We start from the raw sequence: 72,089 nt of genomic DNA, 5'->3' as shown, positions 1-72,089 counted from the left end.
TTGCAACAACGATATGGTGGAAGCCTCTGCAAGTGAAAAACTCCTTTGAAGCTCAAGGAATCAGTGGCCCTCCATACAAGTTATTCTATGGGAATTTACCAAATATATCCAGAATGACCGATGAGCAGAAGTCCAAACCCATGACACTCTATTTACATCATTGTTTAGGCTAGGTTAATGGTCAGGGTTTGGATTTACATCATGTTTAACGTTAAGATTGTGATTAGGCTAGGATTTAGGGTTATGGTTAGATTATGTGTAGGGTTATGGTTTATATCATAGGGCTATGATTAGGGTTAGGGTTTACATCATTGTTAGGGTTAGGTTAATTATTAGGGTTTGGATTTACTTCATGATTAAGATTAGGGATAGGGTTAAGATTGTGGTTAGGCTTTGGATTTATCATTATGCCGAGGATTATGTCTAGGGTTAAGGTTAGAGTTAGAATTATAGTTAAGGTTCACATCATTGTTAGGGTTAGGTTAATGGTTAGGGTTTAGATTTACATCATTGTAAGGGTTAAGGTTCTAGTTAGGCTTAATTTTTAGGTATATGGTTAGGATTATCTCTATGATTAGATTTTATATCATAAGGTTAGGGTTATGATTGTGGTTAGGGTTAGGGTTAAGGATTAGGTTTAGGATTATAGTTAGGTTTTACATCATTTTTATGGTTAGGTTAATGGTTAGGGTTTGGATTTACATCATGTTTAGTGTTACAATTAATGTTAAAATTGTCGTTAGGCTTAGGATTTAGGGTTATGGTTAAGACTATATGTAGGGTTAGGACCTTTATATCATAGGGCTAGGGTCGTTATGGTTATGGGTTAAGGTTAGGATTATAGGTAGGGTTTACATCATTGTTAGGGTGAGTTTAATGGTTAGGGCTTGGATTTACATCATGATTACGGTTAGGGTTAAGATTATGGTTAGGATTAGGATTTACATTTATGGTTAGTTTTATGTTTAGGGTTGCAGTTTATACATCACCGTGTTAGGGTGAGGGTTAACACAATGGTTAGGGTTATGGTTAAGTTTAAGATTGTGGTTAGGCTTAACATTAATAATTATGGTTAGGGTTATGTCTAGGGTTAGGATTTATATCATAGGGTTAGGGTTAGGATTATAGATAGATTTTACATCATTGTTAGGGTTAGGTTAATGGTTAGAGTCAGGGTTAGGGTTAGGGTTAAGACTGTGTTTAGGCTTAGGATTTATGGCTATGGTTAGGATTATGTGTAGGGTTAGGATGTATATCATAGGGTTATACTCAGGTTAAGGGTCAAGGTTAGGGTTAGAGTTATAGTTATGGTTTGTATCACTTTTAGGGTTAGGTTAATGGTTAGGGTTATGGTTGCAGTAAGGGTTTATATCATTCTTAGAGTTAGGTTAATGGTTAGGCTTAGGATTTAGTATTATTGTTATGATTATTTCTAGGTTTAGGGTTTATATCATGGGATTAGGATTAGGATTTATGATTATGGTTAGTTTTACATTTAGGGTTAGGGTTTATATCACAACGTTGGGGTTAGGATTAGCATCAAGGTTACGATTATGGTTAAGTTTATGATTGTGGTTCAAAGGATTAATATTTAGAATTATGGTAAGGGTTATGTCTATGGTTAGGGTTCATATCATAGGGTTAAGGGTTAGGGTTAGGATTATAGATAGATATTATATCATTCTTAGGTTTACATTAATGGTTAGGGTAAGGGTCGGGGTCAAGATTATATTTAGGCTTATGGCTTATGGTTATGCTTAGGATTATGTGTAGGGTTAGGGGTTAGGGTTATGGTTATAGTTTTGTTTTGCATCACTTTTAGGGTTAGGTTAATGGCTAGGGTTTGCATTTACATCATGGTTAGGGTTAAGGCTAGGGTTAGGGTTAAGATTGTGGTTATGCTAAGGATTTAGGGTTTATATCATAGGGTTAGGGTTAGGATTAGGATTATGTTTATGGTTTATATCATTATTAGGGTTAAGTTAATGGGTACAGTTTGGATTTACAACATGGTTAGGGTTAGGGTTTGGCTAATGGTTATGGTTTGCATCACTTTTAGGGTTAGGTTAATGGTTAGGGTTAGGATTGTAGTAAGGGTTTACATCATTGTTAGGGTTAGGTTGATGGTTAGGTTTTGGGTTTAGGGTTTAAGGTTATTAGGTTAATGGTTAGGGTTAGGATTGTAGTAAGGGTTTACATCATTGTTAGGGTTAGGTTAATGGTTAGGTTTTGGATTTAGGGTTTAAGGTTAGAGTTAGGGTTAGGGTTACGATTATTGTTAAGGTCAGGATTTAATGTTATTGTTATGATTATTTCTAGGGTTATGGTTTATATCATGGGCTTAGGATTAGGGTTGGGATTAGTATTTAAGATTATGGTTAATTTTATGTTTAGGGGTACGATTTATATCACAATGTTAGGGTTAGGGTTTATATTAGAGGGTTAGAGTTAGGGTTAAGGGCTAGGGTTGGGATTATAGTTAGGGTTTACATCAATGTTAAGGTTAGGCTAATGGTTAGGGTTTAGATTTATATCATGGTTAGGATTAAGGTTAGGGAAAGGGTTAAGATTATGGTTAGACTTATGATTTCGGGTTACATTTAGGATTTTTTCTAGGGTTATGGTTTATATTTATTGTTATGGTTATGGTTTGGTTAAGTCATGTCACAAACTCGAGCGTTGTGTTGCACAACACAAGGAGAGACCAAGGGCGCACACCTTGCAACAATAATTGAATGAAATGTACCCTTAATTGTAAAAATTAATCAATCATGTGATGCCACATCAGCTGCACAATTATGAGGGTGCTTATGCACAACTATTGGTCTCACCTTTTTTGGACTGTTTTGGACACCTTGGCAAAAAGCATGTCGATACGACATTATATTTGATGATGTGGCCTTGAAACCTTCGTTATGTTGGAATGTGAAGTCCAAATTGGGTTTTCATCTAGCAGTGGATGAGTCATCTTAGATTCTCATCTAGATATGGTTGAGTTAGGAGACTTACTATATCTAGTAATTTTGACATGTGTTTTACATGTAGTTGTGCGAGCCATACTTACTATATTTAGTAAGTTGTTTTTAGTTAGGACTCTACAACTTGGTTGTTTTATGTTGTTCGAAGTCATGTTTTTGTGTATTGTTTTAAAGATTGTTGTAACTCTATAAAATTCTTGAGAATCAATACGAAAGATTTTTGTCTTGTGGTTTCTTACTGCTATATTTTTACCAGATTTTTCCATGTAAAATCTATGTTATGTGTTATTGTACTTCTTTGCAATTTTTTGCAATTGTTGATTTTCTTACAAGTTATAAGAAGGGGACTTGTCAAGTAAGTTGCTATAAAAAATTGGGAGTGATTTGAAATTTACACGTAGGATTTTGAGAAGTGTGAAGTTAGGGTGTTCAACTACAAGATCCTCTCCCCTAATGTTGTCAAATCTCGTGTCAAGGTGTAAAGACATAAACAACCATAAATATTTTTTCATAAATAATAAATAGGAATTATGTACATCAATGTTTGATTACAATGTTCATCTCATAAAGAGGAATAATACAATAATAATAGTGTAAGATCATTTACATTCACAAATGTGTATACTATATAAATAAAATGCCTTTAGTCACCATAGACTCAGAGCCATCTACAAACTCTGAGACGAGAATGTGGTCCATGAACTTTTTCGCCCAACCATGAAGCGAAATCTTCCCTGATGTTCTTCATGTAACAAAGAGCTCCCAAAATTGTGCGAGGTACATAGCACTTCAAAATTGATAGGTGGGATGAAATCCTAGTGCAAAATGGCATCTAACATTTCACATATGAAAATGGAAGTCCTAACATAATAATATGGCAGAGTAAGAAAAAACAATCGTCATCATCTATCAAACGATCAATAACAGTTTTGGCCAAAGCATTTTAAGCTAACTATTGGCATGTGAATCCAAAATGAGATCTACCCTTCTCTATTTTACCCATATTGGACACTCACCCATTAAACATAGATAATTCCACTGCATGAAAGATGAAGATAAACATGTTTCCTAGGAAGGTACGTGGTTGGAAATTTAAAACTTATCTCATAGGAAATTCAAGCAATGTGGATTCTCAAATGATTTCTTAAATTTGTATGTATTTCAATATTTTTTAATTCTAATATAGTCATGACTTCATTAATCGTTTAGGAGAGAAGTAAAGGTATATTTTCAACATGACTAGACTATTATAGAGAGTGACAGATGGGTAAGTGCACAAAGATGGTGGTCAGAAAAGTGGACACACAAAAAAAAAACATGAAAAACACCAAAATGCGCACAGGGTATTTCAAATTTAAACAACCCCGTACGCATTTAGGCTCATTTTGTCAAGCCTAACCAAAGCTAAACTGCGTGCATGATTTAAAATATACTAACTGCATACGGGGTTTAAAGAATACTAACCGCGTACGCGGTTCTATTTTTCAATAAAATGCAATTCACTTACATTCCATTAGGTTTTTTTCAGTAGGATATATACATAAAATATAACATTTAAGTATTCTTTATACTTTAAGTTATATTTTATGTATATATTTTCATGATGTTTGAGAGTGGTTCCAGATCTCTAAGAGTTATAATGCAGATTCTAGTTTTTTGAGTATTCTTATAATTTTCAAACTTAGTCAAATTTCAGTAATCAGCATGCTCATGTCAGCATTATGTCTCACATCTCTTCCCTACATTCCCCCTCTCTCTTCCTTAACCCCTACCTTTTTGTCTCTTAGGCATCTCCCTCTCTACTTTCTTCCCTCTCTCGAGTATCTCTCTGTCTCTTTCTCATCTCCCTCACCCTCTTTCTCTCTTTCACATATCCCTTTCTTTCTCCCCCTCTCTCAAATATCTCTATCTCTCACTCTCTCTCATTCTCTCCCTCTCCCTCCCCCTCCCTTTCTCTTCCTTTGTCAAGTATTTCTTTCCCTCTAACTCTCTTTATCTCTCCCCCTCTCGCTCCATTTCTCTTTCTCTCAAGTCTCTCTCCTTCTCTCTATCACATCTCTGGCTATCAACCTCTCTCTCTCTCTCTCTCTCTCTCTCTCTCTCTCTCTCTCTCTCTCTCTCTCCCATTATTTATCATTTTTTTTGCATTCACTATAAAAATATAAAAAATTATTTAAAATAGACACCAAATTTTTTAAACCATAGATATAATTACATTTGATTGGTGCAAACTAATTGATTAGTTGGAATTGAGAGAATGTAATAGTATTCCCTATGACAAGTACTAATAAATTCTCAAAATTAAATTTTATTTCATGTATTAATACAATATAATAATAAAAATAAAAATTATAGTTATTGAAACAAATTGTTTGATAGTTTTAAATATTGTTTTAGATTTAAACAAAAACAAAATTAATTATTTATTACAAAAGCATTTATTAATTTAAAGTAAATAAGTGACAAGTTTATCTATCCCCTTATTTTATTCTAATACATCAATGCATCATTAAAACAAAACAAAAAAAAAAATGTAAGAAAGAAAGCCATGTCACACTCTTACAATATTTTTAACTCTTATAAGCGTACTCGGGAGTCGTGTCAAAGTAGATGATCTTTTTTCATTTGACCAGCGATAAACGTGGGCATATTGTCGGAAGAATTAGTGTAATTTTCTTGTCTGAGGCAGATATTGTGTTTCTAAGTCACATCTAAGATTTGACAATAAACATGTCGTTTTATTTCTGTAAATGTAAATATAACAAGAACAGAAGGAACCTACATTTGGGCAGCATACACATAGTCGCAGCAATCTGAGCTTTCAGAACCAAATAATTAGTGGGTTTTGGCCACGTCTGGAATATGGAGTGGGTATTTTGGGGTTTGGCGGCCTTTTGTGCTGGTTTAGTTTGCTTTCTGCTCAAGATTGCAACAACGATATGGTGGAAGCCTCTGCAAATGAAAAAGTTCTTTGAAGCTCAAGGAATCAGTGGCCCTCCATACAGGCTATTCTATGGGAATTCTACAGATATAACAAGAATGGCCGATGAGCAGAAGTCCAAACCCATGGCACTCTCACATGACATACTCCCTCGAGTTCTTCCCCATTTACATCAGTGGAGTAAAAGTTATGGTACGCTTGTATTCTCCATTTTTTAAAGTATCTGAGTGTTTCATTAATCATATTATTAGAATTTCTGCCTATACAATTAATTGTTTTGCTGGGGTGTTGTTAGAACTTAGAAAAGTCGCCGATTAAGGATAAGATGCAGGATTCTGAAGACCCTATTGATTAATTAAACTTTTTATATGTGATGTATAGGTCAGGATTTTATTTACTGGTTTGGGCCGAATGCCACGTTGATTGTTCCCCACCCCGAGCTTATTAAGGAGATATTGTCCACTAAATTTGGCAACTATCCAAAGCCTCCCGGTAATCCCCTTGAAAGACAACTGTTGGGAAAGGGACTTGTGGGTTTGAAAGGTGAGAAATGGGCTCAGCACAGGAGAATCATCAATCCTGCTTTCCATATGGATCTCTTGAAGGTAAGGCACTGAATGTCTCTATTTATATCCTAAAATAGGACCAAACTGATCCAGTTTAGAGAGAAATCTATCAAGTTCTTAGAGATAAATAAACCTAGATCTACTTTGCATATCAATTGTCTGAAAATTTCATTAGGGTTGATTGTTGGGCAGACACCCAATCAAGAAGGATAAAGCCCTCTTTTCAAGTATGTAGGAGCTGTGCATTGGACCTTTAACATTTGCAGAGAGCCAGACTGATTCCCCTGATTAGGTTTAATCTCCAGGTTATGTAGATCACCAAGCATCCCATGACCAAATATTGCCCTGCAAAATATAGCTCCATTGCAAAATTTTGTTGAGTGTTTGAACCCTGATTCTCGTCCCAGCTGATTTTAAGAAGCTTCTAGTCTTCAATCTTGTTACTTAAGGCCGAATATCTTAAATAAAATAAAATTGTAATCCAGTTTGTTCGTCTCTGATGAAAAATTAAGCCAGTGATGCTTCCAGGATGCCCCCACTGCCCTGTTTTGGTATACCTTTAATGAAGGGTTAATGTCAGTGCAAGACCCTGGTCATATCTTAGCAGAGGGAAGATTCTGTCTGGTGTTTTTCAGCAGTCAAAAAGAGATACATGGGAGACCGAGTAACTACTTAAATTTTTTAACAATAGTGACCATGTAGATATATGATTTCTACAATCAACATGGTTTCAGGAATCAACTGTGAGAGGTTTTTTATTAAAAACCCACACAGTTCATTCCTGAAGAGAAAAAAAAAATTCAAAGTAGAAAAATTAATGTTATGATTAAATATACTTACTACTGGATAGGAGACCTTGCTCTCTTGAATTGAGTTGCCTTGGCTGGTGCTTTTGAATTATTAATAATCTGTTCAGACACATGACTGAAAAAAAAAAAAAACCTTCTCTGTTAGAATCTATTCATATTATTTTGCAAATACTTCTCTATTTTGATATTTATTTTCAGATTTTTATTAGAAGATATCTATAATCAGATAATCCGAAACTTATATACTTCAGTTATACTATTTCTGTAATTGCAGGGGATGATTCCAACTATTGTTAAAAGCGGTGCCAATATGTTGGATGGATGGAGTAAATTGATATTGTCAGGTGCATCGGAAATTGATGTGCAAAAGGAGTTCCACGACCTCACGGCAGATGTTATTTCCCGCACAGCATTTGGAAGCAGTTTTACAGAGGGAAAGCATATCTTTGAAATGCAGACCAAACAGACGATCCTTGCAGTTGACGCACGTCGTAGTGTTTATATTCCAGGTTTCAGGTGACGAACTTTAGTTTTCTGAGAGTACAATTGTCAACTTTAAATTGTGTGTGTCTTTTTTAAATGAGAGGTTTCCCAAAAGTTGTCTCACAGTTGAGAGTTCCACTGATTTTTCAAGTATATCATACCATCTCAAATGCCTGTCTCTAAAGACTTATTTGCATTTAATAGTGTTCTTGGGTAATTTAAGAGGGTTTATTCAGATCTATAACTTCCTTTGATTTCTTAAATTGATACATAATGTCTGAGAGTAACTCTTTTCATCAGGTTTCTTCCTACTGCCAAGAATAGGCAACGTTGGATTGTGGAGAAAGAAATAAGAAGATCCTTAAGACAAATTATAGATGCCAGGGAAAGGACTGATATAACAGAAAAATCAGGTGGATATGGTGCCGATCTGCTTGGTTTGATGATGTCTGAGAGCAAGGAGCAGGGGAGAGTCAATGTAAAAAGTAATGGAAGCCTGAGTACAGAGGAAATCATTGATGAATGCAAGACTTTCTACCTTGCTGGTCATGAACCCACATCAGTACTGTTGACATGGAGTATAATATTGTTGGGCATACATCAAGATTGGCAAGAGCGAGGTCGCAGAGAAGTGATGGAAGTATGTGGAAAAAACAATTACCCAGATGCAGACAGCTTAAGTCGCCTCAAAACTGTAAGGGAAACCACAAAGCATTTTGAAATTAGTAAAATAATAAATTAGGGTAAGGGCCATTTGCTGGCTTTAATAAAATCAGGACTGAGATTCGGATTCAATTGCAGTATTTTGAATGTCTCATAAAATATTTTATGAATGTTTTGTAGGTGGGAATGATCATAAATGAGGTCTTAAGACTTTATCCACCTGTAGCGCGTACGTTGCGAATGGCACGTGAGCCAATGAAACTTGGAAGGCTCTCAATTCCAGCAGGCACTCAACTTGAGATTCCCATCCTGGCAATTCACCATGATCCTGCTTTGTGGGGAGACGATGCCAATGATTTCAACCCAGGGCGATTCAATGAAGGAATTGCAAAGGCTGCAAAGCATCCAATGGCATTCATGCCCTTTGGTGCAGGTCCAACTATATGTGTGGGTCAGAATTTTGCGGCGTTGGAAGCAAAATCAGTTTTGGCTATGATTCTGCAAAAATTTTCTTTTGTGACTTCACCTTCTTATACTCATGCTCCTATGCGTTTACCTGCGCTGAAACCTCAATATGGAGCTCAGGTTATCTTCCGCATGGAATAATATCTGAGAACAGTACTGCCTAGAAATTCCTCTGTATTGAAATTTTAACTAGCACTATATATTTTCTGTTGTATAAATCTGCAATCAAATATTGTAAATGTTGAATATGTTGAAGATTAAGATTTATATTTTGTAATAAAGCTATTATAAATCATTTTGTAAATGTTGAATATGTTGAAGATTAAGATTTATATTTTGTAATAAAGCTATTATAAATCATTTTGATATTAGAGTTATGGAAAAAATAGAAGCACAGTAAATGTATAAAATTATCTCAAATTGTTGTGATAGCAGTTGTTGATTTACTACTCAAACTTGTTGCTTTAATGTCCAATTTTTTTGACAACATTGCACCAATTGTTGTGACTTTAATACTCACAATTGTTAGAAGTACGGTTGCCATTGCACCAAAAGATCGATCTGTTAATCCCTGATATAACCACTAGACTTATAGAATCCACAGGGGGCGGTTAAGTCATGTCACAAACTCGAGCGTTGTGTTGCACAGCACAAGGAGACCAAGGGCGCACACCTTGCAACAATAATTGAATGAAATGTACCCTTAATTCTAAAAAGCAACCAATCATATGATGCCACATCAACTGCACAATTATGGGGGCGCTTATGCACAACTATTGGTCTCACCTTTTTTGGGGCTGTTTTGGACACCTTGGCAAAAAGCATGCCGATACGACATTATATTTGATGATGTGGCCTTGAAACCTTCGTTATGTTGGAATGTGAAGTCCAAATTGGGTTTTCATCTAGCAGTGGTTGAGTCATCTTAGATTCTCATCTAGATATGGTTGAGTTAGGAGACTTACTATATCTAGTAATTTTGACATGTGTTTTACATGTAGTTGTGCGAGCCATACTTACTATATTTAGTAAGTTGTTTTTAGTTAGGACTCTACAACTTGGTTGTTTTATGTTGTTCGAAGTCATGTTTTTGTGTATTGTTTTAAAGATTGTTGTAACTCTATAAAATTCTTGAGAATCAATACGAAAGATTTTTGTCTTGTGGTTTCTTACTGCTATATTTTTACCAGATTTTTCCATGTAAAATCTATGTTATGTGTTATTGTACTTCTTTGCAATTTTTTGCAATTGTTGATTTTCTTACAAGTTATAAGAAGGGGACTTGTCAAGTAAGTTGCTATAAAAAATTGGGAGTGATTTGAAATTTACACGTAGGATTTTGAGAAGTGTGAAGTTAGGGTGTTCAACTACAAGATCCTCTCCCCTAATGTTGTCAAATCTCGTGTCAAGGTGTAAAGACATAAACAACCATAAATATTTTTTCATAAATAATAAATAGGAATTATGTACATCAATGTTTGATTACAATGTTCATCTCATAAAGAGGAATAATACAATAATAAGAGCATAAGATCATTTACATTAACAAATGTGTATACTATATAAATAAAATGCCTTTAGTCGCCATAGACTCGGAGCCATCTACAAACGATGAGACAAGAATGTGGTCCATGAACTTTTTCGCCCAACCATGAAGCAAAATCTTCCTTGATGTTCTTCATGTAACAAAGAGCTCCCAAAATTGTGCGAGGTACATAGCACTTCAAAATTGATAGGTGGGATGAAATCCTAGTGCAAAATGGCGTCTAACGTTTCACATATGAAAATGGAAGTCCTATCATAATAATATGGCAGAGTAACAAAAGACAATCGTCATCTTCTATCAAACGATCAATAACAGCTTTGGCCAAAGCATTTTAAGCTAACTATTGGCATGTGAATCCAAATTGAGATCTACCCTTCTCTATTTTATCCATATTGGACACTCACCCATTAAACATAGATAATTCCACTACATGAAAGATGAAGATAAACATGTTTCCTAGGAAGGTACGTGGTTGGAAATTTAAAACTCATCTCATAGGAAATTCAAGCAATGTGGATTCTCAAATGATTTCTTAAATTTGTATGTATTTCAATATTTTTTAATTCTAATATAGTCATGACTTCATTAATCGTTCAGGAGAGAAGTTAAGGTATATTTTCAACATGACTAGACTATTATAGAGAGTGACACATAAGTAACAATTATCTCTTGTCAAGTTAACCATTAAGGAAAGACTAATTTGTATAGAATCAAGTATCAAAAGCGCCTCTTATCTTATACTCTTTAAAAGTCCAAAATAATGCATATAAGTACATTGGTAAAGAAGAAATCTAATACAAGACAATCTTTTAAAATACTAATTCATTCCCAATTTCACTTGATACAATTATTTGAAAGACCCTTAAAATGTAACCTAACAATACCCATTTTATTTTATTTACCTTTACTGCAAAGAATTTTTACAAATTTACCTAAATGAACCAATATTCATTTGTAATCAATATTACTCTACATGGTCACCAATACCAATTTATCAATTTTTTATTTAAGTAGATCTAACTCTTACATAGTAATCTTATTTATTATTGTAGTTGAGAGAAAATAATTAATTTTAAAACGTGGTTGTATTCAACTGAGGCATTATCATTTAATTGAATTTTTAATCGGTGTTTGGGTGTACACCTGGGTATGGGTATACTAGCGCCATGGTTACTAAGTGCAACAACCAAAAAATGAAAAAGATGGAAAAACACATATAAGGCATAGGTTTCAATCTTGAATCTTGTTGGTTATTCCAACTGATTGCCCAAGATTTCTTACGAACTAGCTAGATTCAATGCTTAGAATATTGGATCCATGACCAACAAACAAGACTTAATTAAAAGATTGATGTCTTTTGCGCTTTAGGCTCTACAAGATAAAGGTGGGTTCCCCTCACAGTATCTTATGATCTACAACAAATTGTATCTAAATATTGTATTATAGCAGATGGTTCTCAATGAAAATATACCAAGGAAATGTTTGATTTCACTTGAGTTGGCTCATTTCTTGGATAATCATGCATTTAATTATGTTAAGAACAAGTTTTCTAATCTAAAATACTCCTAAGAATATGAAAAGTAAAATAGTTTCATTATTTATCATTGTTTCTTAATCGAATTTAAAAAAAATCACCAGATTAGTGCCTATCATAGGGTATGGAGGCAAGTTGTAGACACAAAAGATATCTGAGGAACAATATAATTCAAATCAATGGACACAATGCATTAATGCCTTACATTAATGAATCCCTAATATGAATATTATAGAATTCTATTTTCTATCTACAACATACATGCAAGTTTACTGTGATATATTTAAAATAAAGCTAGTTCTTTCCTTAAAAGAAAGCAATGAATAAATCACACATCACAGAGAGACTACAAAGATGAATCCCAAAACATCCTTGAGATTTGTATTCATATAAACTTCTACGTAAATTTATAGAGACGATTTTACAAAATTTTATTTCTTTATCAAAACTTGACTTGATATTGACATTTTGATTTTACGATTGTGCTCTGCAAAATTCTTCTATGACACTATTATAGACACTATTCTATGCTACCTGCCCAAAATATAATGCAAAACCATTTTCAATGGTCTTCAAATCTCTTTTATAAAACAAGGGAGCAATAAGCATCATACCATATACACATATCAGTAATTCATTTGACAACCTTCTAAGACAAGAAAATGTGTCATAAGGCATCTTGGATGGCACATAAGACAAGAAATATTATCCACCACTTAGAGATAATGTTGGAGTTGATGTGGAGAGAGCCTTGATGACTACATTGCATTCTCCAAAGTAATGTTGTCCAATATGAAACTGAAGTAACTACAAGAAAATGACAAATAACAACAAAATATTGCAATGAACAAGGCACTAAAATATGATGACCCATTCAAATGCACATCAAGTACATTTTAGTTTCATTTTATAGCCATAGGGTACCCATGATGAAGTGATCTGGCAAGGTCCCATCTAAGATAACTCAAAATGTAACTTAATATTGCATTTATCTCATTTTCTACTCAAATATACTAAAGTATAAACTAATTCATCTTGGCCACGTGATTTGCATACTCTTGGTTGGCATGTGTGACACTGATAGAATTCATTTGCATCATTCCATACTCAAGCATTGACAACTTATCTAACTGGAAACTCAAGTTGTCCACAACTTTCTCTTGATCACTATTTATGATATTAATAATTAGATTATGGACTTGTACAAACTCTTCTTTCCATTCTACATGAGTTTTCTCTACTCCATCTTTCTTCCAAAAGGATGGCATAGGAGGCCCTTCAATTTTTTCATAACATTTCAACTCCTTAACAATAATCACATTATATTTTTGGGGAAACCGGTGTCGCAACCTTGCATTTACATGAGGTTACTATTTATATTATGTTTTCGTTTGAGCACGAAATGGTGCAAAATTCTCCTTGAAGCTTCTCGTTGACTAGATAAGCATGTCGGTGAATTTTCATCACAAGATCATTGCTAGTTTTGAAGATATTAAAGTTTCCATTTTTGGAGGGTGCAAAAAAAGGTTTAAAAATAATTTTTAGGACTTTAGAGGCTCCAAAATGCCCTAAAAAGTGGGCATAAACAATGTAGGCGATAGAGCACTTCGCGAGCTTTCTGGTGCTTCAAACAGTTCGCCAATCGGACACAGTTCACAAGTTATGGCCTCTAGAAGTTTGGACTCTTGAAATAGGAAATATAAATTGCATTGAACACATAAATGAGTTTTAAAAGGGAGGAACACGTGTTGATGTGTGTTTTGACATGTCATAGGGCATATAGAATGGAGATAAGGTTGACTCTACTTTTTTGGGTGGTTTTAGCCCATGGTTTTGTAATACCGTTTGACAGTTTCTTGTATTGTATCTCCTACATATGAGGCGTGTGAGATAGAGGTTGTTTGTAAGAGTCTTACACCCATTGAATTACCTCTAAATATTTGATTAGTGGTACTCCTGTGAAGAGCTTTCTCTGCAAGTGTATTGTAATCTGTTATTGGTTGCTAAATAATATATTGAGCTACTTTTGGAGAGGGTTTTTCTCCCGAATGGGTTTTCCCCACATAAATCACTATGTTTTTTATTAAGGAAAAACAAGTTTTTAAGGGACCTAAAACCCTTTACAAGACAGGTTTTAGAAGGACCTGCAACCCGAACCGAAAGATAAACTTGAAAGTCCACTCAAAGAAACAGAACACAAAAGAGACTCGACACAGCCAATCAAAAGAAGGGGAACAACAAATACCCCCACCAAAAACCAACAGGCTGCAAAAAACCAACAGCCCTAACCCAACAAGGAAGGATCAAGAATTTGTCCTACCCTTGTGGGATCGAAGGGTCATATCAAAAGAGGACTGGGACAATTTAGATTTTTAACTTTTAACAGTAATCCATCCCGCCTCAACCTTAGCACCAACCTTTTGCCAAGAGGAGGGATCTAGAATAGAGGACCTCCCATCATCAGGAGGAATAGAGCCAGCATCCAAAGAGGCAGGGACAATAGAAGATCCAGCAACAATCTGGGACGCAGGAGGGTCATCCATTGAAGAGGAAGATCTAGCATTTTTCAAATCAGTCAGGATGCCACCGCAAGCATCCACACATTCCTGAGGAACAGAGGCAACAACCAAAGGCTCAAAACCATCGGCTAGAGGAACCTGTGCCACCACCTGGGAGAAGCTTTTCTTTTTAACAAAAATAGTGTTCAGAGGATGCACCCTTCCACCAAGTAGCAGATCTTTTTTTCTTTTTATCTGTTTCACACCGTGTAGCAACATGTCCAGTCTAGAAGCACTTTCGACGTCTAAAGGGGATACCTTCAAAGTCGAGCAGTTGGACCCAAGATCCCAAGGAAGATTCAATCTCTAACTCACTTGGAAGCCCTTTAGAGACATCAATGTTAACCAAAATCTGAGCATAAGTAGAGTGATAAATTTGGAAAGAATCCTTATCAATCATTAGGAATTCGCCTAAAGCCTCCCGCACTTCCTCTAGCAGAGAGTCTGTCCATAGATGAAGGGGAAGGTTAGGGAGCCTAACCCAAATAGGAATCTCATTAAATGAATCAGTAGATGGGTTAAAACTCAAGAACTAGGGTTTAACCATCAAAATAAATTTGTCTTCCCAACTGAAAGGATTAATACCTAAGATTTTCTATCTATCCTCTACATATTCAAATTTGGCAATGAAAAAACCCCTGGCTGAAGGAAAAATGTTAACTGAACCTTTTATAATCAGTTCTCAGCTTTGAGAAATCCAAGTGTGTAGCTGAGGAAGGCTTGGCCAAAAACCCCGAAACCTGCAAATCAAACCATGAGCTTCAAACACAGAGGAAGTGTGGATGATCTCCATATCAGTTTCAGCAGACACCTTGAAAACGAAAGGTTTGCAAACAGTAATAGCCTCAGGCCCCAAGCCACGGGCATCCCGATTAGTAGCAGAGGGCGCTGGAAGCACCGTATCTCCATCCTTAGAGGAAACCCCCGCAGAGCCCCCATTCACAGCACCAGGCAAAGCAGTCTCACCAGCTGCACCAAGGGAACAGGGAGCTAGACGGCATCACCAGCCAGCCTTAGGGACGACAGCTTCACAGCAACAGGATGCCTTAGGGCAGCGGCAGTGGCAGACACAGGCGGCCTTAGGGCAACATTGGCAGATCTAGGCACATGCGGCCTTAGGGCAATGACGACAGACAACATCGCAGTTGTGTTGTGGTATGCATGATATTTTATTTATTTCTGTTAAGTTTTTGTAACTGTTGTAACGATATTTAAATTTTTTTGCATTACCCTCCTCTCAAGGTTAGTGTAGGAAGTTGTTTCGCTACTTAACTTCCTTACAATATTTTTTATGGTGTTTCATTATATTTTTATATCACCAATCTTTGCTATATTTTTTAGAGAGTTCTCATCAAAGCAATCCTTGTGTTGGACTAGAATGATTAGAAACTCCATCTTGGAAGATAATTTTTTCTCCATGCATTTCAACTTTATCTCAATTATCCTTTGTTCTCTAAATATATCCTTTGTTGTAGCATGTTTCTCCCATATCTTGAATCCACATGTGTCATTAATTTCTTAAATTTTCTATTAATCAACCATAAAGCCATATTGAACTTTGATAGCTTCAACTCATTAGCAAGCTCTCTTTCTTTCTTTCTCAACTCTAACACTTGCTTTTGCCATTTTTTTTCCCAGTTGTCTCTTTTTGCAACTCCTTTTATAACTCAATTTATGATAGGGAAAGTGGTAGGGGTAGAGCACCTATGGAAGCATTTAGTCTTTCACTCAATTCTAGAATTTTCTATTTGTACCTTTCATTTTTAGCATACGTTCTTTTCATAGTTGCTTGGGTGAAAATTGCTACATGTGTAGTTAGTTCAATAGCTTCAATAAGACTTGCATCTTCTAGCCTGTGTATAACAATATGTCCTAAAATTTTATTTACATCTTCAATAGTGATTGATCTCTTATTTTATGGATATCGTGGCTAAATGGCAAGGATATTTGAATCAAGATCAAAACATAATCCAAAATACAACTTATTTGTTCCCTCTTGACTTAGTTTTATGTTTATGTTTTCATTTCTTCTCATATTATCAAAATCAATAGAAGATGGTATATCCCAACCCAATAAAATCATATATCTTGCCTCTTAAATCAATTCTCTAGCCTTTTCTATTGTCATTGTTGGCAACAACAATGAAGGAAAACTGACAGAGGGGGCTGAATCGGTTTTCACTAGATTAACAAACTTAACCTCAAATACAGATCTGATAAAGTAAATAAATTACAAGTTTATCTATCCTCTTATTTTATTCTAATAGATCAATGCATTATTAAAACAAAACAAAAAAAATGTGTGTAAGAAAGAAAGTCATGTCACACTCTTACATTGCACCACTTGTTGTCATTGTAAAATGTCTCTAGATGTCTCTAATTCTACTCATGGAGATTTAATATATTTTAATTTAGAACTAATATAAGAAAATGATATCGACTTTTATACATTTATTTTTCTCCCTCTCTCTATTTATCACTTCCTATCTCTTTACCTTTCAATCTCCCCATCTCCCCCTCTCTCTCCATTTCTCCATATCTTTTTTAATCTACCCCTCTCTCTCTCCTCTTCTATCAACACTATTAAAAGCAACTTAGCCCATTGCGTCCCTACAATACATTGAATCAAATACAAGCTCTATGTTTTTATGTATATTTAAATAGTCTATACCTTATTACAATATATTAAACGAATTACTATTGCGCAAAATATATATGGACAAAAATGTCTACATCAATTTAAAACAAATGGTATAGACTAATAAAATATTCATAAAACTAACTCATAAATTAGTATCGCCATGCCCATTGTGTTTAATGGCCCAATTTATCAATAGAGACTTTTTTTAGTGCAAGGCACACATTGTGTTCGAAAACTAAATCCAAGATTGGCAAAATTCTAGTGCATTCGGTTATCTTTGATTAGTCAATAAATAGGTCATTTTCTTAAAGCAAATTTAAATATAACAAGAACACAAGGGAACCTACACTTGGGCAATATACACACTTACAGCAAATCTGAAGCTTTCACAACCAAATAATTACTAGTTATATTTTAGAGAGTGTAGCGTCCTAAAATTGCGACACTTACAATTTCGACTGCATTTGGGTCTTCACGATGGCGATGCAAGACGGAACCTGAATGGAGACCCTGAAACTTTTTCATGACACCAAAAACTGCATTTCTCAGCACCCTGGCCTGATCCTTCTTGCACCCTGCTGCCCTTGGAGGTGGGACCATGGCGCCCAGTGCCCTGGTCCTTCAAGACTAGGGCGCCCAGCGCCCTGGTCCCCCAGGACCATGGCGCCCAGCGCCCTGGTCCCTGGCCCTATTTTGGGCCCGGTCTCTTATGGGGCTTCGGGTCTTTAAGTTTGCAAATCGGAAAATAATGTTTCCTGGTCGGCCTAAGGTCGGGAAAATCAGTCTTTTAACCCTAATTGGCAAGTATATAAACTACATTTCCTCTCTCAAAAAGGGGGGAGGACATATGTGTGCAAAGGCACGAAAGCAATATTCAAACATTCAAGCATTCAAGCATTCCTTCAAGCAATTGATCATTCTAAGTCTCCATTCAAGGCTAAGTGTTGCATTCAAGACAAGGATTCAACCATTGAAGAGGAGATCACATACAACATACAACATGCTACATACATTACACCTTCGCATGTTGCAGGTACGCGGCTGTAATTGAAGATCTGGAATCCTTGTGCAGAGACGAACAGATCCCCCTTCGTTTCGTGGATTTTTCGGAGGACCGTGTGCACGCCGGGTGCCATCGTCCCGTCAACTTTCGCTCAAATTTGCAGAACAGCACCGTCTCGACATTTTACTGCTAATTCCAGGTCCGCAGCTTCATCCTATATTCCTATCTCTGTTTATAAGCGAATCTTTCCTACTTTACATGCATTCCTAGTTCAATCATTCTATCTACATTTTTTTACAAAAGAGGGTATCCTTGATGTCTTAACCCTTGAAACTCATATAGAATCCAATCTTGCATTGTGTGGGATTGGATCTTGTGGGTTTCAACCCCTCTTTTGAATGTAAAGTCTTTCCCAAGTGAAAACCATCAACCCTAGTGATTCTCCCTTTCTCTCTCCTTGGAGTTGGGGAGGGGAGAACGACTAGGGTTCGATTTTTCCGCTTTACAGAGAGAAACCTACAAGTTCTTACTAATAAATAAACATAGATCTACTTTGCATATTCATGAGGTTTGATTGTTGGATCAACACCCTATCAAGAAGTATAAAGCCCTATTTCCAAGCATGTAGGAGATGACCATTGGACCTTTACTACTTGCAGAATCAGGGTGATTACCCACCTTAGGTATAATCTCCAGGTTATGTAGATTCTTAATTAGGGTGATTACACTAATTAAAACCAAAATAGTTATTAATTAGAGAGAAATCTACCAAGATCATACTGATAAATAAACATAGATCTACTTTGCATATCAGTTGTCTGAAAATTCCATTAGGGCTGATTGTTGGGTCAACACCTAATGAAGAAGGATAAAGCCCTCTTTTCAAGTATGAATTAGCTGTGCATTCGACATTGGATAGAGAGACAGAGTGATTCCCCTGATTATTTGCATCCCCAAGTTATGTACATCCCCAAGCATCCCATGACCAATTAATAAAATGTCTCCATTGTGAAATTTTGCACTTGGGCATCATAACAAGAATTGTTAAGTGTTTGAGGCTGATTCTTATCACAGTTGAAGTTAAAAATCATTTTGAAACAACATGCAATTAGTTTTAAGATAAATTATTGGTCTATTATGATAAACTATGTGAACTCTAGGAGCACCACCTTTGATAGAACAAAATTAGTGACTTTTAAATGCATATTCATATCTAACAAATTTTTAGTGGATTTCATATCTCTATGAAAATTGTATGCTTCACCAAGAAGTAAAGTTAGGTTAGCTAATCCTTCCATGCTAAGCTTTTTTATGTTTCTCAATATTTGTAATACTTCCATGATTTTGTTTGAGTTATACTTTATGTTGGCATTGTGTTGTCATTGATGTCAACCAGTATAGAAGGACAACCGGTATAGGAGTATAGCTGATGTGCAGTCATTGATGTCAACCAAGCTTGTAGGTCACCAGTAAGGGAGATAATGTCATTCAGTACAATGACCATTAGAGTCACAGTTGAGTTACTGGTACATAAGTTAGTGTTTGACTTGTGTGGAAGATATGGACAAGAGACCAGTATGATATAACAACTGGTAAATGATGACATCTGCGAGGGGGCAAGATGTTGACTTGTTGATTGTGATGAAGAGGCGAAATGTTACCTAAATCACATCAACACCGGAGGTGAAGGATATATAGGTCACCGGTATGTTGTGTGGATGCAAAACAACAGGACTCCCACCAGATAGAGATACAGTCTCCATGTGAAGAGATAACTAATAGTGAGTGTGCCAAACTAGATCACATGTGGCTGTTTGAATATATGTTGTACAAACAGGGAAGCCACATGAGTGCATGACATGATGCAGATGACAAGGACTCACTCCCACTGGTAAGTGGAGCTTATCTTCTATTATGCAAAGTGTGCATCTTAGTTTTGTGAGATAAGACAAAAGTAGAAGGTAGGTGATTGAAGGCTCACACCAGATCTACCGGTGAATCAAAGGGATGCCTCAAGTGCATGAAATCAGGGATATGCACTAGACTGACATAGAAGGCATGATAAGCCACCGGGATAGAAAAGGAAGAGTAGAGAAGTGATGAGTTTGTCACCTTGACAAACCGATTGAGATGATGATCAGACTGATGAAGGTGAAAGGCATAACAACAGCTGCAAAGAGAGAGTGCAACCGGTATGCAGATGCCTTAGATGGAATCAATTGAAGGTTGATGACATGGTGTTATTGGGATGGCTATCGGTGAGCATTAGAACTAGTAAGGAAGCAAAGAGGCTAAGTGATGTGCTCCTACCTAATGAGAATGAGCATGCTATCGATAGGCATGTATGACAACCGGTTAAGGTGTTCCACCGATAGATCAACAAAGTGCAGACACGAAGGGTAACCAGTAAAGTGTGAGATACTGACAGGGTTAGAGAACCGACACAGACGAAGGACCGGTTGTGTGTTGATTATTGGTGACTGAGTCTACCCGATACAGAGATCTTTGCTAAAGTGGATATCAACAAGGATGCCATGTGGAGTTGAAGTGGCAAGCATGTAGAGGTCAGTGAAGTGTCCATTGACATGGTTGTTGGAGCAGTTAGTTGACATTAAATGAATCAACCACAAATCATGGGTCGATGACAGATTGGTGCGGCTCGAGTAAGAATGAACGATAGAGAAAGATCAGGGAGTTGTTGGTACCTGGATCAAAGAAAGGAAATAAGATTGCAGGTGGACCTCGAGAAGGAAACAATGGGGTCATAAATGTGTCAACAGATTTCAAGGCTGGCTTTGCTGATCTTGGCAAACATACTTTGGAAAGATGAAAAACACGTAATGGCTTATCCCTCCAAAGCAGTTGTGTAATCCAAGGCGGATCAGATCAGATTGGATGCAGATTTGGTTGGTAGAAGGAAACCTTAGCCTTCCTCTATTTGAATTGGTTTTTAGCGAGAAAGCTTCAGTTTAAATATGTCGACCTAAGACAGATTGTGTTGCTACTAAATGAGAGAGTTTTGTTGCATGTGAGAAGGAATCAGGCAAGTGCTCAACGAGTATCAAAAGAGAGACTGAGTGTGAGAGAGACTAGGGTTGAAGAGTTCAACTAGAAACAGTGAGGTAACTAGTGGCAACCAAACTGGTAGTGAAGAGTTGCAAAAGAGTGCAAAGTAGACAAGCAAAGATCCAACATAAGATAGTACCGGTGGAGAGCACCAGAGCAATTGAGAAAAGAGGCAACCAATAGAGAAAACCAACATAGAGAGAACCGGTAGAGAAGGAGAAGAGGCTGAACTGATAAGGTTACAATAAGAGATAAGGTTGCAGTAGTGAGAGGGTGAGGTAGAGAAGCAACAATGAACTGGACAAGAGATCCAACAGAGAGATTTGCAGAAGTGTTACAAAATCCATTTGTAACAAGGTTATTAATTAGTAAATGATTATCTTTTGTACTCGCTGAGTTGTAGCTCGGTGCAGGGATTGTAGCTCCTTGGGTTGGTGCCCTAAATCAGGGGTTGGTGCTCCTTGGGTTGGTACCCTAAAATCAGGGGTTGGTGCTCCTTGGGTTGGTGCCCTAAACATTGTAATCAGAGATTGATTGCGAGGTTGGATTGGAGAAGTAGTCTCCAGCAACATTTCTCACTGAGGTTTTTCCCATCTTGGGTTTCCTCGTATATGCTGGTGTTATGTGATGTCCCTTTACAAGTGTGAATGCATTTGTGATTAGTCTCCCCACTAACCGGTAAGCCTGCATTGAGTTAGATATGATAATCAGTATACAAACATAGGATAGTTAAAGGGAAAAGATTGAGAACCACTGATTCACCCCCCTCTCAGTGGTGCATTTTGTTTAACACTTTATTGCTAGAGATGCTTGTAAATAAATAAAATAACATGAATCTGGTATAAGTGGACTAATTTTGACAATTTTTATCTAGCATTAATGATGCATCTATAAGTATCTATTGAATGAATATCATCACTCAAATTTATTGTTTTTATATGACTAGTTATTAGACAAGACTATGTGTTAATTCAAACATTTATTTTGTTGTAATATATTTAATTATTCAAGTTGTTTGGAGTCAAAATATGATTTTTAAATATTAATATAAGTTGAACATCTTTGAGAACTTAGAAAACACACATAATGATGAAAATGCTCATCAAGATCCTTACAAATACTTATATAAAGATATACTAATTATTATAACTTTAAAATATCTATAATTATCTTCTTAATGAACATTTAGAATGTATATTCCTTCTTATTAAGTTAATTCTAGAACATTGTAATAAAACTCTATATCTTATAACAATACACTAGACAATTCATTTTAAGAAGAAAACACTAAAACATTATAATAACAAGGGATGCAAAGCGTCAAGTTCCTACATTAGTGTGGTCAGTTTAGAGTATATTAAAGTAGAGATGAAGATAGAATGGGAAAGGGAGAGGGAGAGAAATAGATAGAGAGATGGAGAGAAGTAGAGTGAAAGATTAAAATAGAGAGATGGTGATAAGGTAATTGATAGATAGAAAGGAAGAGGTAGAGGTGGAGGTAAAGGTAGAGAGATGGGGAGAAAGAGATAAGTATGTAAGGATAGGGAGAGATAGAGATAAGGGTAGATACATGTAGAGGGAGACAAAGATAAGTTATTTTGTAAATCTAGGTTAAACTGATAAATAAAAATAATTATCTAGTAACTAAATTATGGATATTAAAATCATTATCTAGTTTTATTATAAGGAAAAAGTTATTTTGTATATATCTAGATCAAACTGATAAATAAAAATAATCATTTTTATTATATATCATGACATCACAACATAGTACATGAAAAAATGTATTGGACTACTTCATAATGATAAATATAAAGGATTGAAGAAGTTTAAATTTTAATATGAATTTGGAGTTTTAAGATTTAGATTTCAAATGAAGATAAATAAATCAAAATCAAAATCAAAATGTGAATTAAAATCAATACAAAAATATATCATTTTTTAATATATTATCACATTAAGATGTCCTCACAGAATATACATATAGATTTATTAACTATAATAATATTGTTACTACTTACCTAACAAATGTTGATAAATTTAATAAAAAAATTATACTTGGAAAGTGTTAGTGTATTAATTCTCTCTCTCTCTCTCTCTCTCTCTCTCTCTCTCTCTCTCTCTCACACACACACACACACACACACACACACACACACACATACACACACACACACACACACACACACACACACACACACACACACACACACACACACACACACACACACACACACACACACACACACACACACACATATATGAGTTTTCTAACCTTAACAAAATATTTAATAATATCAAGAATAATGGCTCTGCAAAAATTCACAAAACCCACGACAAGTGGGAAACAGTTTCCTGCGATCAAGAATTCACAGCCAACAGCAAAGTCCATCCTTCGCCCAAAAAATATCCATGGGTCAAAGAGGTTTTCCCCAAGGCAGGCTAATTCTTTCTCTCAGAATGCCCACAACAAGAAGGTGGGTTCAACGAACATATTTGAAGCCCTTTCATCTTTGCAATCCTGCACTACGGGAGTAAATTCGATTTCGATTACCCTGAATCAATTATGCATGAACGCGAATAGGGTTTCAAGTGGCCCCCCAATCAGCCATAATAAATCTAAATTGGATATCTTTGCATCTGCCGCAATAGCTACTGATTGGTCTGGGAAATAAAGGAACCCTAGACCGACACTAGAAATCTACAAGGGCCACTTGGCAAGAAAGGTCAATTGGGGGCCACCTCTAAGAACATCGTGATTTGATGCAAATTCCATTGCTACAGCCGCAAATAGGGTAAAACTTGAAAAAAAAAAGGTCTCATGTGGTTTCTTTGCCGAAACCGCCATTGGCCCATCCTCAGGTTTTTAACTTTGCAAGTAAACCTCAAATTCATAATACAAAGAAGCAAGCCAATCCTCATATCAAATCTGGTCAAAAAACAATTATCATAAGTAACCAGTATTCAAATGATATTTGGGAGGATTACAAAAGATGAGGTCTCTTTGGCTTATGGAGCAGTTTCAGTGCTTCCACCCAAGATATCATCCAGTGGTTGATCTCCACAACCAAAGGGCAGGTAAGTATCACAACCCTAGAAGATAATTAAATGTTTATTCATTGCAAAACATCAGCATTAAGGGATAAGTCACTAAATTTTCAATCTAGTTTCTTTAAAGGTTGCTATGTCTCCTTCTTTAAATGGCAATCGAATTTTTCCCTTAAAATGTTTGAAGATCATTATGTCCCAAGGTGGGTAGAGCTACCTAACCTCCCAGTAGAGCTTATTCACGATCATTGCCTTGTCAGAATAGGCGACTTACTTGGGGGTTTTGAAAGATTAGAAGAAAATTTCAGAGATTCTGCAACCATTAGGATGTTGGTTAAAATACACATCGAAACTATCAACATTGAGCCTATTAAAATTATAACTAATCACTCTTTGTACTGGGTCAAACTGGAACTATTTAAGGGCTGAGTGGTTTCAAAAGAAGTTATCCTTCCAGTTTTCACCCTTCCTAACCCTAAACCGAAAAAAAGAGGTTCAACTTTACCCCCTAAGGATAAGATTGTGTTAACTCTCAATCCTGAGGGAGGAGGATTCACCTTAAATACTTTTAAGAAGGCTACCACAGAGAAATCGGACCTGCGTAATACTACAAGGGATAGGAAGGAAAAGGAAACCTTAATTCAAGAATTAGAGGAAGGGGAAATAGCCTGCGATGATGGAGGCATATTTGAGACACCCTCACTTATGGATATAGATACCCCTATCCCTCTCTTCGAAGAGCTTACCCTCATCGATTGGTGCATGCAGGGTTCTCCTAGGGAGAATTGAGAATTGGCATCTAATGGAGGGATTATCAACAAATGTACTCCAGGGGAAAACCTAAATATTAAATTTGGAATAAGAATAGACTCAAGAAAGGAAATAGTTAGCCCCCTAGGGAATCCTTCAGAAGTAAAACCTCCCCTTTCAGAGAAAACATTGGTGAAGGATATGTGTCCCCCTGTTAAGGATAATGGACTTGAGCAAGAACAGCCGCCAACTCATGATAAGGATATTGGGGAAATTGGGGGGGCTGAGGAAAATAGACTACCCCTGAATATTGATTAAGTTGTGGCAGAAGTGGAATAGAGAGAACAAGTAGAAAGGGAAATCAACATTATTTCCAACTTTATTGGGGAAGAAGTAGTTAATTATCTAATGGAACAGTTTGTTGATGAGATTTTTGACTCCGAAGAACTGGAAAGGTAGAGGGAGCTATATGTGGAAAATTTACTGGATTGTGCCAGAGTGAATATGGAAATAAAAGAATTTTTCATCGACCTAAATAATTTGGAAATTGAGAACCCAAACATTCTAGGCATTCATAATACAGAGGAAAGCAAAGACTCTCCTGACTGTGCCAAGTCCATCAATAGGAGGGGTGGGAGATCCCTTGCTGAATTAAGAGCCAAGGATGGGGAAGTTGTGGGCCAATCCAAAATTCCATCACTATTTAATGTAGGGGAGGGGAAGTTCCTCCCCACAGAGCCATGAAACTCTTATCATGGAATGTTAGGGGCATGAATGCCCCTAACAAGCAGGGTATTATAAAATGTTGTATATCTTAATCAAAACCAAACATAATTCTGATCGAAGAAACTAAAATCAACCCAACCGAGATGGCCCTCTTTGAGAAGAAATTAGGTTTTAGAAAAGTGAAGTATTCCCCAACACTTGGGGCTTTAGGAGGCTTATCAATCATCTGCGATCCTTGATATTCCTCTTTTACACCATCAGAGATAGATCAGAATTGGATAGGCGGAAAGGTAAGCCGCTATACAAAGTTAAGATTTAACCTGATCAATGTATATGGCCCTATCCAGAACAGAGATAAAGCCCAAGTTTGGATGGAACTTGAGACTTTCTTAAGAAATAATCTGAATGAGATGTGTATTATTAGGGGAGATTTCAATGCCATCACTAAGGCATCAGACAAAAGAGGAGGTAGTAATAAGTTACCTACTGCGGCACTCGACTTCATTGATTGGATCAATAGGAGTTCTCTGTTGGAAATCTAGACAACAGAGAACTCCTTTACATGGAACAACAAAAGAAAGGGCTTCAACAATATTGCAAAAAAGCTAGAAAGATTTTTTATTCATGGGGGGCTTATCAATTTCAATCACACTATGGAAGCAGAGATCCTACCTTTATCCTATTCAGACCATTATCCACTCCAACTTATCATTCTAGCATAACAAGGGCCAAGAAAATGCCCGTTCAAATTTGAGAACATGTGGTATAAGAATGATAACATCATCAACCTAATTGAACAATGGTGGTGTGAATTAGTATTCTCAGGCTCAAAGATGTATATTGTTGCAAACAAATTGAAGTTAATCAAAAGGAGGCTCTTGGAGTGGAATAGAGAGCATTTTGGTAACATCTTTGATAAGAAACTTTTAGTAGAAAAGACCTCAAGGATGTTAACAAGGAAGTTCTGGATCGAGGGATGGATGAACCTCTCTTCTTAAAGGAAAAAATATTACTAAAAGAGTATGAAGTGATTCTGGCAAAAGAAGAAATCTTCTGGAGACAAAAATCCAGAGAAACATGGTTGAAAGATGGAGATCGCGACACAAAGTTCTTTCATAACAATACTAAGCAGAAAAGATGGGTAAACCGAATCTCTAACATTAAGAGCCACCAAGGAGTAAATCTGGAAGACCCGTCTGAGGTGGTAGAGGAAGCGGTAAGGTTTTTTGAAAGAATCCTTAACAATATAGCTGGTTCCAACCTTAGAGGCCAACATAATACAACTAGAAATATTCCAAAACTCATTGATGCATAACACAATAGATGTCTTCTCAAAAAATTTACAGAGGAGGAGGTTAAATCTGCCCTCATGAAAATGAACCCAGATAAGGCTCAAGGCCCAGATGGCTTGCCAACTAGTTTCTTCGAAAGATGCTGGGGTTAAATGGGTCATGAGATCATGGAGGCCTTAGAGGGTATTAGAAACTCAGGTAACATCTTGAAGGAGATCAACAATACTTTCTTAGTTCTAATTCCGAAAAAAGAAAAACCGGATAGCTTTAATGAATATAGGCCCATAGCCTTGTGTAACACCCTTTATAAACTACTTACCAAAACTCTAGCAACTAGACTTCAGAAACTTCTCCCTATCATCATTAGAGAAGAACAAGTAGGCTTTGTGCTTGATAGATCAATCTATGATGTAGTAATCATAGCTGAAGAAGCTATACATTTGATCTAGCATAATGGAGGACCAATCATGTTGGTCAAATTAGATATTAGTAAAGCATATGACAAAGTGGATTGGAGATTTTTATGCAAATGTTTGGAATCATTTGGTTTTGCCAAAACTTGGATCAATCTTATTTTTGAATGCATATCCAACCCCAAATTCCCTATCCTGGTCAATGGCACACCTAAAGGTTTTTTTAGTAGCTCTTGGGGAATTAGGCAGGGAGACCCCATGTCTCCTTCCCTTTTCATCATTATGGAAGAGGCTCTTGGTAGGTCTATCTCAAAGACTAGGATAGAGGGTGGAATCTCAGGTATACCCATTACCAGATTTTTAACTCCCATTACCCACCAACAATTCATAGATGATACAATGCTTTTTGGTTGAGGTGACATTAGGGAAGCAAGGGCCTTCAAAGGTATCCTCAAATCCTACATGGAAGCCTCGGGTGAAGAGGTCAATTTGGATAAGTTAGAAGTGTTCATGTTCAACATAGAAACCACATCTGAGAAAGAGATATGCAGGGTCTTGGAAATCAAGCCTGGTTTCCTCCCTTGCAAATATTTAGGCATCCCTTTGGATAAGGGAAGCATGACATATAAGTCTTGGGATCGCATGGTGGAAAAAATCAAGAAGAGAATTAACACTTAGAAAGGGAAATGGTTGTCCTCTGCAGGCAGGGCAACCTTGGTCAAATCAGTTCTGGCAGCAATGCCCATTTACTAGCTATCTTGTTACAATTTATCGGTTAAAAAATGGGACGAGCTAAATAGACACCTTAGAACTTTCTTTTTGCAAGGTGCCAATGAAGATAAGAAAATATCACTCCTATCTTGGGATAAGATTTGCAGACCAAAAGAAGATGGAGGAGCTGGCATTAAAAATATCTGCGACCAAAGCAGGGCCTCAGGGGCAAAATTAGTATGGATAATGTTCAGACATCCCCATTTAAAATGGGCAAGAATCTTGTACCATAAATAGCTTAAAGATGACAATCCTATCCAAATGTTTAGAAAAAACAATCCGCCCAGAGGCTCCCGTATTTGGAACTTTATGCTAGAATGCAGAAATATTATCACAGATAAACTCACATGGAACCTAGGGTCAGGGGTAGATGCCCTGTTTTGGTCAGACTCTTGGGGAGGGTATAAGGCAATCGAGAAAATCCATAATTTTGGGCCTACAAGGTCACTCCTAGAATCAAACAGAGGGGTATCGATTGGGAACTACATTTCCCCCTCAGAGGATGGAGTGGGGTGGAAATGGATAGTCAGAGAGAATGAGGATACCCCTATAAGGGACAAAGATAAACTCATGGCAATCCTAAAAGATAGAAACATATCCTTTAGTCTAGGCAAGGATAGGCTCATGTGGGATGGCTCCAAGAATGGAGAATACAACTCCAAGGATGGGTATAATCACATCACTAAAGCTCAACTTAGACCCAAGATGGAGTTGCCTCTGAAACTCAGCTGGGACAGATACTGCCTACCCAAGGCTGGTCTCTTCACATGGCTTTCTCTCCAGAATTAGATCCTGACTGCTGAAAAATTTAGGAGGATGGGGTATGAGGGACCTAGTAGATCCCCTTTATGTGAAAAGGATGAAGAGGATACAAATCACCTCCTCCTTAATTGCAATTATGCAAACAAATGATGGGTGTGGTTTACCCAGAAACTAAGCTGGTCCTCTGCCTTTGCTCAAACTATTTTAGGAATGCTCAAAGCTTGGCCCATCCTAAGAAGAGGTTGTCTATTTGAAGGCTTATGGATATCTCTTCCATCTACCATAATTTGGGAATTGTGGAAGGAAAGGAACTTGCATCTTTTCAAAGATGAAAAATTAGAGGTAAAACGGGTAATCAATAAAATTGAGGTTGCTATGATCGAAAGACTCAATAGTTTGATCAACTTCGGTCTGAAGAAGAATGCCACAGTAACTCATTGGGATGAGAAGATGAAGGGGAAATGGTAGGGACTATCTATCCCACCCTATATTAGGGTTGGTCCTGAAGTAAATCTAAGGAAAAGAGCTAAATGTACGTGGCAACCTCCAGGTGAGGGTTGGTTGAAGCTAAAATTTGATGGGGCCTCCAGAGGAAACCCAGGGATGGTAGGGATATGATGCTCTATCCATAACTGGGAAGGGAAGGAAATTGCCCTCAGGGCTTACCCAATAGGCAATAAGACTAATAAGTGGGCTGAATTGGTTGCCCTGCTGGAAGGCCTTAATATTTGCAGAAAGATGGGAGTGAAGAAATTGGATATTGAAGGGGACTGAACAATTATTATCAATGCCCTTAGAAAAGGTAGCATGCCCAATTGGAGACTCAACTCACTATTTACATGGGCCATTAATTTATGCAAAGGTTTCGAGAGATTTACGGCCAATCACATCTACAGGGAGGGCAACAAAAGCGCTGATGAGTTAGCTAACTTAGGAGCTGATAGCATTCATCTTCCCTGAAGCTCAAATTTAATCAAGGAAACAATAGTGCAGAAGAGCTTGCTTACTTAGGAGCAGATGGTGTGGAGCTCAAATCCTAGGCAAAACCAATGCTCTGCCTGCTAAGACAATGCCTCCATCTGTCTAGAGCAATCCATTTGTCATCCCTAACAGGACAATAATCCAGGCTCTTCCCTCATCCCCTCCCTCTTGCTCTCTTAGATGCAAGCAATAGCCTTCCCCTATCCCTTTTAGGCACTTTTAACTCCGTTGGCCTCCCTTTAGTTAGCCCATCTCTTGCTCTCATCCCTGCTCCTCCTCTCATTAATCCATTTTACCTTCCATGTTATTCTGGTCTATTCGCCTATGTTCCCCCGATGAGGTCTCCCTCCTAGCAACTACCTGAGATTCCTCATCGGGTATCGGCTAAGCGAAAAATATCTTCTTTCGAATAGCCGATGTTATCCCGATGACCTCACCTTGTTTCTTTTCTAGTCACTTCGTTCGGTGTAGGCTATCCCAATGAAAACTCATTGTTCCCCAGATGAGGTCTCCCTCCTAGACACTACCTCAGCTTCTTCATCGGGTATCGGCATAGGTCTTCTTCTAAATAGACGATGTTATCTTGGTGACCTCACCTAGCTGCTCATCTAGTCCCCTCGTTCGATGTAGGCTATCCCGAGGTATCTACATTTATACTTACCCTATTGGGTATCGAGGTAGCTTTTTCTTACGATGTTCGATATCCCGATGTTTCAAAACACAACCCCGAGTCATGTAAACAAATCACTGAGGGAAGTAGTTTGTCCAAAAGAGTGATGTTGTAGGAACCAATGGATATTCTATCGACGAAGCTATTTCAAGGAAGTGAGCTTATTGATGAGGCACAAAAGATGTTGACCAAAGATAGCTCCCTCATCAATCAAACTTTTCGAGAAAAGGAAGGTGTCGTAGAGGGGAAAAAGGTTTTGGCTGACGAGCACAATCCCATCAAAAAATGACAAGTCAAAGGAGGAAATTTATTTTCTCTCGTCGACATAATATATTTTTTCAGTGACCTGATTGATAAGACGAGTGCAAAACACGACGATAAAAGGCTTCCTGGCATAAGCAGGGTTTCAATGAGCCGATGGAAGTTTTCATCGACATAAACAAGTGAGGTTGAGCCTTTCAGTGAAAGGGTAGAGAGTGATGTAGCTACAAAGCTCCTTATCGATGATGGTAGTTTCATCGAAACTCAAGAGACATCGATGAAACATGACATGTCGAGGGAACTTAAAGTTAAACCACTGAAGTCCATCAGTCCATCGAAAATGAGGACGACCATAAAATTGATGAGCACCGATGGACGATTTGTAGTGCTGCTAGGTGAATGATTACCTTGTGCCGCGAGGATCTACACAAATCTTAAAAACATTACTTCATCATAATTTCAAATAAATGCCTTTTGTAACTGTTGTGCAATGGGTAAAGATAATTGATAAAAATCGCCATGATTGCTCGACAATTTTACAAAAGAGGATACACTCCCAAGGACAAGTGGATTAACTCACCATGATGCCCCCCTGAAGATCCATAATTTGTTTGTTCTGGTGATATCCGATTTCCACCCCCTGATGGTACTATGCTATACAAATTCTTTCTTTGGTTCGATCTAGGATTAGTATAGCTGATTTAGAGTTCCATTTCAATGTGTTGCTCGATCCGGACTAACATATGTTGACAGGGTAATTCAAGATGTTTGCAGACTTTTTGAGTGTATGATGTTCTGTTTTGCAGGGCAAGGATACCATAAGGGAAAGATAATATCTTTCAAGCCTCAACCTAGGATCTGTATCTAAGAAAATATAAAGCTTCCAGAACTTCCATAAATTCCACAAAATTTGTATAATTTTCACGTTTTTATTTCAGTGGCAATAATGCCAAGCAATTTAAGGTAGAAATACCATCATAAGATTCTGTACTTTTCTAGGAAGTTAATCTTCCTTGTGCCAGACTAGAGGTTTTCTTGCCTCGGTTCTTTCCTACCAGTGCCCACACTGAATCGAGATGTAATGTACTTTAAATCAATAAAATTTTCGGCCCTTGGCCTATTACCTATCAAAAAAATAAAATAATAATAATATTTAATAGATGATTTAAAATACAAATATAATTAATAAGATTTAAAAGGACACTAACTAAATAAAATAAATAATAATAGAAAAAAATGATTCATAGTGATAATATATAAAGCTGATAAAATGAAATGTTGAATGTAGATTTAGAAAATATAATAAAATATTAAAAAATATATAATATATCAAATCTAAGATTTAAATTAAATAATTTACAGCTATTCTGGTTCCAAAACTATATTGATTGTTATACATTGTTGATTTTGAAAAGAATGGTCACGATTTTTTAAGAGTTGTCAACAACATGCTGTACCAATTGAAGGTTTTAGAACCAGAATAGACGCCTCCAATGCCATCTACACTGAAAATTTGCACTAAAAAAGTTTATAAAAAATAAATTTTTAATTATTTAAAAAAAAATTATTTGTAACTCTTATATGCGTAGTCTGGAGTCGTGTCAAAGTAGAAGATCTTTTTTCGTCGACCAGCGATAAATGCGGGCAAAGAATTAATATTTAGTGCCATTTATTTCACAGGTAAAGAATGCCGGAGAATCCCAGTGCGAATGCCGCAAAACAAAAAACTCTATAAACAAGATTCATTAATAATTCTAGTCATGATTTGACATTTCATTATTGAAATAAAATATAATATTTAAAAAAGAAAATTTTATTTTGTTCTTAAGGTAATCAATAGAAAGATAAATAAATAATATTTTTACAATTATTTAAAATAGAAAATTAAATATAATTATAAAAATTACACAAATATCTTATATTGACATAAACTAATAATTTGAATCTTATCCCAATACACGAAATCAAATCAAAACTTTATTCTCATTTTATTTTTAAATAATAGAACATTGTAATAATCTATACCTATTACAATATATTAAAAAAAATTATTAAATATTAAATATTCAATTAGGAAAGTGATCAGATTTATACGTCTATAAATGATAATATTTAAAGCTTTTCAAATGAAATGTTAGATGTAGATTTAAAAAATATAATAAAATATTAAAATAAATATGACATCTCAAATCTAAGATTTAAATTAAATAATTTGATGGAAAAAATAATGCCATCTACACTGAAAGTTTGCATAAAAAGGTTAATAAAAAAAAATTAAAATTTATTTTTGACTCTTATACGCGTAGTCGGGTCAAAGTAGAAGATCTTTTTTCATCTTTCTGTTTACTACTTTTTACCTTTGACCAGCGATAAATGCGGGCATATTGTGGGAAGAGTTAGACTAACATCTATTTAAAAAATTGCTTTAAACCATGGTTAAAAAGGTAATAATAGTTTGCATTTCTTATTGACATATTACAGATTTTTATTGATTAGTTTTATTAAAAAGAGTTACCATTTACTTTCATTTATTTTACAGGTAAATAAAGTTATTTTGGTTCCAAAACAAATCTTTTGTATATTCTGATAGTGACTGATAGTCAAGTGTTAGTGAATCGCAATCGTTTATTGCAAAATGGTGGTGTAAAATGAGTGTTAGTCAATCTCATGCTGATTGGAACCTTTGAGTCTATATGACAGACTGTAAAAGTTATGGTACGGTTCTATTCAGCATTTTTTTAGAGTATCTAGTGTTTCATTAATCATATTATTGGAATTTCTGCATAGTACCATTGATTGTTTCGCTGGAGTGTTGTTAGAACTTAGATGATGCAGGATTCTGAAGACCCTACTGATTAATTAAACTTGTTATATCCGATATAGGTCAGGATTTTATTTTCCGGTTTGGGCCGGATGTCAGGTTGGTTGTTCCCCACCCTGAGATTATTAAGGAGATATTATCCACTAAATTTGACAACTGTTGGGAAAGGGACTTGTGGATTTGAAAGGTGAGAAATGGGCTCAGCACAGGAAAATCATCAATCTTGCTTTCCATATGAATCGCTTGAAGGTAAGGCACTGAATGTCTCTATTTATATCGTAAAATAGGACCAAAATGATCCAATTTAGAGAGAAATCTATCAAGTTCTTACTGATAAATAAACCTAGATCTACTTTGCATATCAATTGTCTGAAAATTTCATTAGGGTTGATTGTTGGGCGGACACCTAATCAAGAAGGATAAAGCCCTCTTTTCAAGTATGCAGGAGCTGTGCACTGGACCTTTAACATTTGCAGAGAGCCAGACTGATTCCCCTGATTAGGTTTAATCTCCAGGTTATGTAGATCCCCAAGCATCCCATGACCAAATATTGCCCAGCAGAATATACCTCCATTGCAAAATTCTGCATTTGGGCGTCATAACAAGAATTGTTGAATGTTTGAACCCTGATTCTCTTCCCAGCTGATTTTAAGAAGCTTCTAGTCTTCAATCTTGTAGCCCGGTCTTAGAGATGTCCAGTGCACTGTCATATTACTTAAGGCCGAATATCTTAAATAAAATAAAATTTTAATCCAGTTTGTTCGTCTCTGATGAAGAATTAATCCAGTGATGCTTCCAGGATGCCCCCACACCCCTGTTTTGGTATACCTCTAATGAAGGGTTAATGTCAGTGCAAGACCCTGGTCATATCTTAGCAAAGGGAAGATTATGTCTGGTGTTTTTCAGCAGTCAAAAAGAGATACATGGGAGACCGAGTAACTACTTAAATTTTTTTAACAATAGTGACCTTGTAGATATATGATTTCTACAGTCAACATGGTTTCAGGAATCAACTGTTAAAAACCCACACAGTTCATTCCTGAAGCTATGTACGTCAATCCTAATCTTGAAAAAAAAAATCAAAGTAGACAAATCAATGTTGTGATTTAATTTACTTACTACTGGATAGGAGACCTTGCTCTCTTGAATTGAGATGCCTTGGCTGGTGCTTTTTGAATACCAATACTCTGTTCAGACACATGACTGGAAAAAAAAAGAAAACCTATCTTTTAGAATCTATTCATATTATTTTGCAAATACTTCTCTATTTTGATATTTATATTCAGAATTTCATTAAAAGATATCTATATTCAGATAATCCGAAACTTATATACTTCAGTTATACTATTTCTGTAATTGCAGGGGATGATTCCAACTATTGTGAGAAGCGGTGCCAATATGTTGGATGGATGGAGTAAACTGATATTGTCAGGTGCATCGGAAATTGATGTGCAAAAAGAGTTCAACGACCTCACAGCAGATGTCATTTCCCGCACAGCATTTGGAAGCAGTTTAACAGAGGGAAAGCATATCTTTGAAATGCAGAACAAACAGATGATTCTTGTAGTTGACTCATTTCGCAGTGTTTATATTCCAGGTTTCAGGTGACAAACTTTACTTTTCTGAGAGTACAATTGTCAACTTTAAATTGTGTCTTTCTTTTTTAGATGAGAGGTTTTCCAAAATTTGTCTCACGGTTGAGAGTTCCACTGATTTTTCAAATATATCATACTAGCTCAAATGCCTTTGTCTCTAAAGACTTATTTGCATTTAATAGTGTTCTTGGGTAATTTAAGAGGGTTTTTTCAGATCTATAACTTCCTTTGATTTCTTAAATTGATACATAATGTCTGAGAGTAACTCTTTTCATCAGGTTTCTTCCTACTGCGAAGAATAGGCAACGTTGGAATGTGGAGAAAGAAATAAGAAGATCCTTCAGGCAAATTATAGATGGCAGGGAAAGGACTGCTATAACAGAAAAATCAGGTAGATATGGTGCCGATCTACTAGGTTTTATGATGTCTGAGAGCAAGGAGCAGGGGAGAGTCAATGTAAAAAGTAATGGAAGTCTGAGTACAGAGGAAATCATTGATGAATTGAAGACTTTCTACTTTGCTGGTCATGAAAGCACATCAGTACTGTTGCAATGGACATACATCAAGATTGGCAAGAGCGAGGTCGCTGAGAAGTGATCGAAGTATGTGGAAAAAACAATTATCCAGATGCAGACAGCTTAAGTCGCCTCAAAACTGTAAGGGAAACCACAAAGCATTTTGAAATTAGTAAAATAATAAATTAGGGTAAGGGCCATTTGCTGGCTTTAAAAAAATCAGGACTGAGATTTGGATTCAATTGCAGTATTTTGAATGTCTCATAAAATATTGTATGAATGTTTTGTAGGTGGGAATGATCATAAATGAGGTCTTAAGACTTTATCCACCTGCAGCGCATATATTGCGAATGGCACATGAGCCAATGAAACTTGGAAGGCTCGCAATTCACCATGATCCTGCTTTGTGGGGAGACGATGCCATTCATGCCCTTTAGTGCAGGTCCAACTATATGTGTGGGTCAGAATTTTGCCTTGTTGGAAGCAAAATTAGTTTTGGCTATGATTCTGCAAAAATTTTCTTTTGTGACTTCACCATCTTATACTCATGCTCCTTCGCTTTTACCTAATCTGAAACCTGAATATGGAGCTCAGCTTATCTTCCGCATGGAATAATATCTGAGAATAGTACTGCCTAGAAATTCCTCTGTATTGAAATTTTAACTAGCACTATATATTTTCTGTTTTATAAATCTACAATCAAATACTGTAGATGTTGAATATGTTGAAGATTAAGATATAAATTTTGTAATAAAGCTATTATAAATAGGAATAATGTACATCAATGTTTGATTACAATTTTCATCTCATAAAGAGGAATAATAAAATAGTAAGACCACAAGGTCATTTACATTAACAAATGTGTACAATGATACTATATAAATAAAATGTCTTCAGTCACCACAAACTCCTCTCCATCTACAAACTATGAGACGAGAATGTAGTCCAGGAACTTTTTCACCCAACCATGAAGCGCAAGCTTCCTTGATGTTCTTCATGTAACAAAGAGCTCCCAAAATTGTGCGAGGTACATAACACTTTGAAACTGACAAGTGGGATGCAATCCTAGTGCAACATGATGTCTAACGTTTCACATATGTAAATGAAAGTCCTAACATCATAATATGGCAAAGAGTAACAAAAAACAATTATCATCATCTATCAAACGATCAATAACAGCTTTGGCCAAAGCATTTTAAGCTAACTATTGACATATGAATCTAAATTGAGATCTACCCTTCTCTATTTTAGCCATATTGGACACTCACCCATTAAACATACATAATTCCACTACATGAAATATGAAGATAAGATGAAGATAAACATGTTTCCTAGGAAGGTATGTGGTTGGAAATTTAAAACTTATCTCACAGGAAATTCAAGCAACGTGGATTCTCAAACGATTTCTTAAATTTGTATGTATTTCAATTAATTTTAATTCTAATATAGTCACGACTTCATTAATCATCTAGGAGAGAAGTTAACTTATATTTTCAACATGACTAGACTATTATAGAGAGTGACACATAAGTAACAATTATCTCTTGTCAAGTTAACCATTAAGGAAAGACTAATTTGTATAGAATCAAGTATCAAAAGTACCTCTTATATTATACTTTTTAAAAGTCCAAAATAACACATATAAGTACTTTGGTAAAGAAGAAATCTAATACAAGACAATCTTTTAAAATATTGATTCATTCCCAATTACACTTGATACAGTTATTTGAAAGACCCTTAAAATGTAACCTAACAATACCCATTCTATTTTATTTACCTTTACTACAAAGAATTCAACAAATTTACATAAATGAACCAATATTCATTTGAAATCAATGTTACTCTACATGGTCAGCATTACCAACTTATCAATTTTTTATTTCAGTAGATCTAGCTCTTACATAGTAAGTTTATTTATTATTATAGTTGAGAGAAAATAATTAATTTTAAAACGTGGTTGTATTCAACTGAGGCATTATCATTTAATTGATTTTTTAATCAATGTTTGGGTGTACACCTGGGTATGGGTATACGAGCGCCATGGTTACTAAGTGCAACAACCAAAAAATGAAAAAGATTGAAAAACACATATAAGTCATAGGTTTCAATCTTGAATATTGTTGGTTATTCCAACTAATTGCCCAAGATTTCCTATGAACTAGCTAGATTCAATGCTTAGAATATTGGATCCATGACCAACAAACAAGACTTAATTAAAAGATTGATGTCTTTTGTGCTTTAGGCTCTACAAGATAAAGGTGGGTTCCCCTCACAATATCTTATGATCTACAACAAATTATATCTAAATATTATATTATAGCAGATGGTTCTCAATGAAAATATACTAAGGAAATGTTTGATTTCACTTGAATTGGCTCATTTCTTGGATAATCATGCATTTAATTATGTTAAGAACAATTTTTCAAATCTAAAATACACCTAAGAATATGAAATGTAAAATAATTTCATTATTTATGGCTGTAGATAGGAAATGTGGAAATCATCAAAGCAAGATAAACATTAGCCTAGCTCAATCACAAAAACTCAATTGCAATGACCAATCCTAATTACATTCAATGAAAACATGAAAACAAGACATTCAAGATTGAAAACTAAGCAAACCAAATGCAGATGTCTTCTTCATGTGGCTCCATTGTCCTTCTTTCTCCTTCAAATAGCTTTGTTTGTGGATCTCACCTACTAGTGCATAAGCATGATGTGAAAGCAAGTAGACAAGACGAGATGACAGTACAAGGGTACTAGAAGCGTGATTGATTCGACCAAGGGCTTTGATTGAAGAAATTCATCCAATTTATAGACAAATTGGAGAGATGACAAGATTAGCATGAATTTGATTCGAATGGAAATTTCAAATCAAGAATGACAAACATGACAAATTATGACAAATTGACACTTTCTATGCAAGATTGATTGATTGATAATTATGACAAATTGCTAAGTCAAAATTGATTGATTGTCAATTATGACAAATTATGACAAATTTGCTATGTCATTCCCATGAAATTAGGAGAAATAGGAGAAATTAGATGAATTAGAAATTAGGAAATTTGAAAATTGATGAAAATTAGAAAATTAGGAATTAGGAGAAATTAGAAAATTAGAAAATTAGGTAAATTAATTAATAATTTTTCATTCATTAATTAATTCACAAAGAGTGGAAGAATTAGTTAGCCAATTAAATAAACATTTAATTGTGGCAAGAAGACTTAGGATAAATAAACTATTTAACCTAGAGGAAGAAAGGACAAACAAGGTTAAATGAATAAATCATGAAACCCTAAAAGATGAATTAGCAATGCAAGGATGACAATTAGGTCTTGACAAAAGATAATTAATATCGATTCGATTTGATCATGATTCTAACCGATAAAGGACCAATGCTGATAAGTGATTTGATTGATAAATGCGCCAATTGATGAGGAACAATGACAAATTGATCCAAATTGACATGATTGAGAAAGACGATGGTCGATGACAAATCGATCGCCAAAATGACAAGATTGAAAAGAGAACAACGATCGATGACAAATTGATCGCAAAATGACAAGATTGAAAATGACAACAATCGATGACAAATCGATCGCAAGACAACAAGATTGAAAATGACAACGATTGATGACAAATCGATCGCAAAATGATAAGATTGATAAGAGGACAAAACCCTAACTCCATCATCGATTAGGATTGATGATGTCCAAAATGAAATCGAATTGACGATGTCAAAATATGACAAATGAGCATGCATATTGATGCGATAGGATAGGATCGACCAAAATCATGACTGAAGATTGTTATTGACAAGACCAAATTCGAAAGGGACGAATGAAGAATGCAGAAGAAGGACTCGATGCTCGCAAATGATAAAGACCAAGTGCGCGACATAGAAGAAATGTTAATGCGAAGCAAAAACCCTAAAATAAGGCAATGTGCAAATGTTAAAGTATGACTCCGCAAGCGTTGACCATTTTTAGACGTCTACATTTTGCCCCTCTTTGAGACAATGCGAGTTTAAGCGTTGTTTCAAAAAACAATAATGAAAATGCCCCAGACAATAATAACAACATATGCATGCCCCCTCGAGGAATTGGCTGGAAACATCCAGAAAAGAGGCCAATTGATCGATAAGAATGATAGAAAATGATAGGTTCAAATGGACTGCAAAGACTGATGGAAGAAATGTTAGTAAGAGGAAATTAGACAGAGGACAGTTAGAGACAAAGAAAAAACTTGCTTTCACCAATGCACTTTGTAGGTGAGAACCTTTATTTAATGTAGCAAAACGGATGCGTGGCATCATGGCATTGAAGGCTAGAGCTGAAATGCAACCCTTTTTGCAAAAGACAGACACATCGCACACAAGGAATGAGTGAAGCATCCTAGGGTGCATACATCAAGGGTTGAGGTATGTGCGGCGTTCACAAAGCAAACGTACTTATCACAGACACCCAATGATATAGTTGCCCCAGTTTGCGACAAACATTCCACAAACAGCAATCACAACAAAAAAAAAGGGACCATGAACCATCCCGATCACTCTAAATCACTCAGTGACATCATCGAGCAACATAGGAACATGATCGAAGATAAATCAATAAATGATAAGACTCACTAATTCCAACAAGTCAAACAAACATCTTGATCTTTATTGTCAAAAGTTGAAAGTGTTGATAGGATGATCATGTTGTCTAGTTTCAGGGAATGCGGTACCTCGTCTAAGACAGGACACAGTCTGGTTTCGAGTATACCACACCCTGTATAAGACCCATGATAGTGTGCCAAAGATGAATGATATCGATGTTGATTGATTGATATGACAATTTTAATCAGTTTGAATGTCTGGTTTGATTAAAAAAAGTTCATCTGTTAACATGTGATTTCAGTAAAGTGCAGCATTGTGATTGAGAGTCGTTGGAGGTATGCTCAGTGATCTATCTATGCATAGAGGGTACCATTTCTTGACAAAATGCAAAATGCTTGTTTTTGGATTTTGATGTTTGGAAATTTTTTTGTTGTTCATTATTTCAAGACATTATTTGACTTTTTTTTGGATTTTTTCAAGACATTATGTGATTTTTTTGGATTATTTCAGGACATTATTTGATTTTTTTTTGGATTATTTCAGGACGTTATGTGATTTTTTTGGATTTTTTCTAGGACATTTTTCAGTTTTTATAATTTTTCCCCTAGTGTCTAGCAAGGCAAGGAATATGACAAGTGAATAAATAGGCTTTTTGAAATGTTGGTGGATAGAGGGAAGACAAAGGCTTTTTATCATGGAGACGATACGGATGCAATTTTCAAGGGCTATTGCGTGATGGGACAAGAGACTAGATATGACAATGTAAAGCAAGAACATGGCATGAGGGACATGTCAAGAGGTTTTTGAAACCATGTTTAAATTTTGCGTCCTTATATTAGATCAAGATCAAGGAATGAAAAAGAGTGTATGGATAGTGATAAGATATGGATAGGATAAGCAAGACCAAGAATGGATAAGGGACATGGACTGAAGGTCGGGATAGGATACGGGATAGTCGTAGAAAGTTGCAATAAGCCAGGGAATATGGATGAAAGGTTGTAATAAGCAAATGGATAAAGACCAAAAGCTATGATGGACTAAAAGCTGCAAACAAGATGCATGATGCTCATGACAATCCTCAGCCTTGTCAAGATCAAAGGTGGAAAGGGAAACTGGACATGAGGGACAATAGGATATGAAGGGGTAATGACATGGTATGATAGGATAATGAAGGGCAATAGGATATGGAGGAAACCTGCCCCCAAGTGTGGTGTGCAAGAAGTTCATAGATTACGCATGACGCCTGTTTGCCAGGTTTTCATCACAGTACTTGCCCAAGGCACCTATTTGCCAGGTTTTCACCAGTGGACGAATTATTTTTGCTTTACTTTTTTTCTTTTGTCTTTTTTTTTTTTTTTTGACTTTTTCAATAGAAGATGGACACATGATAGGGGCAAAATGGAAGAAGGACTCAAGCGTCTTTTTTTTTTGGACAGTAGCCTTGAAAAAAATGGACCATGACCTTTAAAGGTATGCTCAAAGACGTTGGTAGGATAAGGACATGGAAAATAAGATGAAACTAAGGCAAGGATTTATGTAAAGGATTGGATCAAAAGGATCGAAGGATGGAAAATATGCATTGGATAATGGATAGGGTATTGGAAGAACTGGGCTTCAGTGGATGGAAATGAAGGCAAGATCAACATTGGCACACACCTTGAGGGGTGATGGACTAATGGAGGACAAATGTATTTTGGATATTGAGATTTTGACAAAGGAATGACTATGGATTTTGGGACATAAGGGCCCAAAACGGATGAAAAAGGTGGTGGAGAAATAGTCTTGGAAGGTTTGGATGGAGGAACAACAATTTTAGATGCCAATCTGGGTTGTTCTTTTTGTGCTTCAAGGAGCTTCTTGGGGATCCACATGGTTTTTGGTTTTTCATGCTTTTGTGGTTCCTTGGAGTGCATTGCTTGCACAAGGGATTTAGGAACCCATATATATTTTGACTTTGCTTTATTTTGCTCAGTGGGCCTTTGTGGCCTTTTGGATATATTTTTTTCTTTATAGATCATATTGTTCTTTGTTTTGACATGTCGATTATATTGGACATGTTGATCCTTGAATATATGTGGATTTTTAGACTTATGACTTTTATACTTGGCATCCAAATTGCTTGGAAGAGGAAAGGAATGCATGGATGGATATGAATGAAATGGACTTCTTTTGGATTGATGAAATTTACTCAAGGATGTGTGCCTTTGCTGACCTTGCATACAGGACGCAGGGATATAAGGACCTAAGATGGATGGAAGGGATGATGGGGAAGGGATATGTTGGATTTTGAAGGGATGTTGGATTTAGTAGGGGTACCCACGTCTTGAGGAATTTGCCTGAGGCTGTGACCCTTAATATTTTCTTTAACATGAAGGGATTCTTGCTTATGGAGATCTACTCCTTTGCCTTTATGAATATCTTGACTTGTAGGATACTCTTTTCTTTGGGAAGAAGACGCGAGTCCATTATGAGGTAGATATGATATGAGAGAAATAATGAGATCTTGAAGTGGATCAGATTGCACCAAAGTGGAACAACCCATTATGCATGTCGAGGGTTCATGAACATCTTGCATTGACACGTTACAATCACGAGGGGGATTAGGATCATGAGGGGGACTAGGATTGTGAGGGAGACTAGGATTGTGTGGTGGACATGGTTCAATGACAGGCTCTTCAAGAGATGGAATGGGAGAAATTCAAAGCCATTTGTGAGATCTGATCAAAATAAGGAAAAACCCTAATTTTTAAAGATCCTATTTTTAGGGAAATATTTTGCATCAAAATTAAATTTACAAAGAACAGATCCTATGTATAATTATGAGAGATTTCCAAAAATATAAGAAAATCCGAAAAATTCTCTCATTTTCTCTCAAAATTAATTTTTTATGAAAAATCATAAAAAATTAATAGAAAATGAAAATGTACTTCAAAAATTCTGAATTTTGGATTGAAAGCTCCTGATACTTTCTTCAACCTGCAAAAAAAATTTGGTGCAAAATTTCCAAGCCGTTTATGAGATATGATCGAATCTCTCCAAGATCTTGATTTTGTGTCCAAAACCCTAGCTGCACCAAGGTTATTCTCCAAATTGTTTTACAAAATAGCAATATAGGGTTAGATAAATCTACAAAAAAACACAGATCTAAGAAAAATCCATGTCCCACGGGGCATGCCAAAATGTGTATGGTGAAAATGGATAACAATAATAACAAAATTGAAAGGCTAAATGAATTCAACCACCAAACCCTAGCCTAACAACAACAAAGATCCACCATAACATATGAATATTACCTAAGACAATGCAAATCAAATGAAATCACAAAGATTATACCATCACATGTCCAATAGGGTTTTGATCTCCATTCTTCCTATCTCCATTGATCTTGCTTGATATATTTGCTCTCAGATTTTATGTGCACAAGAGCTCAACAAAGAACGAAATGTGGTTGCAAGTAGGATCGTAGTGTAGCCAAGTCCTCAAGATTGTCGATTAGGGTTTGATAATGAAGAAAGCATCTCCTTAAATAGAAGACACTATATGAAATGGAGGGATAAGATTAAGAGGTGTAAAAAGGAGGTCAGCTAGGATTAGAGGGTAGGTAGAAGAAATAATAAAATAATAAAAGAGGTAGGTAGTGTAGGAATTAAGAGATGAATGACATGTGTCATGGGTAGAAAAGGTTAATGAATTAATTAAATAAATAAAGATTTATTTAATTAATAGAAGAAGTGGGATCAATTAAATAAATAAATATTTATTTAATTTAGGAAAAGGATAATTTAAATAAATAAATGAATTTATTTAAATGAGAAATAAGGCTAGAAGAGGATAAATGAATTAATTAAATAAATAAAGATTTATTTAATTAATAGAAGAATTAAGCTTAGATAATTAAATAAATAAAATATTTATTTAATTAGACATGACAATTTTGAGTGTCTACAATATGCACCGTTAATCTATTGAAATATGTCTAGAGGCATTATAATTTAGAGATTTTGACATTGAAACATTATCTTCTAGGAATGAAATTCTTGTTGTTACCACTGATTCTGCCAAAAGGAGTGTCTAAAGTGTATAGAATTTCATTTATTAATGCATACTTTGAGTCATGTTAAATACTATTTTCCTATCATTAGAAAAACATTGAATGGACATTTTATGTTAGGTTCGATAGCATTGTAAATTGTGCTCCTTTAAATAGGGAGCCCAATTTCACACTCTCCTAGCACTCATTTGAGTATATCTCATGCATCGATGCATTATAAGACCTCTTCTAGCATTTTATTTTCAAGAAAATGAGTCCTTTATTAATTTAAATCTTATTTGGGACCTTAATTTTAGGTGTGTCGTTATCTTTTATTATTTTAATTTATTATAAGTCTTATCCTATTTCAAATTTCAAAACAAAAATTCTCCTGCTTAAATATTATAACTTTTCATATAAATTATAGTTCTAAAATCAGGATCCTATTATCTTGCAATCCTAAATTTTTGGGTCTATTTTCTCTTGATAATGTTGCCTAGCATCTTTGTCCAATGCTTTTTGGTCAAAATTTCAAGAGATTAAATAGATGGTCTTAACATTTCTAAAACTATCTTCATTGCAAAAAAATAATAATTCTAAGTCGGTCTTTTATCAATTTAAAGAGAATTTCTTATAAAATCAAGTTACCTTCCTCATTTGTGACATCAATCAATTATGTAAACAAGAGATATCCTTATGATGTGAAGGAAATTCTTTATGTAAAGTTTTAGATCTACAAATTCAAGGATAAATCAACAAATATCAAGTCTTCATTAACACTTATTCACCATGATGGAAGATTCAAGAGATGTTGGAGGATGATAGGAAATCATTGATTGATGATTGGCTTGTACCTCTCCCTAAGGGGTTGGGTATGATTTCATGTTGTTCTCATATTTCTGCAATTAAGCTTCAAATTTGAGTTTTATCATTCAAGTTATGTGATTTATGCATTCTTGAATTACTTTATAGTCTACATTCAATCAATTTCATTTAGAGTTTTTCTCTAACACACTTGAGTAGGACTCTAGTTTACTTTTATGCATTTTAGCTCATAGCAATCTTAGACACACTTAAGATTCAAGGGCACACACATTACTCCAGATTCAATATTGGTCATTTTGTGGAGGTAGAAATCACCTAAACAAGGGGTTGAATAAGGAAAACCCCTATATAGCCACATCCACACATTCTCTTAATTTAAAGAGTTCAACTGTAGGTTTTTTATGTAGATGAAAAAGAGGAAATTGCTTGGGACTTAGAGACAAAGAGCCTCTCCAAATTTTATTTGGAATCATTTGAACAAGGACTCTTAGCATCTATATCCACTAGGACTAGGGAACCTAGATCCCTTGTCTCTCCTATTCAACTTCAAAATTGGTAGAACAAATAGATTGTTAGAGTTTTAGATCCAATCTTAGTGCTCAGTAATTCACCAGTTAGACAGGGATGCCTAGCAACATTGTCCTTCTAGTTTTAGCTTAGTTTTTAGAAATAGGTACACTTTTGAATCTCCATTTCACTTATGTACTTGTTATCCAACATTAGTTTCTACATCAGGCAATTCAAATAGCTCATTTTTTCATTTATGCAAGTTTATCCTTTAGTTAGTTTACATTCTTAAATTAACTTTTAGAACAACAAAGGAATAGAACCCTAAGGTATTACTTGAGTCTCTTTGACAATAGTTAGTCAAGCATATTTATCCCTTCACTAGTTTGTATTCCAATTTATAGTTGAAAGAGGGTTTGGTCCTAGTTGAGCTTATAGCTAGTTCGATCCATCCTTTTTACAAGCCCTAAACTTTTTGGTGAAACTGACATCCTTGCATCATTTTCTACTATTCATTTCAAGGTAAAAAATCAAAAAGAAATATTTTTTTCATGCATTGTTATGTCTTGTGTTGTGTGTGTTTAGATTACATTTGCATTTTTCATACTTTGTAAAATTAGATTTTTTTGTTTCATTGCAATAGTTAGCACACATGTTTATTTTCTTAGATTAGAAAACAAAAACTAATAACCCTCTTGGAGAAAGTGATTCACTATGTCAGATCTCGTTTTACAAGACTTTCATGACTTTGATGAGCTATATAGTAGTGATGACTTTGATATGTTGGATGAATCCCTTGATGACTTCATCTCTATTGATTCTTTCTCTATGACTTCAAAACCATCCTTTTGCCAAAAAAGGACCGATGTGATACATGTGACTATTTATAAACATGAACTTAGAGAAACCTAAGATTGTTGTCCATCTTCGTTATGATGTTCCTCAAACTCTTAAAAAACTAGTGATTGTTGTTAAAGGTGGTAGCAATCCTAAAAATCCCTTGGATTATGCAAAACAAATCACTTGACAAAGTTACAATGCATTTGCCCACACATACAAAACAAGAAAAAATAGACAACCTAATCTTGTGCCAATTGTTCCTTCTTCTCTTCATGCTTCTCAACCAGTGCTTCCTCATGCACCTTATCTCCTCAACATCTTGGAAAGGAATATGATCTTGTTGAACAACTTCATGCTACTCCTATCAAGATATCCCTTTGGGAGCTAATTCAAACTTCAACCACACACTATAATGCTACAAGAAGCTTTGAAGAAGATAGATATTCAAACTCCTATGCGACCTAGTGATATGACTTCCTTATTGGAATGTATACATGCAACAAATGTTGATGTTGTGTTTTCCAACATAAGTTGCCTCTTGTAGAGATTAAAAACAAATATGATTATCTTACTATTGTTGTCATTATTAAAGACATGGCTATAAGATGAACTTTAGTAGACAATGTATTTGGTCTCAATGCGTGTAGCATTGACTTTTTATGAAAAGAATATGTTGACAATAATAAAACCCTGTTGACTAGAAAGCCATTATTACTTATAATAGAACAAAAAAATCACTCCATTGTTATATTTTATCAAACTCTATAAAAAGCATCCCTAAAATGCTTCCACCATAAATACAGAGACAATAAAATTACTAGAAACGCACAACACTTATTAAGCTTCATTCAAAGGATACACTTCAAACTCCTCTTTATTACAAACATCAAATTGAAAACCATCACTTCAACATAACATTAATATAATAATAACTTAGATTATATACTTTAATAGAAATATTTAAATAATTCAATCACTCTCTAATTTCGGGGAACTAATATATCTCATTCTAGGGTTCAAGTATTTTTATTTGAATTGCCATTTAAGATAAAATATGAAATATATATCAGGAGTTGAAGAATCCTATTCTTTAGTGGTAGTTGTATTCCAAGCTCTGATAACTACTACTACCATAATTTCCACTTCCCTTTGCTTCTCATGCATTCTTCTTCTCTTCTCCTTCCAAATTCTTCTATATTCTGATGGATGTTCATCACCTATTCCAAAGCTTTCATTTCAGGACAAGCGAGGAGGATGCCCATAAAGGTTGTGGTCTTTTACACCTTCCACTTATGTTTTCATGAAGGCATGAAATTTTTTTCAACAAATCCATATTTTGTGCCTATCCTATAGACAAAATTAAAGAACAAGATAGGGGGAGGTCATTTTGGCATAATGGCATGGTACACAAACTACCCATCTTTGAAAAGATTCTTGTCTTTACAACTTTGAATCCAAGATCACTTAAAGATATTTCTTGCTTATTTATATGATTTGAAGACTCCTTATAGAAAATTATTAAAATTGGGAGAAAGGTGATTGTAGAAAATTTGGAAGGTAGAAAAAGGCTTGTTATTGCTTTAAATGAACATTCTTAAGGGAATGACCTATCCTCAATTCTTTTCTACATAAATTTAAATTAATAGTTTCTAGAGGAGAGGAGACAATAAGGAGTCTCTCTTCTTATTAGAAATACACTATTAAATCAACCTAATGTGATTTTGTCAGTAAGGAATTTAATACAATTCTTCTAGTCCTATCAAAAAATGTTTTGAATTCTAAAGTCTAATCAAAGTTATATTTTCTTCCTTTGGTTGAAAATTTATAATAAATTTCTATGAGGAAAATAATTAGAAAAGAAGTTGATAAAAAAATTGTATATATATTTTGTATCATAATGCAAATGAAATTGGACCAAACCTTCTTCTTCAATACTCCCCTGTACCTTTGAGCTATTAAAAAAGGGCATGGTTAAATTTTAAAAAATCTCTTGGGTTACACATGTCTATTTGGTCAGTATTAGTTAAATGAAAATTTTCCTTCAAAGAAAAGACTCAGATAAGGATTGCCAATATTCTGATATTTCAAATTGGAACCTTTCCTTTGGTTTATCTGGGTATTCCTCTAGAGTTGTGGGCAAATACCATTGGTAGTACTAGTAGGAGCCATTGGATAAGTTATGTTAGAAGGCTAATCATTGGAATCATAGATGACTCTCCTCGACTAGAAGGGTGACTCCTTTATAGTAAATGATTCAAGATCTCCCTATTTATAGGTAATTTCTTCAAGTGCCTCCTTCGTATTACATTAAGGAATGTGATGCTCTTTTCATATAATCCTCTAGAGTGGCAATTTTCTCTCTTTTAAGTGGAGCTTGGGTAAGTGGGAGACTTTTTGTTGACAAAAGAGAGAGTGAGGGCTTGGTCTTCATTTTATGGTTTTGAATGGGCGGGTTCCAATTGCTAAATTATATTGATGATGGTGCACAAATAAAGATCAGTGTGGGTTACAATTCTTACTCATAAGTGTCTCATAGGGGTTGATAGTTTAGATATTCCCCAATGTCACCAGGAGGGGAAGGGATCTATCATTTGGCACACTCTAAATTTTGGGGTGAAGTTAGTCAAACAAGGGCTTTTTTGGATCTAAAATAAGGGCTTTGAAGTTATGTATTGGTTGGATTCTTGAGATGGTCATCCCCTCATCCTCTCAATGTATGTGCACTTACAATCCCTTTGTGATAGATTTACTATTGTTGGATGGTGAAAGGTGGCAAATTATAAATATGGTTGAACATTTAGGATATGTGGATATTTTTTCATGGAAAGATCCTCAAGAATCACCTACTAGAGGGATAGAGGGAGATCAGGAAGAGTTATCTTGGATTCTTTCTAGTAGAGAGTGCAATTCCCTTACAGGGAAGGATATTCCAACACGAGGTCAATATTTGATAGGTAAGTACTTAGTGGATTTGATTTACTTGGAGCTAGATAGGCAGATGTATGGGAGGTTTGGGGTTCCATGGTAAAAACATGTTTGGAGCAAATTTCTTGGTCCAAATGCAATTCTTTTTTGTGGTTAGTTGTTCAAAATAGATGTACAACTTGCGATAATTTATATGAGCATGGATTCCAAGGGCCTTCTATTTGTGTGTGGTGTCTTTATGGTGAGGAATGTATTCCTCATCTTTTCTTTCAATATTCTTTCTCCAGGGAGGTTTGGCATCTCTAGTGGGGAGTTTGGAATTAGGCTTGTTGGCATGCATCCTCATTGGCTAAGTTTAGCAGTTGCTTGGGGAAGCCTCTAATTAAGACCTCTTTTCTTTAGGTAGCCTAGGTTCTTGGTCCTACATTCATTATATGGCATCATTGGTTAGAAAGGAATCGTAGGACTTTTTAGGATGCCAAATTAGTTGTTAAACAATTTTTTAGGGAAAATTGTTCACACTATTAAAGAGGCTACGTCAGCTAAATGTGATCTTTCCATTGCAATGGATCCTCCAGATGTGGTTATTTTTAGAAGATTGATTTTTTTTGCTTAGTGAACTACTACTTCTACTAGGCAATGCATAGATTATCTAGACATACTATGAAGAAGATTGATTGTGCAGGCCAATGACTTCCTCCTCCTCAAGGAGTTCCAAAAATAAACACTAATGACTCTTCTTAGGGGAATATTTATCATGTTGGTATCAATGATGCTGGTAGAGATAGTTTTAGTGGTGCTCATTTTTCCTTTCCCATTTACAAAGGGCTTCACATGAATAACTTCATGGAGGCTCTTTCCATCTTGTATACCATGGAGAGAAGTTGTTCCCTTGGTTGTCAAAGGATTATTTGTGATTTTGATTCACAAGTAGTGGTGAATATATATTAAATTAGAAGCACCTGGATGAAGTTAATTGACATTTATCTATAGTTATTAGACAAATTATAAGGCTAAGTAGATCTTTAGTATCTATTACCTTTTCTCACATTCCTAGGGAGTGGAATCGAGTAGCAGATTGCTTGGACAAATGAGCATCTGCACCTATGTAGGATTGGAATGTTGTGGCGAAGAGAGATTTTCCTTTGGATTTATCACATATTTTTGTGAAAATTGGTTGTGGAGGATAAGAATATCGAATTGTTTGATCTTTGTAGGACTAATGGCCTTTCTTGCTTTGTAGCTCTCTTTTGTGTTTTATAAATTTTTACCCCTTTTGGAATTAAAAAAAATACTTCTTTTCTTATGGAATTTGATTGCAATGATTGTTTAGAACATATGGCTCAAAAAGGAATGTGGGGATCTTCAAAAAAATTACTTTAAAATAAACCCAATGATCATGTATCTATAGAAAAGCTTTATGTTCTTTATGATTTAACAAAAAATGAAATCAATATGTTCTCTTTCCATAAACTTTTTATTTCTATGACTTTTTTAATCAATATAATTATAGTGATTTAATTTACATTCCCATGTCAATTCCTATTTGATTTTGTGCTTTTGTTTACACAATTCCTTAATAAAACTACATAGTGATATGTGATACACTTTTGTGTTAAGTTCACTTCTTTCCTAACTGTTATCTATTTTCATTTACTCGTATTTAGACCTTATCATTGTTTTAATTGCATATGTTTATTCACATTTACCTTACCATTATTTTATATTTCCATGGGCTTAAACCTTGCTTCAAGATCCTACACTCATCATCCTGACTAAAGTTGTGGTAAGATTAAAAATAATAATAAATGTAGGTATTACACCTCCTACTTACAAAGTACAAGTGTAAAAGAATTATGTCATAAAATTAAGTGTTCAACTAGACATACCAAGTTTAAAAGGAAGAATAATGTCCTTGCTTATATTTTTATTTGTCTTCTCTAGATTTCATTACAAACATTGCCTATCATTTTGAAGCATTGAATTTTCTTCTTAATAGCTTAATGTAATGTCTCACTTTCTCATTTGTTACCATTTATATATTTTTTGAAGGAGGTAATCCACAAATTACTTTTTTCCTACTAGATACGGGAGCATGAGCCTTTCGGCTAGACTTCTTCGTCTAAGAGCCAAGGAATAAGGGGTATCAATTTCGTCAAATTTGCCCAAGGCATGATCTCGATCTCATCCCTTTTAAGGATGTCGAAACCATGCACTCAGCAAGACTCAAGATCCCTATTGGGCTCATTAAGAACCATTCAACTTCACCAACAAATCAAGAGCCCATTGACATCATTTATATATTCAAACATCTATAAAAAAAAATTTGAGAATATTCATGCTATAAATATGTGGTGCAATTACATTTACTTTGGCTAGAAACCAAAATTTGATCGTAGAGTGTTTTATACCTTATTTAGAGTATACTCTAGATCCCTCTTACTCCAACCATCTTGATTTTCACTATATTAGTGCTCATTTAATTTATTATGAGCTAAAATATTTTATGATAGGTTCTTGGTCTATTATGATAAACTATGGGAGTGCATGTGAACTCTAGAAGCACCACCTTTGATAGAATAGAATTAGTCACTTTAAATGCATATTCATATCTAACAAATTTTTAGTGGATTTCATATATTTAGCTAAGCCTTCCATGCTAATCCGTTTTTTTTTTCTCAATGTTTGTAATACTTTCATGGTGTTGTTTTTGTTATAGTTTATTGCTTGAGATGCTTGATAACAAAAAATGACATGAATTTGGTATAACTGGACAAATTTTAACAATTTTATCTAGCTTTAATGATGCATCTATAGGTATATATTGAATGCAAATCATCGTTCAAATTTATTGTTTTCATATGACTAGTTATTAGATAACTAATGTATTAGACCTAAGATTATGCATTAATTCAAATATTTATTTTGTTGTAATATATTTAATTATTCAAATTGTTTGGAATCAAAATACTATTTCAATATTAATAAAAAATGAATATCTCTTAGAGCTTAGAAAACAAATATAATGTTGAAAATGTCGATCTAGATCCTTACAAATACTTACATGAAAATATATTAATTATTATAACTTTAAAAATATTTAAAACTCTCTACTTAATAAACATTTAGAAACATGTATATTCCTCATCAATTTAATACTAGAACATTATAATAAAACTCTTACAATACACTACACAAATCATTTGAAAAAGAAAACTAAAACATTATAATAATAATTTATATCTTATCCCAATACACTAAACCAAATTAAAATTTTATTCTAATTTTAGTTTTAAATAATAGAACAATGTAATAATCTATATTTATTACAATATATTAAACAAGATTCTTTAATTTTCCTGTGTGAGGCAGACAATTGTGTTTGAAAGTCAAATCTAGGATTAGTCAATAAATAAAAATGACTTAAATCACACACAAAGCTTATATTTGTAAATTTAAAAGTGTTAAATACTTAATATGTTGCTTAGTCTATGTGGTCTAAGACTGATCCTAATAAAGAGGTCATTTTATTTCTGCCAATGGAAATATAACAAGAACAGAAAGAGCCTACACATAGTCATAGCAAATCTGAAGCTTTCAGAACCAAATAATTAGTGTGTTTTGGCCACGTCTGGAATATGGAGTGGGTATTTTGGGTTTTGGCGGTCTTTTGTGCTGGTTTAGTTTGGTTTCTGCTCAAGATTGCAACAACGATATGGTGGAAGCCTCTGCAAGTGAAAAAGTCCTTTGAAGCTCAAGGAATCAGTGGCCCTCCATACAGGTTATTCTATGGGAATTTACCAGATATATCCAAAATGACCGATGAGCAGAAGTCCAAACCCATGACACTCTGTTTACATCATTGTTTAGGCTAGGTTAATGGTCAGGGTTTGGATTTACATCATGTTTAACGTTAAGATTGTGATTAGGCTAGGATTTAGGGTTATGGTTAGATTATGTGTAGGGTTATGGTTTATATCATAGGGCTATGATTAGGGTTAGGGTTTACATCATTGTTAGGGTTAGGTTAATTATTAGGGTTTGGATTCACTTCATGATTAAGATTAGGGATAGGGTTAAGATTGTGGTTAGGCTTTGGATTTATCATTATGCTGAGGATTATGTCTAGGGTTAAGGTTAGAGTTAGAATTATAGTTAGGGTTCACATCATTGTTAGGGTTAGGTTAATGGTTAGGGTTTAGATTTACATCATTGTAAGGGTTAAGGTTCTAGTTAGGCTTAATTTTTAGGTATATGGTTAGGATTATCTCTATGATTAGAGTTTATATCATAAGGTTAGGGTTATGATTGTGGTTAGGGTTAGGGTTAAGGATTAGGTTTAGGATTATAGTTAGGTTTTACATCATTTTTATGGTTAGGTTAATGGTTAGGGTTTGGATTTACATCATGTTTAGTGTTACAATTAATGTTAAAATTGTCATTAGGCTTAGGATTTAGGGTTATGGTTAAGACTATATGTAGGGTTAGGACCTTTATATCATAGGGCTAGGGTCGTTATGGTTATCGGTTAAGGTTAGGATTATAGGTAGGGTTTACATCATTGTTAGGGTGAGTTTAATGGTTAGGGCTTGGATTTACATCATGATTAGGGTTAGGGTTAAGATTATGGTTAGGATTAGGATTTACATTTATGGTTAGTTTTATGTTTAGGGTTGCAGTTTATACATCACCGTGTTAGGGTGAGGGTTAACACAATGGTTAGGGTTATGGTTAAGTTTAAGATTGTGGTTAGGCTTAACATTAATAATTATGGTTAGGGTTATGTCTAGGGTTAGGATTTATATCATAGGGTTAGGGTTAGGATTTATATCATAGGGTTTACATCATTGTTAGGGTTAGGTTAATGGTTAGAGTCAGGGTTAGGGTTAGGGTTAAGACTATGTTTAGGCTTAGGATTTATGGCTATGGTTAGGATTATGTGTAGGGTTAGGATGTATATCATAGGGTTATACTCAGGTTAAGGGTCAGGGTTAGGGTTAGAGTTATAGTTATGGTTTGTATCACTTTTAGGGTTAGGTTAATGGTTAGGGTTATGGTTGCAATAAGGGTTTATATCATTCTTAGAGTTAGGTTAATGGTTAGGCTTAGGATTTAGTATTATTGTTATGATTATTTCTAGGTTTAGGGTTTATATCATGGGATTAGGATTAGGATATGAGATTATGGTTAGTTTTACATTTAGGGTTAGGGTTTATATCACAACGTTGGGGTTAGGATTAGCATCAGGGTTACGATTATGGTTAAGTTTATGATTGTGGTTCAAAGGATTAATATTTAGAATTATGGTAAGGGTTATGTTTATGGTTAGGGTTCATATCATAGGGTTAAGGGTTAGGGTTAGGATTATAGATAGATATTATATCATTCTTAGGTTTACATTAATGGTTAGGGTAAGGGTCGGGGTCAAGATTATATTTAGGCTTATGGCTTATGGTTATGCTTAGGATTATGTGTAGGGTTAGGGGTTAGGGTTATGGTTATAGTTTTGTTTTGCATCACTTTTAGGGTTAGGTTAATGGCTAGGGTTTGCATTTACATCATGGTTAGGGTTAAGGCTAGGGTTAGGGTTAAGATTGTGGTTATGCTAAGGATTTAGGGTTTATATCATAGGGTTAGGGTTAGGATTAGGATTATGTTTATGGTTTATATCATTATTAGGGTTAAGTTAATGGGTACAGTTTGGATTTACAACATGGTTAGGGTTAGGGTTTGGCTAATGGTTATGGTTTGCATCACTTTTAGGGTTAGGTTAATGGTTAGGGTTAGGATTGTAGTAAGGGTTTACATCATTGTTAGGGTTAGGTTGATGGTTAGGTTTTGGGTTTAGGGTTTAAGGTTATTAGGTTAATGGTTAGGGTTAGGATTGTAGTAAGGGTTTACATCATTGTTAGGGTTAGGTTAATGGTTAGGTTTTGGATTTAGGGTTTAAGGTTAGAGTTAGGGTTAGGGTTACGATTATTGTTAGGGTCAGGATTTAATGTTATTGTTATGATTATTTCTAGGGTTATGGTTTATATCATGGGCTTAGGATTAGGGTTGGGATTAGTATTTAAGATTATGGTTAATTTTATGTTTAGGGGTATGATTTATATCACAATGTTAGGGTTAGGGTTTATATTAGAGGGTTAGAGTTAGGGTTAAGGGCAAGGGTTGGGATTATAGTTAGGGTTTACATCAATGTTAAGGTTAGGCTAATGGTTAGGGTTTAGATTTATATCATGGTTAGGATTAAGGTTAGGGAAAGGGTTAAGATTATGGTTAGACTTATGATTTCGGGTTACATTTAGGAGTTTTTCTAGGGTTATGGTTTATATTTATTGTTATGGTTATGGTTTGGTTAAGTCATGTCACAAACTCGAGCGTTGTGTTGCACAACACAAGGAGAGACCAAGGGCACACACCTTGCAACAATAATTTAATGAAATGTACCCTTAATTGTAAAAATTAATCAATCATGTGATGCCACATCAGCTGCACAATTATGGGGGTGCTTATGCACAACTATTGGTCTCACCTTTTTTGGGGCTGTTTTGGACACCTTGGCAAAAAGCATGTCGATACGACATTATATTTGATGATGTGGCCTTGAAACCTTTGTTATGTAGGAATGTGAAGTCCAAATTGGGTTCTCATCTAGCAGTGGTTGAGTCATCTTAGATTCTCATCTAGATATGGTTGAGTTAGGAGACTTACTATATCTAGTAATTTTGACATGTGTTTTACATGTAGTTGTGCGAGCCATACTTACTATATTTAGTAAGTTGTTTTTAGTTTTTTTTAGTTAGGACTCTACAACTCGGTTGTGTTATGTTGTTCGAAGTCATGTTTTTGTGTATTGTTTTAAAGATTGTTGTAACTCTATTAAATTCTTAAGAATCAATACGAAAGATTTTTGTCTTGTCGTTTCTTACTGCTATATTTTTACCAGATTTTTCCATGTAAAATCTATGTTATGTGTTATTGTACTTCTTTGCAATTTTTTGCAATTGTTGATTTTCTTACAAGTTATAAGAAGGGGACTTGTCAAGTAAGTTGCTATAAAAAATTGGGAGTGATTTGAAATTTACACGTAGGATTTTGAGAAGTGTGAAGTTAGGGTGTTCAACTACAAGATCCTCTCCCCTAATGTTGTCAAATCTCGTGTCAAGGTGTAAAGACGTAAACAACCATAAATATTTTTTCTTAAATAATAAATAGGAATTATGTACATCAATGTTTGATTACAATGTTCATCTCATAAAGAGGAATAATACAATAATAATAGTGTAAGATCATTTACATTTACAAATGTGTATACTATATAAATAAAATGCCTTTAGTCACCATAGACTCAGAGCCATCTACAAACTATGAGACGAGAATGTGGTCCATGAACTTTTTCGCCCAACCATGAAGCGAAATCTTCCCTGATGTTCTTCATGTAACAAAGAGCTCCCAAAATTGTGCAAGGTACATAGCACTTCAAAATTGATAGGTGGGATGAAATCCTAGTGCAAAATGGCATCTAACGTTTCACATATGAAAATGGAAGTCCTAACATAATAATATGGCAGAGTAACAAAAAACAATCGTCATCATCTATCAAACGATCAATAACAGTTTTGGCCAAAGCATTTCAAGCTAACTATTGGCATGTGAATCCAAAATGAGATCTACCCTTCTCTATTTTACCCATATTGGACACTCACCCATTAAACATAGATAATTCCACTGCATGAAAGATGAAGATAAACATGTTTCCTAGGAAGGTACGTGGTTGGAAATTTAAAACTTATCTCATAGGAAATTCAAGCAATGTGGATTCTCAAATGATTTCTTAAATTTGTATGTATTTCAATATTTTTTAATTCTAATATAGTCATGACTTCATTAATCGTTCAAGAGAGAAGTAAAGGTATATTTTCAACATGACTAGACTATTATAGAGAGTGACACATGGGTAAGTGCACAAAGATGGTGGTCAGAAAAGTGGACACACCAAAAAAAAACATGAAAAACATGAAAATGTGCACAGGGTATTTCAAATTTAAAGAACCCCGTACACGTTTAGGCTCATTTTGTCGAGTCTAACCAAAGCTAAACTGCGTGCATGATTTAAAATATACTAACTGCATAGGGGGTTTAAAGAATACTAACCACGTACACGGTTCTATTTTTCAATAAAATGCAATTCACTTACATTCCATTAGGTTTTTCAGTAGGATATATACATAAAATATAACATTTAAGTATTTCTTATACTTTAAGTTATATTTTATGTATATATTGTCATGATGTTTGAGAGTGGTTCCAGATCTCTAAGAGTTATAATGCATATTCTAGTTTTTTGAGTATTCTTATAATTTTCAAACTTAGTCAAATTTCAGTAATCAGCATGCTCATGTCAGCATTATGTCTCACATCTCTTCCCTACATTCCCCCTCTCTCTTCCTTAACCCCTACCTTTTTGTCTCTTAAGCATCTCCCTCTCTACTTTCTTCCCTCTCTCGAGTATCTCTCTGTCTCTTTCTCATCTCCCTCACCCTCTTTCTCTCTTTCATATATCCCTTTCTTTCTCCCCCTCTCTCAAATATCTCTATCTCTCACTCTCTCTCATTCTCTCCCTCTCCCTCCCCCTCCCTTTCTCTTCCTTTGTCAAGTATTTCTTTCCCTCTAACTCTCTTTATCTCTCCCCCTCTCGCTCCATTTCTCTTTCTCTCAAGTCTCTCTCCTTCTCTCTATCACATCTCTGGCTATCAACCTCTCTCTCTCTCTCTCTCTCTCTCTCTCCCCCATTATTTATCATTTTTTTTGCATTCACTATAAAAATATAAAAAATTATTTAAAATAGACACCAAATTTTTTAAACCATAGATATAATCACATTTGATTGGTGCAAACTAATTGATTAGTTGGAATTAAGTGAATGTAATAGTATTCCCTATGACAAGTACTAATAAATTCTCAAAATTAAATTTTATTTCATGTATTAATACTATATAATAATAAAAATAATAATTATAGTTATTGAAACAAATTGTTTGACAGTTTTAAATATTGTTTTAGATTTAAACAAAAACAAAATTAATTATTTATTACAAAAGCATTTATTAATTTAAAGTAAATAAGTGACAAGTTTATCTATCCCCTTATTTTATTCTAATACATCAATGCATCATTAAAACAAAACAAAACAAAAAATGTAAGAAAGAAAGCCATGTCACACTCTTACAATATTTTTAACTCTTATAAGCGTACTCGGGAGTCGTGTCAAAGTAGATGACCTTTTTTCATTTACCCATCTTATCGGTTTGCTACTTTTTACCTTTGACCAGCGATAAATGCGGGCATATTGTGTTTCTAAGTCACATCTAAGAAGGAACCTACATTTGGGCAGCATACACATAGTCGCAGCAATCTGAGCTTTCAGAACCAAATAATTAGTGGGTTTTGGCCACGTCTGGAATATGGAGTGGGTATTTTGGGGTTTGGCGGCCTTTTGTGCTGGTTTAGTTTGCTTTCTGCTCAAGATTGCAACAACGATATGGTGGAAGCCTCTGCAAATGAAAAAGTTCTTTGAAGCTCAAGGAATCAGTGGCCCTCCATACAGGCTATTCTCTGGGAATTTACCAGATATAACAAGAATGACCGATGAGCAGAAGTCCAAACCCATGACACTCTCACATGACATATTCCCTCGAGTTTTTCCCTATTTACATCAGTGCAGAAGAAAATATGGTACGCTTGTATTCTCCATTTTTTAAAGTATCTGGTGTTTCATTAATCATATTATTAGAATTTCTGCCTAGTACCATTAATTGTTTTGCTGGGGTGTTGTTAGAACTTAGAAAAGTCGCCAATTAAGGATAAGATGCAGGATCCTAAAGACCCTATTGATTAATTAAACTTGTTATATGTGATGTATAGGTCAGGATTTTATTTACTGGTTTGGGCCGAATGCCATGTTGGTTGTTCCCCACCCCGAGCTTATTAAGGAGATATTGTCCACTAAATTTGGCAACTATCCAAAGCCTCCCGCTAATCCCCTTGGAAGACAACTGTTGGGAAAGGGACTTGCGGGTTTGAAAGGTGAGAAATGGGCTCAGCACAGGAGAATCATCAATCCTGCTTTCCATATGGATCTCTTGAAGGTAAGGCACTGAATATCTCTATTTATATCCTAAAATAGGACCAAACTGATCCAGTTTAGAGAGAAATCTATCAAGTTCTTAGAGATAAATAAACCTAGATCTACTTTGCATATCAATTGTCTGAAAATTTCATTAGGGTTGATTGTTGCGCAGACACCCAATCAAGAAGGATAAAGCCCTCTTTTCAAGTATGTAGGAGCTGTGCATTTGACCTTTAACATTTGCAGAGAGCCAGACTGATTGCCCTGATTAGGTTTAATCTCCAGGTTATGTAGATCCCCAAGCATCCCATGACCAAATATTGCCCTGCAAAATATAGCTCCATTGCAAAATTTTGCATTTGGGCGTCAAAACAAGAATTGTTGAGAGTTTGAACCCTGATTCTCGTCCCAGCTGATTTTAAGAAGCTTCTAGACTTCTAGGCCGAATATCTTAAATAAAATAAAACTGTAATCCAGTTTGTTCGTCTCTGATGAAGAATTAAGCCAGTGATGCTTCCAGGATGCCCCCACTGCCCTGTTTTGGTATACCTTTAATGAAGGGTTAATGTCAGTGCAAGACCCTGGTCATATCTTAGCAGAGGGAAGATTCTGTCTGGTGTTTTTCAGCAGTCAAAAAGAGATACATGGGAGACCGAGTAACTACTAAAATTTTTTAACAATAGTGACCATGTAGATATATGGTTTCTACAATCAACATGGTTTCAGGAATCAACTGTGAGGTTTTTTATTAAAAACCCACACAGTTGATTCCTGAAGAGAAAAAAAAATTCAAAGTAGAAAAATTAATGTTATGATTAAATATACTTACTACTGGATAGGAGACCTTGCTCTCTTGAATTGAGTTGCCTTGGCTGGTGCTTTTGAATATTAATAATCTGTTCAGACACATGACTGAAAAAAAAAAAAACCTTCTCTGTTAGAATCTATTCATATTATTTTGCAAATACTTCTCTATTTTGATATTTATTTTCAGATTTTTATTAGAAGATATCTATAATCAGATAATCCGAAACTTATATACTTCAGTTATACTATTTCTGTAATTGCAGGGGATGATTCCAACTATTGTTAAAAGCGGTGCCAATATGTTGGATGGATGGAGTAAATTGATATTGTCAGGTGCATCGGAAATTGATGTGCAAAAGGAGTTCCACGACCTCACGGCAGATGTTATTTCCCGCACAGCATTTGGAAGCAGTTTTACAGAGGGAAAGCATATCTTTGAAATGCAGACCAAACAGACGATCCTTGCAGTTGACGCACGTCGTAGTGTTTATATTCCAGGTTTCAGGTGACAAACTTTAGTTTTCTGAGAGTACAATTGTCAACTTTAAATTGTGTGTCTTTTTTAAGTGAGAGGTTTCCCAAAAGTTGTCTCACAGTTGAGAGTTCCACTGATTTTCCAAGTATATCATACCATCTCAAATGCCTGTCTCTAAAGACTTATTTGCATTTAATAGTGTTCTTGGGTAATTTAAGAGGGTTTATTCAGATCTATAACTTCCTTTGATTTCTTAAATTGATACATAATGTCTGAGAGTAACTCTTTTCATCAGGTTTCTTCCTACTGCGAAGAATAGGCAACGTTGGATTGTGGAGAAAGAAATAAGAAGATCCTTAAGACAAATTATAGATGCCAGGGAAAGGACTGATATAACAGAAAAATCAGGTGGATATGGTGCCGATCTGCTTGGTTTGATGATGTCTGAGAGCAAGGAACAGGGGAGAGTCAATGTAAAAAGTAATGGAAGCCTGAGTACAGAGGAAATCATTGATGAATGCAAGACTTTCTACCTTGCTGGTCATGAAACCACATCAGTACTGTTGACATGGAGTATAATACTGTTGGGCATACATCAAGATTGGCAAGAGCGAGGTCGCTGAGAAGTGATGGAAGTATGTGGAAAAAACACTTACCCGGATGCAGACAGCTTAAGTCGCCTCAAAACTGTAAGGGAAACCACAAAGCATTTTGAAATTAGTAAAATAATAAATTAGGGTAAGGGCCATTTGCTGGCTTTAATAAAATCAGGACTGAGATTCGGATTCAATTGCAGTATTGTGAATGTCTCATAAAATATTGTATGAATGTTTTGTAGGTGGGAATGATCATAAATGAGGTCTTAAGACTTTATCCACCTGCACCGCGTATGTTGAGAATGGCACGTGAGCCAATGAAACTTGGAAGGCTCTCAATTCCAGCAGGCACTCAACTTGAGATTCCCATCCTGGCAATTCACCATGATCCTGCTTTGTGGGGAGACGATGCCAGTGATTTCAACCCAGGGCGATTCAATGAAGGAATTGCAAAGGCTGCAAAGCATCCAATGGCATTCATGCCCTTTGGTGCAGGTCCAACTATATGTGTGGGTCAGAATTTTGCGGCGTTGGAAGCAAAATCAGTTTTGGCTATGATTCTGCAAAAATTTTCTTTTGTGACTTCACCTTCTTATACTCATGCTCCTTTGCTTGTATTTACTCTACGACCTCAATACGGAGCTCAGGTTATCTTCCGCATGGAATAATATCTGAGAACAGTACTGCCTAGAAATTCCTCTGTATTGAAATTTTAACTAGCACTATATATTTTCTATTGTATAAATCTGCAATGAAATATTGTAAATGTTGAATATGTTGAAGATTAAGATTTATATTTTGTAATAAAGCTATTATAAATCATTTTGATATTAGAGTTATGGAAAAAATAGAAGCAGAGTAAATGTACAAAATTATCTCAAATTGTTGTGATAACAGTTGTTGATTTACTACTCAAACTTGTTGCTTTAGTGTCCAATTTTTTTGACAACATTGCACCAATAGTTGTGACTTTAATACTCACAATTGTTAGAAGTACGGTTGCCATTGCACCAAAAGATCGATCTGTTAATGCCCGATACAACCACTAGACTTATAGAATCCATAGGTGGCGGTTAAGTCATGTCACAAACTCGAGCATTGTGTTGCACAACACAAGGAGACCAAAGGTGCACACCTTGCAACAATAATTGAATGAAATGTACCCTTAATTGTAAAAAGCAACCAATCATGTGATGCCACATCAGCAGCACAATTATGGGGGCGCTTATGCACAACTATTGGTTTCACCTTTTTTGGGGCTGTTTTGGACACCTTGACAAAAAGCATGCCGATACGACATTATATTTGATGATGTGGCCTTGAAACCTTAGTTGTGTTGGAATGAAACCTTAGTTATGTTGGAATGTGAAGTCCAAATTGGCTTCTCATCTAGCAGTGGTTGAGTCATCTTGGATTCTCATCTAGATATGGTTGAGTTAGGAGACTTACTATATCTAGTAATTTTGACATGTGTTTTACATGTAGATGTGCGAGCCATACTTACTATATCTAGTAAGTTGTTTTTAGTTAGGACTCTGCAACTAGTTGTTTTATGTTGTTCGAAGTCATGTTTTTGTGTATTGTTTTAGAGATTGTTGTAACTCTATAAAATTCTTGAGAATCAATACGAAAGATTTTTTTCATGTGGTTTTTTACTGGTATATTTTTACCAGATTTTTCCATGTAAAATCTATGATATGTGCTATTGTACTTCTTTGCAATTTTTTGCAATTGTTGATTTTCTTACAAGTTATAAGAAGAGGACTTGTCAAGTAAGTTGCTATAAAAAATTGGGAGTGATTTGAAATTTACATGTAGGATTTTGAGAAGTGTGAAGTTAGGGTGTTCAACTACAAGATCCTCTCCCCTAATATTGTCAAATCTTGTGTCAAGGTGTAAAGACGTAAAGAACCATAAATATTTTTTCATAAATAATAAATAGGAATTATGTACATCAATGTTTGATTACAATGTTCATCTCATAAAGAGGAATAATACAATAATAATAGTGCAAGATCACTTACATTCACAAATGTGTATACTATATAAATAAAATGCCTTTAGTCACCATAGACTTAGAGCCATCTACAAACTATGAGACGAGAATGTGGTCCATGAACTTTTTCGCCCAACCATGAAGCGAAATCTTCCCTGATGTTCTTCAAGTAACAAAGAGCTCCCAAAATTGTGCGAGGTACATAGCACTTCAAAATTGATAGGTGGGATGAAATCCTAGTGCAAAATGGCATCTAACGTTTCACATATGAAAATGGAAGTCCTAACATAATAATATGGCAGAGTAAGAAAAAACAATCGTCATCATCTATCAAACGATCAATAACAGTTTTGGCCAAAGCATTTTAAGCTAACTATTGGCATGTGAATCCAAAATGAGATCTACCCTTCTCTATTTTACCCATATTGGACACTCACCCATTAAACATAGATAATTCCACTGCATGAAAGATGAAGATAAACATGTTTCCTAGGAAGGTACGTGGTTGGAAATTTAAAACTTATCACATAGGAAATTCAAGCAATGTGGATTCTCAAATGATTTCTTAAATTTGTATGTATTTCAATATTTTTTAATTCTAATATAGTCATGACTTCATTAATCGTTCAGGAGAGAAGTAAAGGTATATTTTCAACATGACTAGACTATTATAGAGAGTGACACATAAGTAACAATTATCTCTTGTCAAGTTAACCATTAAGGAAAGACTAATTTGTATAGAATCAAGTATCAAAAGTGCCTCTTATCTTATACTTTTTAAAAGTCCAAAATAATGCATATAAGTACATTGGTAAAGAAGAAATCTAATACAAGACAATCTTTTAAAATACTAATTCATTCCCAATTTCACTTGATACAATTATTTGAAAGACCCTTAAAATGTAGCCTAACAATACCCATTTTATTTTATTTACCTTTACTGCAAAGAATGTAACAAATTTACCTAAATGAACCAATATTTACTTGTAATCAATATTACTCTACATGGTCACCAATACCAATTTATCAATTTTTTATTTAAGTAGATCTAACTCTTACATAGTAAGCTTATTTATTATTGTAGTTGAGAGAAAATAATTAATTTTAAAACGTGGTTGTATGCAACTGAGGCATTATCATTTAATTGAATTTTTAATCGGTGTTTGGGTGTACACCTGGGTATGGGTATACTAGTGCCATGGTACTAAGTGCAACAACCAAAAAATGAAAAAGATGGAAAAACACATATAAGGCACAGGTTTCAATCTTGAATCTTGTTGGTTATTCCAACTAGTTGCCCAATATTTCTTATGAAATAGCTAGATTCAATGCTTAGAATATAGGATCCATGACCAACAAACAAGACTTAATTAAAAGATTGATGTCTTTTGTGCTTTAGGCTCTACAAGATAAAGGTGGGTTCCCCTCACAGTATCTTATGATCTACAACAAATTGTATCTAAATATTGTATTATAGCAGATGGTTCTCAATGAAAACATACCAAGGAAATGTTTGATTTCACTTGAGTTGGCTCATTTCTTGGATAGTCATGCACTTAATAATGTTAAGAACAAGTTTTCTAATCTAAAATACTCCTAAGAATATGAAAAGTAAAATAGTTTCATTATTTATCATTGTTTCTTAATCGAATTTAAAAAAATTCACCAGATTAGTGCCTATCATAGGGTATGGAGGCAAGTTGTAGACACAAAAGATATCTTAGGAACGATATAATTCAAATCAATGGACACAATGCATTAATGCCTTACATTAATGAATCCCTAATATGAATATTATAGAATTCTATTTTCTATCTACAACATGCATGCAAGTTTACTGTGATATATTTAAAATAAAGCTAGTTCTTTCCTTAAAAGAAAGCAATGAATAAATCACACATCACAGAGAGACTACAAAGATGAATCCCAAAACATCCTTGAGATTTGTATTCATATAAACTTCTATGTAAATTTATAGAGACGATTTTACAAAATTTTATTTCTTTATCAAAACTTGACTTGATATTGACATTTTGATTTTACAATTGTGCTCTGCAAAATTCTTCTATGACACTATTATAGACACTATTCTATGCTACCTGCCCAAAATATAATGCAAAACCATTTTCAATGGTCTTCAAATCTCTTTTATAAAACAAGGGAGCAATAAGCATTATACCATATACACATATCAGTAATTCATTTGACAACCTTCTAAGACAAGAAAATGTGTCATAAGGCATCTTGGATGGCACATAAGACAAGAAATATTATCCACCACTTAGAGATAATGTTGGAGTTGATGTGGAGAGAGCCTTGATGACTACATTGCATTCTCCAAAGTAATGTTGCCCAATATGAAACTGAAGTAACTACAAGAAAATGACAAATAACAACAAAATATTGCAATGAACAAGGCACTAAAATATGATGACCCATTCAAATGCACATCAATTACATTTTAGTTTCATTTTATAGCCATAGGGTACCCATGATGAAGTGATCTGGCAAGGTCCCATCTAAGATAACTCAAAATGTAACTTAATATTGCATTTATCTCATTTTCCACTCAAATATACTAAAGTATAAACTAATTCATCATGGCCACGTGATTTGCATACTCTTGGTTGGCATGTGTGACACTGATAGAATTCATTTGCATCATTCCATACTCAAGCATTGACAACTTATCTAACTGGAAACTCAAGTTGTCCACAACTTTCTCTTGATCACTATTTATGATATTAATAATTAGATTATGGACTTGTACAAACTCTTATTTCCATTCTACATGAGCTTTCTCTACTCCATCTTTCTTCCAAAAGGATGGCATAGGAGGCCCTTCAATTTTTTCATAACATTTCAACTCCTTAACAATAATCACATTATATTTTTGGGGAAACCGGTGTCGCAACCTTGCACTTACATGAGGTTACTATTTATATTATGTTTTCGTTCGAGCATGAAATGGTGCAAAATTCTCCCTGAAGCTTCTCATTGACTAGATAAGCATGTCGGTGAATTTTCATCACAAGATCATTGCTAGTTTTGAAGATATTAAAGTTTCCATTTTTGGAGGGTGCAAAAAAAGGTTTAAAATTAATTGTTAGGACTTTAGAGGCTCCAAAATGCCCTAAAAAGTGGGCATAAACAACGTAGGCGATAGAGCACTTCACGAGCTTTATGGTGCTTCAAACAGTTCGCCAATCGGACACAGTTCACAAGTTATGGCCTCTAGAAGTTTGGACTCTTCAAATAGGAAATATAAATTGCATTGAACACATAAATGAGTTTTAAAAGGGAGGAACACGTGTTGATGTGTGTTTTGACATGTCATAGGGCATATAGAATGGAGATAAGGTTGACTCTACTTTTTTGGGTGGTTTTAGCCCATGGTTTTGTATTACCGTTTGACAGTTTCTTGTATTGTATCTCCTACATATGAGGTGTGTGAGATAGAGGTTGTTTGTAAGAGTCTTACACCCATTGAATTACCTCTAAATATTTGATTAGTGGTACTCCTGTGAAGAGCTTTCTCTACAAGTGTATTGTAATCTATTATTGATTGCTAAATAATATATTGAGTTGCTTTTGGAGAGGGTTTTTCTCCTGAATGGGTTTTCGCCACGTAAATCACTATGTTTTTTATTAAGGAAAAACAAGTTTTTAAGGGACCTAAAACCCTTTACAAGACAGGTTTTAGAAGGACCTGCAACCCGAACCGAAAGATAAACTTGAAAGTCCACTCAAAGAAACAGAACACAAAAGAGACTCGGCACAGCCAATCAAAAGAAGGGGAACAACAAATACCCCCACCAAAAACGAACAGGCTGCAAAAAACCAGCAGCCCTAACCCAACGAGGAAGGATCCAGAATTTGTCCTACCCTTGTGGGATCGAAGGGTCATATCAAAAGAGGACTGGGACAATTTAGATTTTTTACTTTTAACAGTAATCCATCCCTCCTCAACCTTAGCAGCAGCCTTTTGCCAAGAGGAGGGATCTAGAATAGAGGACCTCCCATCATCAGGAGGAATAGAGCCAGCATCCAAAGAGGCAGGGACAGCAGAAGATCCAACAGCAATCTGGGATGCAGGAGGGTCATCAATTGAAGAGGAAGATCTAGCATTTTTCAAATCAGTCGGGATGCCACCACAAGCATCCACACATTCCTGAGGAACAGAGGCAACAACCAAAGGATCAAAACCATCGGCCTGAGGAACCTGTGCCACCATCTGGGAGAAGCTTTTCTTTTTAACAAAAATAGTGTTCAGAGGATGCACCCTTCCACCAAGTAGTAGATCTTTTTTTCTTTTTATCTGTTTCACACCGTGCAGCAACATGTCCAGTCTAGAAGCACTTTCGACGTCTAAAGGGGATACCTTCAAAGTCGAGCAGTTGGACCGAAGATCCCAAGGAAGATTCAATCTCTAACTCAGTTGGAAGCCCTTTAGAGACATCAATGTTAACCAAAATCCGAGCATAAGTAGAGTGATAAATTTGGAAAGAATCCTTATCAATCATTAGGAATTCACCTAAAGCCTCCCCCACTTCCTCTAGCAGAGAGTCTGTCCATAGATGAAGGGGAAGGTTAGGGAGCCTAACCCAAATAGGAATCTCATTAAATGAATCAGTAGATGGGTTAAAACTCAAGAACCAGGGTTTAACCATCAAAATAAATTTGTCTTCCCAACTGAAAGGATTAATACCTAAGATTTTCTATCTATCCTCTGCATATTCAAATTTGGCAATGAAAAAACCCTTGGCTGAAGAAAACATGTTAACTGAACCTTTTATAAACAGTTCTCAGCCTTGAGAAATCCAAGTGTGTCGCTAAGGAAGGCTTGGCCAAAAACCCCAAAACTTGCAAATCAAACCATGAGCTTCAAACACAGAGGAAGTGTCGATGATCTCCATATCAATTTCAGTAGACACCTTGAAAATGAAAGGTTTGCAAACAGTAACAGCCTCAGGCCCCAAGCCACGGGCATCCCGATCAACAGCAGAGGGCGCTGGAAGCACCGTATCTCCATCCTTAGAGGAAACCCCCGCAGAGCCCCCATTCACAGCACCAGGCAAAGCAGTCTCACCAGTTGCACCAGGGGGAATAGGGAGCTGGACGACATCACCAGCTGGCCTTAGGGACGACGGCTTCGCATTAACAGGCTGCCTTAGGGCAGAGGCAGTGGCAGACACAGGCGGCCTTAGGGCAACATTGGCAGATCCAGGCACATGCGGCCTTAGGGCAATGACGACAGACAACATCGCAGTTGTGTTGTGGTATGCATGATATTTTATTTATTTCTGTTAAGTTTTTGTAACTGTTGTAACGATATTTAAATTTTTTTGCATTACCCTCCTCTCAAGGTTAGTGTAGGAAGTTGCTTCGCTACTTAACTTCCTTACAATATTTTTTATGGTGTTTCATTATATTTTTATATCACCAATCTTTGCTATATTTTTTAGAGAGTTCTCATCAAAGCAATCCTTGTGTTGCACTAGAATGATTCGAAACTCCATCTTCGAAGATAATTTTTTCTCCAAGCATTTCAACTTTATCTCAATTATCCTTTGTTCTCTAAATATATCCTTTGTTGTAGCATGTTTCTCCCATATCTTGAATCCACATGTGTCATTAATTTCTTAAATTTTCTATTAATCAACCATAAAGCCATATTGAACTTTGATAGCTTCAACTCATTAGCAAGCTCTCTTTCTTTCTTTCTCAACTCTAACACTTGCTTTTGCCATTTTTTTTCCCAGTTGTCTCTTTTTGCAACTCTTTTTATAACTCAATTTATGATAGGGAAAGTGGTAGGGGTAGAGCACCTATGGAAGCATTTAGTCTTTCACTCAATTCTAGAATTTTCTATTTGTACCTTTCATTTTTAGCATACGTTCTTTTCACAGTTGCTTGGGTGAAAATTGCTACATGTGTAGTTAGTTCAATAGCTTCAATAAGACTTGCATCTTCTAGCCTGTGTATAACAATATGTCCTAAAATTTTATTTACATCTTCAATAGTGATTGATCTCTTATTTTATGGATATCATGGCTAAATGGCAAGGATATTTGAATCAAGATCAAAACATAATCCAAAATACAACTTATTTGTTCCCTCTTGACTTAGTTTTATGTTTATGTTTTCATTTCTTCTCATATTATCAAAATCAATAGAAGATGATATATTCCAACCCAATAAAATCATATATCTTGCCTCTTAAATCAATTCTCTAGCCTTTTCTATTGTCATTGTTGGCAACAACAATGAAGGAAAACTGACAGAGGGGGCTGAATCGGTTTTCACTAGATTAACAAACTTAACCTCAAATACATATCTGATAAAGTAAATAAATTACAAGTTTATCTATCCTCTTATTTTATTCTAATAGATCAATGCATTATTAAAACAAAACAAAAAAAATGTGTGTAAGAAAGAATGCCATGTCACACTCTTACATTGCACCACTTGTTGTCATTGTAAAATGTCTCTAGATGTCTCTAATTCTACTCATGGAGATTTAATATATTTTAATTTAGAACTAATATGAGAAAATGATATTGACTTTTATACATTTATTTTTCTCCCTCTCTCTATTTATCACTTCCTATCTCTTTACCTTTCAATCTCCCCATCTCCCCCTCTCTCTCCATTTCTCCATATCTTTTTTAATCTACCCCTCTCTCTCCTCTTCTATCAACACTATTAAAAGCAACTTAGCCCTTTGCGTCCCTACAATACATTGAATCAAATACAAGCTCTATGTTTTTATGTATATTTAAATAGTCTATACCTTATTACAATATATTAAACGAATTACTATTGCGCAAAATATATATGGACAAAAATGTCTACATCAATTTAAAACAAATGGTATAGACTAATAAAATATTCATAAAACTAACTCATAAATTAGTATCACCATGCCCATTGTGTTTAATGGCCCAATTTATCAGTAGAGACTTTTTTTAGTGCGAGGCACACATTGTGTTCGAAAAATAAATCCAAGATTGGCAAAATTCTAGTGCATTCGGTTATCTTTGATCAGTCAATAAATAGGTCATTTTCTTAAAGCAAATTTAAATATAACAAGAACACAAGGGAACCTACACTTGGGCAATATACACACTTACAGCAAATTTGAAGCTTTCACAACCAAATAATTACTAGGTATATTTTAGAGAGAAACCTACAAAGTTCTTACTGATAAATAAACATAGATCTACTTTGCATATTCATGAGGTTTGATTGTTGGATCAACACCCTATCAAGAAGTATAAAGCCCTATTTCCAAGCATGTAGGAGATGACCATTGGACCTTTACTACTTGCAGAATCAGGGTGATTCCCCACCTTAGGTATAATCTCCAGGTTATGTAGATTCTTAATTAGGGTGATTACACTAATTAAAACCAAAATAGTTATTAATTAGAGAGAAATCTACCAAGTTCATACTGATAAATAAACATAGATCTACTTTGCATATCAGTTGTCTGAAAATTCCATTAGGGCTGATTGTTGGGTCAACACCTAATGAAGAAGGATAAAGCCCTCTTTTCAAGTATGAATTAGTTGTGCATTCGACATTGGATAGAGAGACAGAGTGATACCCCTAATTATTTGCATCCCCAAGTTATGTACATCCCCAAGCATCCCATGACCAATTAATAAAATGTCTCCATTGTGAAATTTTGCACTTGGGCATCATAACAAGAATTTTTAAGTGTTTGAGGCTGATTCTTATCACGGTTGAAGTTAAAAATCATTTTGAAACAACATGCAATTAGTTTTAAGATAAATTATTGGTCTATTATGATAAACTATGTGAACTCTAGGAGCACCACCTTTGATAGAACAAAATTAGTCACTTTTAAATGCATATTCATATTTAAAAAATTTTTAGTGGATTTCATATCTCTATGAAAATTGTATGCTTCACCAAGAAGTAAAGTTAGGTTAGCTAATCCTTCCATGCTAAGCTTTTTTATGTTTCTCAATATTTGTAATACTTCCATGATTTTGTTTGAGTTATACTTTATGTTGGCATTGTGTTGTCATTGATGTCAACCGGTATAGAAGGACAACCGGTATGGGAGTATAGCTGATGTGCAGTCATTGATGTCAACCAGTGTTGTAGGTCACCGGTAAGGGAGATAATGTCATTCAGTACAATGACCATTAGAGTCACAGTTGAGTTACTGGTACATAAGTTAGTGTCTGACTTGTGTGAAAGATATGGACAAGAGACCAGTATGATATAACAACTGGTAAATGATGACATCTGCGAGGGGGCAAGATGTTGAGTTGTTGATTGTGATGAAGAGGCGAAATGTTACCTAAATCACATCAACACCGGAGGTGAAGGATATATAGGTCACCGGTATGTTGTGTGGATGCAAAACAACAGGACTCCCACCAGATAGAGATACAGTCTCCATGTGAAGAGATAACTAATAGTGAGTGTGCCAAACTAGATCACATGTGCCTGTTTGAATATAT

At 35.1% G+C, this 72,089-nt stretch overlaps 2 protein-coding genes and 1 pseudogene across 2 annotated transcripts; all 3 read left to right on the top strand.

Moving 5' to 3' along the window:
• The first annotated feature begins 5,706 nt into the window (after window positions 1-5,706).
• On the top strand, window positions 5,707-9,209 carry LOC131076929 (cytochrome P450 734A1). Its single transcript, XM_058014281.2, has 5 exons — window positions 5,707-6,111; window positions 6,301-6,524; window positions 7,569-7,810; window positions 8,078-8,471; window positions 8,621-9,209. The coding sequence occupies exons 1-5, from the start codon at window positions 5,841-5,843 to the stop codon at window positions 9,044-9,046; spliced, it is 1,557 nt and encodes a 518-aa protein (XP_057870264.2). The 5' UTR covers window positions 5,707-5,840; the 3' UTR covers window positions 9,047-9,209.
• Window positions 9,210-33,684: 24,475 nt separating this feature from the next.
• On the top strand, window positions 33,685-36,580 carry LOC131076928 (cytochrome P450 CYP72A616-like). Its single transcript, XM_058014279.2, has 4 exons — window positions 33,685-33,997; window positions 35,111-35,352; window positions 35,622-35,999; window positions 36,149-36,580. The coding sequence occupies exons 1-3, from the start codon at window positions 33,983-33,985 to the stop codon at window positions 35,938-35,940; spliced, it is 576 nt and encodes a 191-aa protein (XP_057870262.1). The 5' UTR covers window positions 33,685-33,982; the 3' UTR covers window positions 35,941-35,999; window positions 36,149-36,580.
• A 22,377-nt stretch (window positions 36,581-58,957) lies between these two features.
• Window positions 58,958-62,425, top strand: LOC131076926 (cytochrome P450 CYP72A616-like; annotated as a pseudogene).
• The last annotated feature ends 9,664 nt before the right edge of the window (window positions 62,426-72,089 follow it).

This window comes from Cryptomeria japonica, chromosome 10 (assembly GCF_030272615.1).
Source record: "Cryptomeria japonica chromosome 10, Sugi_1.0, whole genome shotgun sequence".
NCBI classification, from domain to species: Eukaryota; Viridiplantae; Streptophyta; class Pinopsida; order Cupressales; family Cupressaceae; genus Cryptomeria; species Cryptomeria japonica.
The sequence above is the reverse complement of the archived record's forward strand: the minus strand, read 5'-3'. Positions and strand labels throughout refer to the sequence as shown.

Excerpts from the sequence above, each read along its gene's own strand:
- LOC131076929 (XM_058014281.2), top strand. The coding sequence starts at position 5,841 with ATGGAGTGGGTATTTTGGGGTTTGGCGGCCTTTTGTGCTGGTTTAGTT. Across the intron at positions 6,525-7,568 it reads TCCATATGGATCTCTTGAAG|GGGATGATTCCAACTATTGT; the intron begins GTAAGGCACTGA and ends CTGTAATTGCAG. Across the intron at positions 8,472-8,620 it reads GCTTAAGTCGCCTCAAAACT|GTGGGAATGATCATAAATGA; the intron begins GTAAGGGAAACC and ends AATGTTTTGTAG.
- LOC131076928 (XM_058014279.2), top strand. Across the intron at positions 35,353-35,621 it reads GTTTATATTCCAGGTTTCAG|GTTTCTTCCTACTGCGAAGA; the intron begins GTGACAAACTTT and ends TCTTTTCATCAG.